Source organism: Myotis nattereri (genome assembly GCF_964212035.1).
Source record: "Myotis nattereri genome assembly, chromosome: 10".
Lineage (NCBI taxonomy): Eukaryota > Metazoa > Chordata > Mammalia > Chiroptera > Vespertilionidae > Myotis > Myotis nattereri.
The window spans coordinates 35,528,032-35,599,654 of record NC_138085.1 but is presented as its reverse complement, the minus strand read 5'-3'; the positions used below and the strand labels follow the sequence as shown (position 1 = coordinate 35,599,654).

The following is a 71,623-nucleotide window of genomic DNA, read 5'->3' as shown; positions in this document are numbered from 1 at the left end:
GGAGAGAGAGGTAGAAACATGAATGATGAGAAAGAATCATTCATCAGCTGCATCCTACATGCCCCCTACTAAGGATGGAGCCCAAAACCAGGGCATGTACTCTGGCAGGGACTCCATGTATGACCTCCTGGTTCATAGATCAAGGCTCAACCACTGAGCACGCGTCCAGGGCAAGATGATACTATTTGTGATGTGTGTATCCTGATTTGTTTTCTCATAGTTATGGGGTATTCATTCCACTGCATCTATAACCACTTTTTTCCCATTGATTAAGGCACTGTTTATTTTTCCCAGCTTTATTGAGAAATAATCAATATACACCACTGTATACGTTTAAGGCAGAGAGAACGATGGTTTGATTTACCTACATTGTGAAATGATTACCACAATGGGTTCAGCTAACATCTATTGAAGATGTGACAAACCAAAATTGAAATCTCTAATGTAATTTGAGTTATTTTTTTCTTCAAAGTCAAACCTACAATTGCAAAAAAGAGCTTGTACTTGGAACTAAAGTGCAGGGTGTGGTGGGTCTGTAGGCTGGGGCTCTACTGCCCTGACCTCTTGCTCATGACCCCTGTGCCTGTTCACATGCAGATCCTTTCTCCTTCTAGACTTCACATGAGACTGGTGATGGATGTGCTGCCCCTGCTGGACGGGGCTCCACAGTCTGTCTTCCCACCACGGAGTGTCAGAGGTGAGAGCCCCCTGTGTAAGGCTGTGGAGCATATGAAGTTCAGAATCAATTGTGTCTCAGCAGCTCTGGGGGTGACCTCAGCATCAGCATTCGCAGAGCCTATGCTGGCCTCCAGGGTGTGCTCTGTGCGGGTCCAGCTCACCCACAGCTCCTCTCTCCCTGGATTTTAGCCGCCTTACTGGTCCTACTGCTAGAAGCTCAGGTTCTCTCAGAACCTTACACTCCTCTCCACCCATGAGCTGTGTGGAAGCTCCATATAACAGGATGGTTTTCAGGGAAGACTGGCAAGAGAAAAAGAAGAAAAATAATCAGGAGTCGCCCCAATACTTTGGAGTCCAGGGCCCCATTTTCCCAGGTCCTCACCAGCAATGGGTTTTCCCTCAGCATTTAAGGGGCTTATGCTCAGGCCATGGTGTTAGAGCCCGGCCAGGAGAGAAGGGGGAAGGGTCCAGGGCAGCCCCCACTCTGGCTCCCACAGTCCCCTGGTCCAGTCCACTCTGAGTCATTCCCGTCTTGCTCACAGAGCAGTGCTAAGACTCACTGCCTTCAGGACCAATCAGCTCACCACCGTGCTGGTCACAGGTCAAGTTCTCACTTCTCTCCCCACTCAGCCCACTGCAGCTCTCTCTGGAGTCCGCAGATACTATTCTCTCTGAGACCATGGTTGTCATCATTGGGTGGACAGCTGGCCATTGGTCTGCTCCATCTCGGTGACTCCAGAATGATGTGTTTTCTTCCTTGGAGAAGAAGAAAAAAGAGCACGAATATGGGTCTGGACAGCAAGTAGCCTTTCTGTAGAAATGCATGGACAGTGAGATTTTTTACTCTTAGTACTTTGAAGTGCTAGGTGCATTGGCATGAGGTACTTTTATTTTATTATTCTTTCTGGATGTTCTCCCTGAAGGTGACTGAGTTGGCTGGCTGCACAGGTAAAGGAACAAGAGGGTGAGTGTGCTGTCCTATGTGCCAAGTAGCAAGGAGTTTGTGCTGTTCTGCATTTCTGAGCCTCTCTCACCATGTGAATCAGCTCTGGCCAGAGGCAAGGACAGCCATGAGTGGCTGCTCCAAGTCCATCCTGACACCACTCGTCTGTCCCACCTCCACACCATTGAGCTGTGCTCATTGCCAGCTAAATCCACAAGCCATGGGAGCCCTGGAGCCTCAGTCACTGTGGGAGAGGATGAGCTTTGGTGGCTCCCTGGCCACCAAAAAGAGCAAGATTTTATGTGGTACAGACACTGAAAAGGCCTTCATGACAGCCCTGCATTATTACCCTAATGATACAGGTTTGGATGGCCAATTACAAACTCCCTACTTGACCACAGAGTAAAATATCAAACCTTTAATGAGTAACACTCCGTCTCTCATCTACGTTTCACCCCTTAAAATAGGGATGTGTTGATTTCATCCACCAGCATTAATTCTTCTATCTCACATTCAAGTTGACAGGAATATTGGAGCCATCTATGGAAGGAGAGAGCATATGAAGACAGGGTATTATTTTTACCTTAATTTTGAGCACCACTCTGTCGAGTACAAAGAAAAAAATTATTTATCTTTCCTGACCTTTAACAGAGCATAGGTATCTTTTCTACAGTTGAGATCTGTAGATGATTAAAAGGCACGTGCTTCCAACGACAATGCTGCCTTCCTTCATCCTTGTCCTTGGGAAGTGTCACCCTGGGCCCTGTACCCAGGTCCCAACCAAGACACCGAGAAGTGAATCTGCTCTGTCAACAGGACCCTGGCCCAGCGTTCCTGGAATGGCACAAAAGGCCCAGACTTGTCACTTGGTGGGTGTGGTTTAATGAAGCAGAGGGTCACTGTGGGAGGATTGTGCTGCTGGTGTTGTGTTTTTTAGATGGTTAAAAGGTTTGAAGCTCCTTTAAGAAACCAGGTGGTACAGTGAAGGAGCTGTTCCCCCGAGTGATCGCATTAGAGGGGCTGAGACACAGCAGCTGTAGTAAAAGCTGTGGAAGCTTAATGATGGGATGAGAACTTAGCTGTGTAGGTGACTGGTCTGGATGGTGGCCCTCAATCCCACTGACCACCAGTTCCTGTGGGCAATTCCTTATACTCAGCCCTGACCCCAACTGGACCTGCTGGACCAGATTCTCCGGGGCAAGACAACCAAATCTGGTTGTTGCCTGTTTTATTTTTTAACCTTTTAAAAATATAATTGTAGATTCCATTATTTATAAGAGATAACGCAGAGGTAGCCCATGTAATCTGACCTGGTTTCCCTCAATAATATCTTATAAAACTTTCACAACCAGGATATTGACAGTGACCCAACCACCCATGTAGGGCCCATAGAAAACAGCTCTACCCGATTCTCCCACACCCAGGACAGTGCCTTCTATTTTTTTTTTTTTTGGTATATTATTATCACAGTAATATATACACAATGAAATTTACCATTTTAAGTATTTTTCATGGCACAGTCCAGTGGTGGTAAGTGGTCCTTAACACAACTTAACAATCATATTGTTGTGCTGCCCTCACCACCATCGGCTCCATCACTGCTCTCCTCTTCTCCAACTGAAGCTCTGTCCCCACTAAACAACAACTCTGTATCCACTCCCCCCATTACTGGTACCCTCCATCTTACCTCTATGACTCTGATGCCTCTAGGGACCTCATGTGAGTGGGATCACACACTATCTGTCCTTTTGTGACTGGCTTATTACATTGAGCATCATGTCTTCAGGGTCCATCCAGGTTGTAGCATGTGCCACAATGGCCTATTTTTCGAAATTGAATATATTGGGGTGAGATTGGTAATGAAATCATGTAGCTTTCAGGTATACAGTTCGGTAATACATCATCTGTATGTTGGATTATGTGTCTCACCGCCCTCCCCCCGACCCAAGTCAGGTCTCCTTCAATCACAATTTATCCTTTCTAAACCCTCTTCTACACACACCCCTCTCTCTCTGATAATCACCAAACTGTTGTGTCTATAGGTCTTTTCTTTGCTTAATCCCTTCACTTTTCCCCTAGTCCCCCATCCTCCTCCCCTCTGACAGTATTCAGTCAGTTTTCTGTATCTATGAGCCTTTTTCTATTTTGATTGTAGTTTATTTTGTTCATTAGATTCCACATATAAGTGAAACCATAAGGAACTTGTATTTCTCTGACTGGCTTACTTCACTTCACTTAGCATAATACTCACCGGCTCCATCCATGCTGTTGCAAAAGGTAAGATTTTCTTCTTTTTCTATTGTGTGTGTGTAGGTGAGTAGTATTCCATTGTGTTAATGTACCACAGCGTTTTCTCCATTTATCTGCTGCTGGACACTTGGGCTGCTATGAAATCTTCGCTATTGTCAATAATGCTGCCGTGAACATAGCATTGCATATATCCTTTCCGATCAGTGTTTCAGGTTTCTGCAGAGATATTCTCAGAAATGGAAATGTTAGGTTATAAAGCAGTTCTATTTTTAATTTTTGAGGGAACTTCATACTGCTTTCCACAGTGGTTGCACCAATCTGCATTCCCACCAAGAATACACGAGAGTTCTCTTTTCTCCACATATTCACCAGCACTTGATGTTTATTGATTTATTGATGATAGCCATTCTGACAGAGGTGAGGTGATACCTCGCTATGATTTTAATTTCCATTTCTGTAATGATTAGTGATGCTCAGCATCTTTTTATTTGTGTAATAATCATCTGCAGATCCTCGCTGGAGAAGTGTTTGTTTAGGTTCTTTGCTCATTTTTAAATTGGATTGTTTAATTTTTTTATGATGTTGAGTTTCTTAAGTTCTTCATAAATTTTGGATATTAAACCCTTATCAGATGTATCAGTGGCAAATATGTTCTCCCATTCAGTGGGTTGATGGTTTCCTTTGCTGTGCAACAACTTTTTAGATTGATGTAGTCCCATTTGTTGAGTTTTTCTTTTGCTTCTGTTGCCCAAATAGATATATCAGAATAAAAAATATTTCTATGAAAACTTATTGCCTTTATTTTCTTCTAGAATTTTTACGGTTTCAAATCTCACTTTCAAGTCTTAATCCATTCTGCATTTTTTCTTCAATATGGTGTAAGAAGGTAGTCTGCATTCATTTTTTTTTCTACTTATGTGTCCAATTTTCCCAATAGCATTTATTGAGTGGACTATCTTTACCACATTGTATAGTCTTGTGTCCTTTGTCAAATATTAATTGACCATAAGTGTATGGGTTTATTTCTGGACTTTTTATTCTGTTCCAATGATCTTTATGTGTGTTTTATGCCAGTACCATACTATATTTATTACTATGGCCTCGTAGTATAGTTTGTTATCAGGTAGCATGATTCCTCCCACTTTGTTCTTCTTTCTCAAGATTACTTTGGCTATTGGTTTGGTTTTATTTTGTGGGGTTTTTTTTGGTTTTTTTTTGTTTTTTGTTTGTTTTGTGTGTGTGTGTGTGTGTGTGTGTGTGCTGGGGTTTTTTTTGTTGTTGTTGTTGTTTGTTTTTTTTTTTGTACTTCCATATAAATTTTTGTGATATTTGTTGTAGCTCTCTGAAATACGTCACTGGACATTTGAATGTTGTTAATTCTTCCTAACTTTGAACACCATATATGCTTTTATTTATTTGTATCTCCTTCAACTTCTTCCTGTCTTCTTTCCTTTCTTTCACTTTCTTCTTTCTTTTTTTCTTTCTTTCTTCTTCATAATCTTTATTATGTTCAGGGGAATTCCCTCTATTCACATTTCGCTGAGAGTTGTTATAATGAATAGGTGTTGTGTTTTGATGCTCTTTCTGCATCTATTGTTATAACCATGTGATTTTTATTTATTTTGTTTACGATGTATCATGTTTTTTATGTGTAGATACTGTACAAAGTTTGCATCCCTGGAATAAATCCCACTTCATCATGGTGTGTAATCTTTTTAATGTATTACTGGATCCAGTTTGCCAATATTTTGTTGAGGATTTTAGCATCTATATTCATCAGGGATCTTGGCCTATAATTTTTTTCTTTGTAAAGTCTTATTCTGGTTTGGGATTAGGAGAATGCTGAACTCATAAAATGAGCTTGGGAGTCTTCCCTTGTCTTGAGTGTTTTGGATGAGTTTGAGGAGAACAGGTGCTAGTTGTTCTCTGACTGTTTGATGAAATGCACTGTGAAACCATCCAGTCCAGCACCTGCATTTGTTTTTTGCTGCTTTGTTTATTTCTGCTCTGATCTTTCTTATTTTCTTTATTCTTCTCACTTTATGGTGTCTTTGTTTTTCTTTTGCACTAGTTCCTCTAAGTGTCAAGTTAGATGATGTATTTCAGATTTTTCTTGTTTCTTGAGGTAGACCTGAAATGTTAGGAATTTCCCTCTTAGGACTGCTTATGCTGTGCTCCATAGAGTGAGGATTGTTGTGCTCTCATTTCCATGTGTTTCAAGGTATTATTTCATTATTTCCTTGATCTCATTGTTATCTATTCATTGTTTAGTAACATGTTAATTAGCCTCCAAGACTTTCTGTGTTTTACAGGTTTTTCTTTTTCTTTTTCTGTTTTCTTTTTAATCCTATAATGACTAATTTTTATTGTGGTAAAATAAATATAAGATTTAGAGTTTTAACCACATTTAAGTATACATCAAGTATATTGACATGCAATTCTCACCACCATGTATCCCCAAATTTTTATGTATTTATTTACTTATTTTTGGTTGTCATTGTTTTTATTTCTCTGTTAATAAATTTATTGGGGCAGGGTGGTTTTAGGTGTGTACAATTCAGTAATAGATCACTTGTACATCAGTTTTGTCTAATTGACTTCTAGTTTTATACAGTTATGACCAGAAAAGATTCTTGATATGATTTCAATCTTCTTAAATTTCCTGAGACTGTTTTTGTGCCCTAACATGTGGTCTATCCAGATAATGTTGCACGTCCACTTAAAAAGAATGTATAGTCTACTGCTTCAGGGTGAAATGCTCTGAAGATACCAATTAAATCCATTTGATCGATTGTGTTATTTCAGGCCACTCATTATTTTTTTTTTAATTTAAAGACTAGGTGTGAGGCCGCCCTGCACAAGGGTGAGAAGGTGCCCAAGTCTCCCCCCCACCTCTCCCTCCCCCCCCAGCCCCCACCCGTCTCCCTCCCCCCCCAGCCTCCGCCACTCTCCCTCCACCCCCTCCCGCAGGGGCCCCAATCCAGGAGGAGGTCAGGGCCCAAGTCTCCCCCCCACCTATCCCTCCCCCCCCAGCCCCCGCCCGTCTCCCTCCCCCCCCAGCCCCCGCCCATCTCCCTCCACCCTGACCCGCAGGGGCCCCAGCCCAGGGGAGCCAGGGGAGCCTAGGGGAGCCAGGAGAGCATGTCCCACGCTAGGGGGAAGGGAACGCTTCACTGATTTCAGAGTCACCCTTGCGCAGGGGCCAGCCTAATCTCATCTGTATCATTCCAGATTTAGTGTATGTGCTCCTGCTGCTGCTGCAGAGTCCAGCACCAGGCCACTCTTTGCTTCTTGATTTTCTGTGCGGAAGATCCAGCCATTGATTCCAATGGGATGTTAAAATCCCCTACTGCGTCTGTATTATTGTTGAACTCTCCATTTATGTACATCAGGATTTGATTTACACATTTACTTGCTCTTATGTTGAGGAAATACATGTTTGCAAGGGTTATATCCTCTTGTTGGATTGCTCTCTTTATCATTCTGTGGTGTCCATTCTTATTGCTCAATATAGCCTTTGTTTTAAAGTCTGTTTTGTCAGCTATATAGGTTTAACTTCCCGGCTTATTTTTCATTTGTATTTGCATGAAATACCTTTTGCCATCCCCTTGCTTTTTGTCTGTATATCTTTCATTCTGAGATAGGTCTCTTGTTGACTGCATATATATGGTAATTAATTTCTTATCAATTCAGCTACCATGTCTTTTAATTGCAGCAGTCAAGCCACTTACATTTAAAGTGATTATTCGTAGATATGTTTTATTCTTTTAACTCTGTTTCCCTTTTATTCCTTCTTGATAGTTCTTATACTAATGGTTTGGTGGTAACACACTTGTTTTGCTGTTTCTTGTCTAGGAAGCTCTTTATTTCTCCATCAATTTTAAATGACAGCCTTGCTGGGTAAAGTAGTCTTGGTTGAAGGTCCTAGCTTGTCATTATTTTGAATAGTTTGTGCCAATCCCTACTGGCCTGGTATGTTTCTGTAGAGTAATAAGCTGACAATCTTATGGGAGCTCCCTTGGAGGTAACTGACCGTCTTTCTTTGGTTGCTTTTAAGATGTCCTGTCTTTAATCTTTGTCATTTTCATGATGATGTGTCCTGGTGTCAAGCCTCTTTGGGTTCATCTTGTTTGGGACTCTGTGCTTCCTGGACTTGTGTGTCTCTTCCTTCACCAGGTTAGGGAACAGTTCGCTCATTATTTCTTTTAATATGGTGTAGTCCCTTAATCTTTCTTTTCTCCTTGTACTCCTATAATGTGGACGTTGTTAATGTTTCATGTTGTCCCAAAAGTCCCCTAAACAGTCCTCATTTTTAAAAGTTCTTTTTTCTTTTTGCTGTTTTGTCTTCTGTGACCTTGTCTTCCAAATCACTCATTTGATTCTCTCCTTAATCAAATTATTTATTTTCTCTAGTGTATTCTTCATTTCAAAGATTTTACTCTTTATTTCTGACTGGATCTTTTATATGGCTTAAATATACTTTTTCATGCCTACTATCAGTTTTCAAGTTCCTACTGATTTCATCCATTCTTCACCTAACTTCAATTAACATCCTTACAACCATTTTATGTATATATATATATGCAGTATCTGGAATATTGCTTGCCTCACTTTGTTTAGCATTTTTTCTGGATGTGTCCCCTGTTCTTAAATTTGGGGCATGTTTCTTTGCATTTTGGCTGCCTCTGTGTGTTTCTTTCTTTGCATTAAAATCCAGGCCTTGATAGTGTGGCTTTGTGTAGTAGGAGTCCTGTGGAACCCAGTGCCAATTTCTTCTTGATCATCTCAGTGGAGTGCTCCAGGGATGTCCCGTGTGTGTTATGTGAACCTTCCTGTGGCAGTTGATTCTTGATGGCTGTTGGCCCATGCATGTACTAAGTCGATGCTCAGGCTAGTTGGCTGCGACCACAGTGTACCCTGCCTATAGTATAGTGTATAAGCTGCTGACAGGTGTTGACCACGTGGAGTGCAATTCATTTCAGCGGGGTCTGGTGCCTGCCTAGATCTCTCTTTGGATCTGCCACTTCTGAGGCTAATTGTATCCTTCTCTGATGTGCTCTGAAGCTGGCCACTGGGCTTGTTGGTCCTGGGGCTTCCTGGGAGCGACTCTGGTGCTGAACAATGTCAGATGCTTGATGTGACTGGCCCAGGGCAATCTATTTGCATCTACAAAGCAATTCACAATTTCTGACAGGCACTCCTGAGGCCCAGTAAGCTCAGGAAGGCCCAGGCAGGGCACCAAAGCTGGCTTTTACCAGCACTGAGCCCGGGGACAGGTCAGCAAAAGTCCCAGAGCACACCATGTTCTGCCTCCCTGTCTGCCTCCATCTGCCAAGTGCCTGTTATTCTCCGCTAATGAAAGAGTCTCTGGAAGCACTCAAGTTGCATGAGGTAGGTTCTCAGCGAGTCCCCAGGTAGAGGTGAGTGGTGTTCACCAGATGGATGCAGGTTCAAGCTCAGTGTCAGTGTTGGGTCTGAGGCCACTCAGCAAATGTCCCAGGGGATATCAGGTCCAGCTGCCACCCGCTGGGTCCTCACACATCTTTGAGCAGTGTACAGAAGACAAAGACCTGGCATTGTTTGTAGGAGGAGAATGAAAAAGTCAAAAGAGGCTGCTTCCCAGGATTGAAGATTTCTGGAATCTGTAGTCTGAGATCAGCCGTGTGAGCTTAAGGGCTTTGCAGAGGGTCTGTGGATTCTCAAAGGCCAGAGAGCTGCTTTCTGTTGTAGATGATCCATGGATCCCCTGGGATGCCACAGGGGAGCGAGAGCATGGTGGGATCATGCAGGTGTAATCCAGTCATCATGTAGTGAAAAGTTGAGTCCCCTTATGGGTGGCTGATTTCAGCAGATTCATCCCTCCATTTCTGTCCTAAGAGAACTGGAGCTCTCTCCAGACTTCTGACCACATGCATGCTCACTGGCTTCCCGGGCAGCACTGTCCCTGCCTTCTTTCCTCCAGGCTGGGTGAGCCACGCTGGCTGGAGTGTAGGGAAGGGAGGATAGAGGTCCATTTGGTGGGTTGAAATGCTGTGAGAACCTTTAAGGCTTAAATTTATTTTTTCTGTGTTGGCTCCCACACTACAAGTAAGCCGCCAAAGTGATGCTTAGCTCACTCTCAAGGAAGCACAGTTCTGCCCTGCACCAGTGCCACACATCACCAGAGCCATGAAGGCAGCTACTGGAGGAAGAAAACAGGGCATTCCTCTCCCAGGAGTGTAACACCCTCACAGGCATGATGCTGTCTGGAGAGCTGACCACTGTTGGAGCGCTTAAGGCTTTTAGGCACAGAGTGTAATTATCTGATTTACATTTTTTAAAGATCACTCTGATTCGCATTTTCATTTTTATTCAAAATTGTTTTACTACTTTAATTTAGTTTCAATTAGGGATGACATTCAATATTAGTTTCAAGTGTACAAAATAGTGGTTAGACATTTATATAACATATAAAGTCATCTCCTGATAAGTCTAGCATGGGATATCTTTGAAAAGGGTATTAATCGTATTCATGAGGGCTCCACCCTCATAACCTAATCAACCTCAAAAGACCCACCTTTCATTTACTTTTAATCAACCGTATTTGGGTGACATTCATTAATGAAATTGCATAGGTCAGGTGTGCAATTCTATATTGCATCATCAGTAGATTGCATTGTGTGTTCACTGCCTTCAAGTCAAGTCTCCTTCCATCACCATTAATCCCCCCTATTCCCTCTTCTCCCTCCCCCACCTGTCACCCACCAACCCTACCCCCTACTCCGCCCAGGCCACCACCACCTGCCACCCGACAACCACACCCAGCCCCCACCGGACTCACCACACCCCCAACCCACAGCCCCCTCCTGCGACCCCATACCACCCACCTGCCAGCTCCCATCCCCCACCACTACCGCTCACCCCTACCTCAAACTCTTACCCACACCCATACCCACACCCCACAACCCACACCTCACACCCCACACCACCCCCCTGATCCTTGACCACCCATTCCCCAGTCCACACGCCCTAGCCCCACTCCCCTCCCCCCACCCCCACCTACCATCCCCCACCCCCCAACTCCCCACCCCCAACCACCCACTCCCATCCCCTACTTCCCACCCCTAACCTCCCACCCCCACCCCCCTTCCCCTGTTTGTGATTTGACATTTGAAATGATATTTGAGATGTGTCTTGAGAGCACAGGTAGGACTTAGACAGATGAAGAAGGTGAGAATGTACTTCAGGTACAGAGAGTGGACACTCAGCCTAAAGGCAGGAGAGATGAACACTGGAGAGGCCAGAGCATATGCCCCTCAGATGCCTGTGAGTGAGGGGTCAGGGCAGGGAAACAGAAGACCCTGGCATGGAAGGAGAAGGCAGAGGGATAAGGTGACCAACCACAGAGTGGTCAGAGCAGCGGAGACAGCAGCCACTCCATGGGAAGGCAGGGCAGTGGGGGCAGGGGACCTGGGGAGGGACCAATGGACAGGGAGGACAGGGAATGCTGTGAAGGGGCAGGGCTGGGGAACAAGGGCCCCACCATGGGGGAACAGGGGACTCTCCATGGAGGGGTGTGTTTCCCCTGTTACCTATCTCTACTCCCCTGTCCTCCCTTCCCTGGCCCCTCCATGGATGGTGCCCTAACCTCACTATCCTGCTCAGACTATTTGGGGTCCTTTGTCCTCCCTGCCCTGCTACCTCGCTGGAGGATGTCCTCTCTGCCCTGCCCTGCCATCTATTTAAGGACCTGTGCTGAAATCCTTGCTGTCTCAAATTAGGGTTCTCTATGCCCCCAGCCTCTGCCCTCCATGGAGAGTTCCCTGTTCCCTCTCCTGCATGACCTGTCCCTCTATGTAGGATTCTGTCTCCTCCCTGCCCTTCTCCCTCAAACTGGGGTTACCTTTCCCCACTGCTTGCCCCCTCAAAGTGAGGTTCTCTGTCACCCTGCCCTCCCGCTTCCATGAAGGAAACCTTATCCTCCCTGCCCATCCTCCTCAAAGTGAGGTTCTCTACACCCCTGCCATGCCCCATCCATGGAGGGTTCCCTGCCTCACCTGTCCTGAAGCCTCCATGGAGGTTTCCCTGTCCCCACTGCCCTGCCCTCTCCCTGGAGTGTCCCCTCTCCTCCCTGCCCAGTCAACTCCATGGAGGATCCCCACTTTCCCTGCCCTCCCCCCTCCATGGAGATTCCCCTCTACTCTCTGACTGGCCAATCATACAGGGTCCCGTGTTCCAAGTCCCCACTGCCCTTCCCTATCAATGGAGAGTTCCCTGTTCCCTATACCCCCTTCACTTCCCCCTCCACATAGAGTTCCCATTCCCACTATCCTTGCCTTCCATGGAAGGTCCTCTCCTCCCTGCCGTGTTACCTCCATGGTAAGTCTCCTCTCCTCTTTACCTGAAACATCCATGCATTGTCCCCTCTACTCTTTATTCTCTCCCTCCATGGAAGGTCCCTTCTCCTCCCTGTCGTCTCCCCTCCATGGAGGGTCCCTTGTCCTCCCTTCCCAGCCCCCTCCATGGAGGGTCACCTCTCCTCTCAGTCTTCTTCCCTCAATGGAGTGTTCCCTCTCCTCCCTGCCCTACCCCTCCATGGAGGGTCCCCTGCCCCACCTGTCCTGTAGCCTCAATGGAGGATTCCTTGCCCACTGCCCTGTCTCCTCCACGGAGGGTCCCCACTTCCTCTGCCCTCCTTCCTTCATGCAGTGTCCCCTCTCCTCCCTGCCCAGCCCATTGTTTGGGGTTCCCTGTTTCCCGTCCCCACTGCCCTGCCCCCTCCATGGAGGGTGTCCTCTCCTCCTCTCCCTTCCCACTCCATGGAGGTTCCCTTGTCCTTCCCGCAGAGCCACTTTAATTGAGGGTCCACTCTTCTCCCTTCCCTGTCCCCTACACTCCCCCCTCCATGGAGGATACCTTCTCCTTCTTGACCCATCGCCTCCATGGAGGTTCCCATCTCTTCCCTGCCCTTCCTCTCCCTGGAAATATCCTTCTCCTCCCTGATCTGTCCCCTTTATTGAGGGTCCCCTCTCCTCCCTGTCTAGCCCATCCCTGTAGGGTTCTCTGTCCCCATCCCTGCCCTCTCCTCCCTGGCCTGTACCCTCCACGGAGGGATCCTTCTCCTCCCTGAACTGTGGCCTCCCTGGAGGGTCCTGACTCCTCCTTACCTGTCCCCTCCATGGAGGGTTCCCATAACCCTACACTCCCCCCTCCATGGAGGGTACCTTCTCCTTCATGACCCGTCTCCTCCATGGATGTTCCCATCTCCTCCCTGTCTTGTCCCCTCCAGGAAGGGTCCCATCTCCTCCCTGCCCTTACCTCCTTGAAGGGTCCCCTCCATGAAGGGTTCCCACCTCCTCCCTGCCCTTCCCATGCATGGAGGGTCCCCTCTGCTCCCTACCCTGCCCCCTCATTAGAGGGTCCCATCTCCTCCCTGCCCTTTCCTCCCATGAAGGATCCCACCTCCTCCCTGCCCTTCCCCTCCATGGGGGGTCCCATCTGCTCCCTACCCTGCTCCCTCCATGGAGGGTCGCCTCTCCTCCCTGCCCTTCCCCTCCACTGAGGGTCCCCTCTGCTCCCTACCCTGCCCCCTCCATGGAGGGTACAATCTCCTCTCTGTCCTGCCCCTCCATGGAGGGTCCACTCTCCTCCCTGCCCTTCCCCTCCATGGAGGGTCCCCTCTGCTCCCTACCCTACCCCCTCCATGGAAGGTACAATCTCCTCCCTGTCCTGCCCCTCCATGGAGGGTCCCCTCTACTCCCTTTGCTTCCCCTCCATGGAGGGTCCCATCTGCTCCCTACCCTGCCCCCTCTATGGAGGGTCCCATCTCTTCCCTGCCCTTCCCCTCCATAAAGGGTCCCCCCTCCTCCCTGCCCTTCCGCTCCATGAAGGGTCCCATCTCCTCCATAACTGTCCCTTCCATGGAGGGTTCCCTGTAACCACTGCCCTGCACCCTCCATGGAGGGTCCCCTTTTGTCCCTGCCCTGTACCCTCCATGGAGAGTCCCTTCTCCTCCCGGCCCACCCCTCCATGGAGGGTCCCATTCCTCCCTGCCTGTCCCCTCCATTGAGGGTCCCCTCTCCTCCCTGCCTTCTCCCCTCCATGGTGTGTCTGCTCTCCTCCCTGCCTTCTCCCCTCCATGGAGGGTCCACTCTCCTCCCTGCCCTTCCCCTCCATGGAGGGTCCCCTCTGCTCCCTACCCTACCCCCTCCATGGAAGGTACAATCTCCTCCCTGTCCTGCCCCTCCATGGAGGGTCCCCTCTACTCCCTTTGCTTCCCCTCCATGGAGGGTCCCATCTGCTCCCTACCCTGCCCCCTCCATGGAGGGTCCCATCTCTTCCCTGCCGTTCCCCTCCATGGAGGGTCCCCTCTCCTCCCTGCCCTTCTCCTCCATGGAGGGTCCCATCTCCTCCATAACTGTCCCTTCCATGGAGGGTTCCCTGTCACCATTGCCCTGCACCCTCCATGGAGGGTCCCCTTTTTTCCCTGCCCTGTACCCTCCATGGAGAGTTCCTTCTCCTCCCGGCCCACCCCTCCATGGAGGGTCCCTTTCCTCCCTGCATGTTCCCTCAAAGGAGGGTGCCCTGTCCCCACTGCCCTGCACCCTTCATGGAGGGTCCCCTTTTTTCCCTGCCCTGTACCCTCCATGGAGAGTCCCTTCTCCTCCCGGCCCACCCCTCCATGGAGGGTCCCACTCCTCCCTGCCTGTCCCCTCCATTGAGGGTCCCCTCTCCTCCCTCCCTTCTCCCCTACATGGAGTGTCTGCTCTCCTCCCTGCCTTCTCCCCTCCATGGAGGGTCCTATCTCCTCACTGCCTGTCCCCTCCATTGAGGGTCCGCTCTCCTCCCTGGCTGTCCCCCCATGGAGAGTCCCCTCTCCTCCCTGCCTTCTCCCCTCCATAGAGTGTCTGCTCTCCTCCTTGCCTTCTTCCCTCCATGGAGGGTCCCCTCTCCTCCCTGCCTGTCCCCTCAATGGAGGGTCCCTTTCTTCCCTGCATGTTCCCTCAAAGGAGGGTGCCCTGTCCCCACTGCCCTGCACCCTTCATGGAGGGTGCGCTTTTGTCCCTGACCTGTACCCTCCATGGAGAGTTCCCTCTCCTCCCTGCCCACCCCTCCATGGAGGGCCCCCACTCCTTCCTACCTGTCCCCTCCATGGAGGGTCCCTCCTCCTCCCTGCCCGCTCCCCTCCATGGAGGGTCCCCTCTCCTCCCTCCCCTCTCCCCTCCATGGAGGGTCCCCTGTCCTCCCTGCCCTGCCCCCTCCATGGAGGGCTTACTGCCTCCCCTACCCTGTCCTCTCCATGGAAGGACCCCTTCCCCCTGCCCTGCCCCCTCCATGCAGGGTCTTCTGGTTCCCTGCCCTGTCCCATCACTCACAGGCTCTGAGAGGTATGTGCTCTGGTCCCCAGTGTTCATCTATCCTGCCTCCAGGCCGTGTCCACTGTCTGCACCTGAAGCACATCTCACCGTCTTCATCTGCCCAAATCCTCCCGGGCTCTCAGGACACATGTCAAATATCATTTCAAATGTCAAATCACCGAGTGATCTTTAAAAAATATAAATCAGATCCCCCTATTCTCGTGCCTAAAAGCCTTCAGCATTTTCAACCCACACTAGGGCCCTCTATGCCCCCCCCCCCCCCCCCCCCCGCCCTGCCCTCTGCTGTTCCCAGCCAGCCTGGATGTCTTTGCCCTGGGGCACTGCCTCTCCTTTTGGGGTGGCTTCCCCAGGTCTCCATGGGGCCAGCTCTGTCTCAACAGCCATGTCTCAGTTTAAATATGTTGGGGAGCCCTTTCCTAAGCCTGCTGGGGAGTCACTCTGCTCGGGAGCCCCCATCTAGCCCTATGGTATATCACCTGGCAGTAGGTCACAATACTAACAGAGGTCAGAATGGTAAGACAGGTCATAGAGGTAACCTAGCCACCATGCCAGGTCAGCCATGTGGGCCAACCTCTCAAGTTTTCTGGTGGTGGTGTTGTTAAAAATCAGTGAATAAACATTTATTGACACCAACACACCCCAGGTCCTCTACAGAAAGCACAGGAGGTGTGTCTCCCCCCGAGGTCCTGGCCCTCTGTAACCAGGTGTTCTTCAAAGTGAAAACTGGCTGGGAAGGAGGGGCAGAGACGCCAGGGAGGGACCCCATTTGAGTTGCTGGCTTTGAGGCTGGAGGAAGGGATCAAAGGCCAAGATTTTTGGGAGCCCCAGGAAGCTGGGAGTGGCTTTGGCAGGGAACAGAAGGGAACTGTGCCATAAGGAATGGAATCTGCCACCTCCCCATGAGCAGGCCCCCGAGGCCTCCTGGGAGGAGGGCAACCCAATGAACCACCTCAGGTTTCTGACCCACAGCACCTGGGACCCCACACTTTGTCCTGTGAACCTCTGCGTTTAAGTCATAGGTCAGGGCACCAATAGAAATCCTTTGTGTCCCTGTGGCTCCCTAGTCATATAAGCTAAGTCTGTTTTCTTCATGGCTCTTCCTGTCTTCTGAAATAAAGTGTGGCCTTGGTTCTTGTTCACCTGTCTGTCTCTCAGGCCCTCTCAGCACCTGAAAGGTGACCTGTGAAGGCCCCGCCCCGAGATCCAGGTAGACATCACACACTTGCTGAATGAATTCCTGAGCAAAGAGCTCTTTTTTGATTTCCTTTATTTCATATTTGTAATAAACCTGATTCATTAACATGTACATACATATGATATCTTAATCCTCTTTAGGACATCCCACATAGATTCATGAATTTTTAAAATATCTTAATTTTTTGGTCAAAACCCGTGTCTCAATTTTTTGTTCAGAAATGCAGTAGCTGCTTTATGACCTGCCTTGGGGAGGAGAGGGCTCTGACTGCAGACCAGGTTCACGCCAGGATGTGGCTCCTGTTCCGGGTCCTTCGCAGGCCAGCCCTTTGGCCTCTGGTGACCAGTTGACCCATGATGCACCTTTACACCTCATCTTCTGTTCACCAGCCTGGTGTTGCTTCCTGAGTTGGGCACAAGGTGCAATATACAGATCCTGTCACATAGAACCCACACCTAAAACCTGTATGTTCTTGTTGACCAATGTCACACTAGTGGATTTAATAGATAAAAATATTCTTTAAAAAATCACATATTAGTTATTTTGCAGATTGAAACTGGTTCAGGGAGATGAAGTGACTGCTCTGAGGTTCCCCAATATTCCCACTGCTCATGATTCTGAATGCCCAGCACTTTCTTCTCTTTCTCCCATTAGAGTTCAAAGGCCCTGCCTTTTAGAAATCTAAAGAAGCTGAAAAAACAGTAGGAAGCTGGTTCCCTGCCCTGTCCCATCACTCACAGGCTCTGAGTGATCAGAGACACTTCAAACCTCCTTTAGAAAGCAAACTTTAAGTCGGCAGAGTGGAACATCTTCTCTATCAGTGTTTCTTTGCTTCTTTCGTCATTCATTTGCCAAATGTATGTTTTACAGACATTTCTAGAACGGACCTTTTCAGTACTGGATCTCCCTCTCAGAAGGTGCCTAAGCCTGTGCTAGGACCAAAGAGCCCCCAGTGCTGAGTGGGAATTCAGCAATGACTTTTGAAGGTTTCTTTTTAAGAAATACATACAAATTCTGATTTTACTTTAATCACTAGATACAATTGGGCCTTGACTTACGAGTTTAATTCATTCTGAGACCAAGCTCGTTAAGGAGCTCGTTAAGGCGCCCCTTAACTCAAATTACTCTGTCAACTCAATGCAAAAAATCAGCGAAGAGACAGCTGGTATCTCAAAAAACTCCTTAGTGGGGACACTTGTAAGTCAAGGCCCCAGTGTACTAGGAAGGGTTCTCTCCTCACAAGAGCCTTTATGCTATTTTCACAAGACACTTGCTCAGTGTCTGGTGAAAGGAAGCTCAGCTTATTTCACAGAAAAACAACAGCTAAAACCACAGCACTATTTTCATAATAAGAAATTTCCTTTGCACATTGTAGCGAGGAAGAAACACCTTTCAGAAGAAATGTCAGATATAGTTACAGTTTTGCATGAATAAAGATAAGTACGGCTCAAAGTTGCAAATATATTCAGTATGTTAAATGTGCAGAAGAAATATAGCTTATTTACTTGTTTCTAAATGAATTTGCTCTTGAGTCCCCCACCAAAGGATAGAGAGGAGAGGAGCAAAAGAAAATATTTAGCCCAGTTTAATACCTGAGTGCAGCCTCATGAAGGGAATCCTGTCTTTAAATGAACCCAGTGCCTTTCCCATTGGTGTTATATGGGATGGGAGGCGGAGCTATTTTGTTCCTATGGCAACAGGGGCAGAGTCTTTGTATCTCCTATTGTCTCTCAGGGAGTAGCTAGCCTGGGTCCCTGCCTGGGGTCATACTCCAGGTTTCCCTCTGGAGTTCTACTCACCCAGAGAGTGAGGACATGCAGCATCCCTGCTGGGGGCTCCCAGTCTGCCCAGATAATCCCAGGGGAGCAGTCCTCAGCCCCCAATTCTAACCCCAGTGTCTGTGTGTCCCCCTCTCCCCTCTGAGAGTCCTGGCTGCAGAGGAGGGGGCAGGAGGCATCTGCAGTTCCCTGTCTTCAATCTCTTCATTTGTTCCCACAGTTACCAGAGCTCAGAAGGCTTTGCTTCTCCTTCCTATCCATACAGACCTTCCCTGATGGAAAATTTGAGAACATTGGAAATCAGGGCAGGTAAATGCTTCTCAAGAGCATGCAAGTGTATACAAAGTATTTGAGAAAATTAATTTCGAAATCCCACATTTCTTTTAGGTGCTGTTTTCACATTTGGTCTGCCTGACGAGTCATCTGTGATTATTTTTTTCTCCACCTCACCTTTCACAGTCTCTTCTCTCATTTTAGTAAAGAAAACCATGCCTTCCCCACCTCCTCCCAGAAATCTTACCTTTGCCCCTGGGTGTGACACTCTCAAGCCCTCTGAACTATGAGTGCATGCCAACTAATCACACTGCATGAAGCAAACCTTATCTGAGAAGGAATTCTTAGGGTGATCTGAAGGCCGCAGGAAAAACGAAAGCAGAGACTTCAGAGGTAGTTGGAGCCTCGGTCACCTCCAGCTACACAAATGTTAAACACAGCCTGACACCTGGCCAGACAGTGTAAAATCTCACAGTGCTCAAAATGGTTGATAAAAGGGAAAAATGGATTATTTTTTGTTAAATAAACATCAGCATAATAAGAACTAAAAAAACCTAGTTTTCTTCCATAATTCAGGCACTTTACATGTATTGTTCTAATCCCACAATGGTCCCCATGTGCCTCCCATTTTAGAAAGCAGAGAACTGAAGTCAGAGGACTGAAGACAGGAGGCCAGAATTGGTGGGGCTCCAAATCCAGCCAAGTCAGCTCCCCCAGAGCAAGCTGCCTCCTGTGTCCAGGTTTTCCTTGTCCTCCTGATGGAGAGTCTGAGCTTCCGTCCAAAACACACATACTGGTGTCTTCATGAATTTCAACCAATTTCCAAAAGCACCAGTGGGAAAAGAATTTTCAGAACAATTGGAGCATAGAAAATGTTTACAGATCTGCTTCCGAATAAATGAATGAATGTCACCCTGGGCTCAATGTTTAGACAGGTGCAGCTACAGAGAGAATCCAGAGACCACTCAGCTGCTCTGTAGACATGGGAGCATCCTCCGAATGACACTTGCCTTGACACCTGCCTTGGTGACAAGAATTATGCAGACGGCTTGAGTGGATATACAAAACATTTTATACATAGAAAAGATCTTTAGTTGTGTTTTTTTTTAAGTGAATTACTGAATCTTCTGAAACTTATTTTGCCTTTGCAAAAATTCATAAAATTCCACATTCTTTTTATAGTTTCTTCTTTTATCCATTTTTTCCCCTAATATTGGAAAAAGATAAAAAATAAAGCCATGTTCAAAGAACATAAAATCCGCCATAATTTCACATCCCACAGTTAACAGATAAAAGTATGATCTTTTTCCTTTGTTTCTTTTACATATATATATATATATATATATATATATATATATATCTTATAAAATTGCCAAATTTGGAATTATATATTCAAATGTGTATATACATATATTTATGAAAATATAAGTACACATACTTTTTGCTTCCTCTTGTTCTTAAAATTATGCCATAAACCTTCCTGCACATTCTAAGAAAAGACTATTTTAATGGCTTTGTAATATTCCAGCATATGTTTAAATCACAATTCAGAGAACCAAAATTCTATCGCTGGACATTTAAGTTTTTCCCACTTGTTCAGCATTATGAATAATAGGAAGAATCAGCACTTTCTAAAACTCTCTCCATTTTTTAAATGAAAGGAAATTAATTTTAAAATCACTAGAAAATCTGTGAGAATAGAAATGTTTTATTTTGCACTGCTCAGCAGTGTAGTCAGCAGCCACATATGGCTATTGAGCTCTTGATAGGTGGTTAGTGCAACTTAGGAGTGTGATTTCTCCTTTTACTTCATTTTAAATTAGCCTCATGTGGGTAATGACTACCTTATTGGTCAAAGCAGAACTTGAGAGTGCCGAATCCTGAGCACTAGACCACCAGAGACTGTGGTACATATAATGAACAACATAAACTGATGAACAAAAACAGATCCAGAGACAGAGAAACATCTATCAGACCACCAACCTCAGAGGGAATGTAGGGGAGGGTGGGGGTAAGAGGGAGAGATCAACCAAAGGACTTATTTGCATGCATATAGGCCTAACCAATGGACACAGACAACAGGGAGGTGAGGGCATGAGTGGGAAGGATGGGGAGGGTAATGTGGGGATAAGAACACATTTGTAATAACTTAATCAATAAATAAATCTTAGAAAAACAAACAAACAAACAGAAACCAACAAAGCAGAACTTGACACTTGGGAGCTCAATGCACTGCTTTGAGAATTTGCTTGTATGCAGGAATACCCCCATCTTGTGGTCTTTTAGAATATTGCTTCTGAAATATTGGGAACTTAGGTGTATTAGCAAGTATGAGCAAGTATTTTTTCTTATAACTTCAGAAGGTTCATAAACCATAAGAGTCATCTGGTAGATTATGTAAAGTATCTGGAAGTTTAAAGACTGGCGTGACTAAAAGACAGTGAGTACACAGGGCAAATGAATTGCAGAGGACAGTAAATATTTAGAAAAACACTAAGAATAGAGTCACTCTTTTGATTGGGACACAGGGAGGATTTTAAACAGAGGGACCTTGTTATCTTCCAAGTCCAACAATATTACTATTTGCAGATAAGGCTTCATATGGTTATTCCTAGAATTAGTATAATTGGGAAATGATCACATTTAGGCATCAAGGATATCTTTTTCCAAGAATGGCGAAATGTGAAGAGTTCCTGGAAGTTGGTTCATCCTTGAAATACCCTTGAAACAGATTTCATTGGAGATTTATCCCTAAAGCACACCCCTTTGGGGCATGTTACCAAATATCCAGGATGCTACTTTAATATCCAGGTTTCAGAGCAGACCGTGACTTCCTAGTTCATTAGTTGATGCTCAATCACTGAGCAAGACTAGCTAGGCATATTTTGTTGATTTTAAAGTGTGCAATATGCGACATTTAAAATCATTTGAAATCCAAATACAGTGCTAATAATAATGCACACGGCCTTCATCTACTCTGTGTAGGACAAGGGTCCGCAAACTTCCTGTGTCAAGGGTTTGGTAGTAAATGGTTTCGGCTCTGTAGACAATACCATCTTGGTCATAACTACTCAACTCTGCCATTGTAACATGCAAGTAGCCAATGACAGTGTGTAAATGATTGTGCATGACTGCTCCCAGTAAAACGGTAATTATGGACACCAAACAGTAATTATGGACACCAAAATGTTAATTTCATATTATGTTTATGTATCAAAAATATTCTTTTCATTGTTTTCTAACATTTAAAAAGTGAATAAAAATGATTCTTATCTCATGTGACATATATAAACAGGCAATAGTCCAGATTTCACCCGCTGACTATAACTTCCTGACACCTGGTACACAGACAATATAATGACATACCCTCCTTTATAACATGTACAAAAAATTATTTCCTTCTTTAATATAAAACATTTAATAAAATAAGTCAAAAATTAAAAGCTCAGATATTGTACATGATGATGAGCAAACCAGTGACCTAATGGAAAATTCTGGCTCTCGACACTGACTTGGTCAGAATGCAGAAGTGTCCTGTGTTGAAGTTATTCTGCAGGGACAGACTGTCAGTAGGCAATGCTGGGTGGAGGAACTAACCCAGACTCCTGAGCACAGCAGGATGGCAGCAAGGAGCCCAGGGTGGCCTCTTGGTACTGCCCAGAGGCGCCACCAGGTGGCGCTGCAGCAGCAAACGCGCCTGGCATGCCAGCCTGGCAGATGTGGCCACAGGTGCCCACATGGGTGAGGGGGACAAGCCTGGGGACCGCGAGTCACAGGACCCGCTGGGCTTCCTGGCTCCTGCTACTGCCTCGTCCAGGTCCTCCAGGGTCCCGCGGGAGGAGGAGCCGTTGGAGGCCGAGCCCAGCTGGTGTGGAGCCGCCCCCGCCTCCAGACCAAGTGCATCTGCCTGGAGTCCAGGCCACCATCCTGCAGGAGCTCCTCTCCCGCATGTGGGCTGGATCCACTTGCTCATCTGAGGGAGGAGCTGGAGCTGAAGCTGGTGAGGGGCTGCGCTGGGCCAGACCACCTTCCTCAATGTCACCAAGGTGAGTGCCCTCCTGCTCACCTGCCCAGCAACTCCCACCTAAAAGCCTAGTCTACCCCCCCTTCCCACCCCACCCCCCCCAACTGTGTGCAGGTTCCAGCCTATCTGGCACCTCCCAGGTGCTGGGACTTGGAGTGTCCCACGTGGTGGTGGCTGTTGTGGGCGGGAAGGGCTCATTCCAAGGGTGAACTTGGGTTTGTCAGGTATTTAAAACGCTTGGAGGATTGGGGCTTCCCTGGGCCTTGCTCTGTGGGGGCAGCCAAGGTGTCACTTTCCCGAAGGGTGGGACTTGGAGAGCCCCAGGGTCCTGGGAGAAAGCAGGAGAGTGGAGAGGCTCCATCAGGTCGCCACCTGGGACCAAGAGCCCCAGTGAGAGACCAAGAGCCCCCTGTGGGCTCCTTCCCTGAGCTGGGCTGGTCCCCTGTCCTTCTGGGGCAGGTTGCATGTGCTCCCTGGACCTGGAGGAGTGGTGGCTGCTGAGCTGAAAGGAGGCAACTGGGGACAGAGTTCCAGCCAGACCCCAGCAGGGCCCCCTGTCTATTAAGCCAGGCAGTGAGGGGTCCTGCTTCTCCAGGGCTTGTGTCTCAAGCCAGGGGACAAGACGGATCTGTAGTCCCCAGAAAGTTAACTACCTGGTCAAATAGGGTTTGTGTGTGTGTGTGTGTGTGTGTGTGTGTGTGTGTGTGTGTGTGTGTGGTGGGCGCGGGGGGGGGGGGGTGAGAAGCAGAGGAGCCAGCCTCTCCTTTGGGGGAGCCAGTGAGAAGCGCCTCCAGTCCAGTGGTTGGCACTGGGGACCCAGGCCGTGAAGGAGCTGGGGCAGATGGTGTGGCTGGCTGTTTCTCTGACTGCCTCCCCCCCCCACCGACACCGAGTCCTCAGAACCCCCGCCTTCAGGTGACTCCTGTTTGCTGGCCTGTGGCCTGTGGGTCCCAAGCAGCTGGGCTGAGGCCATGATGGCCGCTGTGTTCACGGACATGCACCAGAAGGCAGCTGTGTGTGGGGGGGGGGAGGGGGGGCGGTATTCGGTGGCCTGGCTCTGCCCAGAGACAGGCTCTGGGGAGGCAGGGCTGCCTCAGGGCGCACTGGGTGGGCCTCGGGCTCGGCATGTCTCCAGTTGGGCTTCACATACCGCCCTGCCTTCAGCAGCTTCCCCCACAGGGGCTGACAGAGCTGGAGGGCATACTCCCTTTGCTCCTGGCGGGTGTAGCTGGTGTGGAGGCTGAGGGAGGGAGGTTCACAAAGGTAGGTCAGCAGGGTGGATGCCAGAGGTGCCAGGGGGCTGAGAAGTTGTGGGAGGCAGGCAGACCAGTTGGCCAGGCCCTGCCAAGACCCAGGGACAGGGGTGTCGGGAGGACCTGGGATGAGAACAGTCAGCTAAGAGGGGTGGGCACATTCCAGATCCATTCCAGACCCAGGTTCAGGGGAGCGATCACCTGTGGGAAGTGGAGAGAGAGGAGGGGTCCAGCCCGCACCCCAGGTTTTGGCTTCTGTGATTGACAGCTGGTGGCCTTGGATAAGCAGGGAGCCCAGAGGAGTCAGGGACAGTGGAGAAGCCTGCAGCCCAGGCAGGGGGTCTAAGGCAGCGACCTCAGGCCTGAAGCTCAGGAGCGGTCAGTGCTGGGGAGCAGGTGGCTCAGCCCTGCAGAGGGGCAGGGAGGGGGCTGTCTCCACGGTGGAACCCGGGAGCGAGCACACAGGGAGCTCCAATGAGTGTTTGTGGGAAGGATGAGGGGGGACCCAGGGACCGGCCAGTGTATGCCCTGAAGAGCTGTCCCAGAGGGGAGAGAATCAGGGGATAGAGGCTGAGAGCTCCCAGGGGTGACCGGTCAGGTTCAGACCCTGCAACAGCCAATGGCGGAGGGGAGGCGGCCTGCAGGGGTCCACATGCTCAGTTTGGCTCCCATCTTTGGGGAGGGCAGCTCGCAGAGGGGGCGGCTCCCCCAGGGGCAGGGCCTTGGAAAGAAGGGGAAAGGAGGCCACAGGAAGCACCTTACAGAAGAGGCTGGTGAGGGAGGAGGGACACGAGGGCGGCAGCTGGACGGGCCGCCATGAGGTCAGGTCAGGGGGGATCTTCACCTGCCGTACTCCTCCCTCCTCAGCCTCTTCCTAGTTGAGTGGCCTTGGAAAACCCAAGGATCATTGTAAGCTGAGCTCCTGCTGTGATAGAAATCCCAAATCAAAATGGGATTCTACTCAGAGGGACTTAAAATACACCAAGGCCTGGGAAGAGCGGCTGCCTGGGAAACAGGAAAACTGGCTTCCCCTTCTCTGGCCTCCTGGCCGAGGGAGGTCTGCATTCCAGGGGCCCAGGACCCGGGACGGACGCAGGGACCCCGCAGCCCGGGCATCGCTGCCAGTGACGAGCGGTGAGGAAATCCAGGACTCAATTCTACTCCAACTCATTTTATTACAAACCCATCCTTGTGTTCCACAATCAATGGCTAATCAGTATAGGTCACAGCACTCGGAGACAAAACACTTTTGCACACCCAGTTCTTTGTCAGCACATTAAGGCCAAAGGAAAACCTCTTTATAGAGCCCGGGTCCCCAGGCCAAGCCCATCCCAGGAGAGCACCTTAGGAAACCGGAAACCATGTGTCAGGAAACCGGCCATATACACACTAGAGGTGTGACTCCCAAAGAGAAAGATTGATGCCAACTGATGTCAATATAGGCTGTCCCCCAAAAAGGTAAAGAGAGGTAGGGCTGCTGATGGAAAATGAGTCCCCATTGGAGGTAAATAGGGGCTGTCCCCCAAAAAGTTAGAGGTTGGGCTGCTGATGGACAATGAGTCCCCACTGGATGTAAATACGGGCTGTCCCCCCAAAAAGTAAAGTGGGTTGGGCTGCAGATGGAAAATGAGTCCCCATTGGTTGTAAATATGGGCTGTCCCCCAAAAAGGTAAAGAGAGGTTGGGCTGCTGATGGACAATGAGTCCCCATTGAATGTAAATACAGGCTGTCCCCCAAAACAGGTACAAAGAGGTCAGACAACTGATGGAAAATTCTCTCTATTGAATGTACATGTAGTATCCCCCCAAAATGTAGACACATTAACAGCTGATAACGCACTTAATTTTCACTTCTTTTCAGTTTGAACAGATTTGAAGAAATCAGTGAAGACGGTAGGATTTGAACGAAGACCATGTCTCCACAGGACTTTTTATGGGGACACAGAACAGATAAAGTTGAGGGGACCCAACACCCAGCAATCGAGGAATCGAGGGCCGCTATTGAGAGAGATGCGTACAGACACCGAACCGAAGGAACGATTCTTGATGTGTGCGGCTCCGTGGCTGCGTCAGTTCTGGTCCAGGCGCTGCTGTTGCTGAAGCAATGGAACCGCAAACACCGAGAATCGCTGCGTTCGGTGTTTCTGCGCATCCTCTGTCCACAGCGGCCCTGGATGCCTGGACCGGGGCCCGTTCGGGACCAGACACTTCATCCTGGATGTGTCCCCGTCACAAAGTCCAGAGGACACATCTTCTTGGTTCCAAGCTGAGTCTGGCTTCACCCATTACGGCAAATCCGCTCACCCTGAAAGGAGGGCAAACTGAGTTCTCAGCTGTTAAAGTGCGTGTACATTTGGGGGACAGCCAGCCTGTGGTACATCCATTTGGGGGACACCTCCAAACACATATATTTCATGAGTGCCTACACGGGTATGGAATGTAGTCAATTGGGTTTCTATCCCGGGGAGTGACTCAGAAACAAAGACTCAAAGTGTCATCCTCGATGATGGACACCGGGGGCTACATCCGCGTTACCGACCAGGCTGCACCCGCCTCTGGCACACGCTCCCCTCTGCACACTGTGGCCTCTGCTGGGAGGGGCAGGCAGGGCTTCTCTGCGCCAGGCGGGGCAGAGCCCATGATGGTAGAAAAGTGAACCCGGGGGCAGGTCCGGGGCCCAGGAGCCAGCTGGAGAGAGGCACAGGCTGAGGCCACCTGCCTGGACGGCCCCGGGCTCAGGAGAGTGGGGCCCAGGCCTGGCTCGGCAACGCTCTGGGGTAACAGTGAGCCCGACTCCAAGGTCCACCCAGGGCTGCGAGGTCTTGGTCGTCTGGCCGGTCTGGGCTTCCCCGTTCCAAAGTCGCTCCCGGCCCCTCAGGCCGATGGGAGAGGGGGCCCTGGTGGTCAGAAGGGGCGTCAGGAGTTTGAAGGCTCAGGGGCTGAGGGTCCAAAAGACGAGTCGCCCATGGCCACGCTCATGGTCTGAGCTCCACCTGCTGGTCCCACACAGCTGTGGCGACGCCCGCCTGCTCTCTAAGTTGTTCCCATGACTGACGTTCTCAGGGGCCCATTGGCGTGGGAGCCACATCGGGTGACTTGCGTGGGCTCTTGGCAGGGAGCCCCTCCCTGTGGTCCTGCCCTGGACCCGTCGGGCTCTGAGAAGCTGACACTGCCAGGACAGGGGCCATGGTGGCCACTTGCCCTGAACGTCCGGGGCTGAGGCCTCGTCCTGGCAGCCGGGGCTGCAGTCACTGTGTGGTGCTGGGTCAGCAGAGGCATCTGAGTGGTCAAGGCTGCCTCCGTGGAGGACCACTCCCTTCAGTATCGGGTCCCCAGGGCCTGGGGCAGAGAAGGACAGTGAGAAATGGGGCTGCAACACCCCATGCCAAGGGGGGGCGACCACACCGAGGCCTAGCAGCAGAGGCAGCGGGGCCCACGGAGCCCAGGCACAGAGGTGGGGCTGCGCCTCACGGGCTGTGGTCTGATTGGGAGGCCCTGGCCGCAGACCTGAGTGGAGGCCTCCACTCTACCCATCGCTCACAGGGCAGGCTCTGAGCAGCTGGGAGAACTTGGGGGACCAACTCACGAGGCTGCACCAAATGTTGGCACAAGGCCAACACATAACTCCTGGGCACACCTGCTGTGAGACACTGTGTCCTCAGATCCCTGATTTCAAAGCACCCTGACCCGAGTCTGCCTAGGACCACTCCACACCTGTGGTCCGGGCCCTCACGGTCCAGGAGGGCACCCTTACGATTTGAGAACCAAGTTGGTTACCACCCGAACAACCCTCTGTTTAAGAAGTCCTCCTCTCCGCATGGTGACTTTGACTGCACCATGAGTTTACCTGGTATTTTGTGCTTTCTGCAATCTCTGAATTTTCTACCATGAACGTATACTCTTGTCAAAGCTAAACAGAATCCCAATTAAAAAAAAAAACAAACATGAGGGCAAAACCCTGAAAAGACCTGCAACTACCTCATCGTGGGACAGGCGATGGGCTCTCCAATCCCAGTGGCACAGGCGTGCGGTGGAGCTCTGGGAGCACGAGGACAGGCTGTTTGCACAGCGTTGGGCTCCAGGCAGCCCCGGGGCTGTGGGTCCGGAGCCACACCCACTGTGGGGCTTGCCGCCCCCTCCTCACTCTCCCAGGACCTGCCCCCCTGCCCCTCAGCCACTCAATGTCACACCCACCATGAAGTCTGAAGCACCCAAATCTTACCGCTTGACATCAGGCCTCCACTGCGTGGCGTCACCTGGAGGAGCAGAGCGGCGGACACAGCCAAGCCAGAGAGACCTCGGGTTTCCAACTGCGCCCACGGGAGACAGGCCGAGGGAGGACCAGGCCGTGCTAGCCCAGGAGTTATAGCCGGTGCAAGAGGCCAAGTAGGGGACACATCAAGCCACTAAGTCAGGGCGATGGTGACTCCTGCTTTGGCTTGGCCTTGTTGTCATGGCGACTGAGGTTTCCATTAGGTTCAGGATTTTTCTGCTTCCAAGCGAACTGGTTTTCTTTGGGCTTTTGTTGTTGTTGTTGGAGTTTTTTTGTTCTTTTAAAAGAAACTTAAAAAATTTTCAGAAATAAAGGGTATATGATCAAGACGGGGATAAAGGGAAAGGATTATGAATCTTCGTGGTCGGAAAAAAGGGAGAGGCAAGTTAGGGAGGAGAGGGTGGGTGCATTAAATGCAGCATCTCATGACGTTAGACCAAGCAGAGCTGGCCACTGGAGGCTTGTCTTTGACCGCAACATGCTTCCTTCGGCTCCAGAAGGCACTCTTTCGTTGTTCCGTCGCTAAATTGTCATCTGTGATAACCAAGGGAGGAAGGATCAAAACACAGAAAACAGCAAGTAAATGAACTGAATAATGGACAAATGACGCTACATTCGCCAAATGTATTTGGGAAGTCAGAATCCAGTCCAGCCCAGAAGAGACGGCAACATTCCCCCCAGCACAACCAGCATCAGGGCCCGGTGGACCCTTTCTGCTCGGACTCCAGTCAAGTGTTGGAGTGGCAGCTGGAGCCAGGGCTCCACGTAGCACGAGAGGAGCATTCTGTACTGCTCAAGGAGTGGATGTCTTAGACTGCTTTTCCATTTCCATGGGTTACATTATTAAGCAAGGGTGTTTATTGATGTAGGGGGCAGCTTTCCTTACTCATCTGCTTTTTTGTCCAATGTGTTTTTATTGATTTTCAGAGAGGGGGAGGGAGAGGGAGATAGAAACATCAATGATGAGAAAGATGGATCGGCTGTCTTCTGCACGCCCATACTAGTGTGCCCTGACCGGGAATCAGAAGGTGATCTCCTGGTTCATGGGACAATGCTCCCCCAACTGAGCCACACCAGCTGCGCTTACTCATCCATTTTAATGACAGGCTCCCTGACATCCTGTCTCACACACAACTACCTCCTGCTCCCCTCCAAACACTTAGTGGCATGCTTCTGGCCTGCTGCATGCAGTGAAACAGTCCACCTGGACTCCTCAGTCATAATACTTCTTTTTAAAAAGTCCTCACGGGAGGATTTTTTTTCCATTGGTCTTTAGAGAGAGAGTGGATGGGAGGACGTAGGTGAAGGGAGGGAGAGAGCAAGAGAGGGAAACATCCATGGGAGAGAGATACATCCACTGGTTGCCTCTCTCACAAACCCCAACCGCGGCCAGGATCAACCCTGCAACCGAGGTATGTGCGCTTGACTGGAAATCTAAGTTGCGCCCCTTCGGTCCTTCGATGCTCTAACCACTGAGACAAACGGGCAGGCTCACTAAGAATTCTGGTACCTCTCACAGCCTCTGATGGCAGGATGACTTTGCACATAATGAAAATACCTACCTCTATCTGATACCAAAACACCCTCAAACTCAAGCATTCTTCCAGTGTAGATCGCGCCGCACACTCTCCTCTTGGTTTAGCCCTCACAGCCTTTAAGTCCTAGTCTTATGAGAGCAGACAATTGGTCTAGTGACTTCCTCAACACGTCAATCCATGAACAGAAGGGATTTCTCCAGTCCTGATGGAGGATTCAAGCGCACAGCTGCACCTCTGCTATTTCTTCCCCCGCAGCGCCACCTGCTGACACAGCTCACACCACAGAGAAGGGACCCACTCCTCAGTGCTGGGGCCCCAAGTTGGTTGAGCATCTTCAGGGACCACAGCAGCTTGAAGGGCAGGCAGTGCTCACAGCGGTTCAGAGTTCGGGCCCCAGAACCTGTCAGACGTGGGTTCGGGTCCCAGCTCCAACACTGACTCTCTGGGCCCGCGCTGACCCTGGTCAAGCATTCCTGAGCTCCCCTCCCAGCTCTGAACGGGGGACAGGAATGGAGCCGACCTCCCACGGCAGCTAGAACTCAAGGAGACGGACAAAGTGGGTCAACTACCGAAAGGCTGCTGAGCCCAGAAAGCCCCCTCGCACGGCTGCCGTTACTAACTGCAGCCCCTGACCTGCTCACTCAGGGATCCAAACCACAGCGGGGATCTGTCAAGCAGTTTTTTCTCAGAAGGTTTTGCTGACTCAATTGGGCTGATTATAGCTCATTCATCAACTTAGCCAATCACACAAGTGGACGTGATACATGTCCAAAAGTGTGAGGAGCCAGTATGAAAACCCGAGGCCACAGAACCCTCTGGAGAAAACCAATGCTAACAAGGCAGTAAGCTTCATGATCATTTTCCTGCACGTGAGCGTTTCCCCGACTTCACCTCCTGTGAGACCGGGAACGCAAGCTGCAGCCCCCAGACAGTGTGTCCGCGTGCGCACACTTCATTTCTGCATCTCGAGTGACACAGCAGGACTTGCAGTGGCGACTGCCCCCCGGAACGGCTGCTGCACCCGTCACAGCCACAGGGCGCCTTGTCACGGCCCCGGGTCCTGTCAGGTCCTGTCACCCCAGCCCCTGGGAGCCCACGAGTCTCGGGCCTGGCCCCGTCTTCAGAAAGTCCTAGTGTCCTTCATCAAATTGTTAACTTTCTCAGGGGGCATGTTTGGCAGGTTTATAGGCAAATAGTCAATAAAATGATATTTCAAAGTGAATGTGAAAACTAAACCACCTTTCAGTCAATGGCTTTGTTTAATCGGTTCTAAGAGGACCCCTCCCCCCCCCCCCCCCCCGCAACCTTCCATCTCTGAAATCAGGGTGCAGCTTGGAGCATCCCTCCCAGTCACTGTCGGCTGGTGGCGATTCTGACAAAACCCTCACTGCCACCACCCGATCACTTTCTTTCTATGAGCACAAAATCGGGCAGCTGACAGCTGACAGCCTCTTAGATCCCAGGAAACACAGGCAGCACATGCAGCTACAAATCCACTGTGGAGCCAATGGCTCACTCCCATCACAGCCCTCAATGAGCAGGTCCAGCGCCCCCTGGTGGGAGGACTCAGGGCCAGGTCAGGTGGGAGAAGAGAACCACCCCTGCTTTTCAGAGCAACAGCAAGAGCAGAGCCCGAGCCTGGCTGAAGGCCTGGCAGATGTCCACGACGGGTTACATGGGGGCTCCCCCGACAGAAATGGCTAATCCGAGGCCTGGCAGAGACAAGGAGCCCCAAACACATCCTCTCCTGAGCGTGTCTCCGCGGTAACTGTCTGGAGATCCGCTCTGGATATCCGAGGACCCACTACAGTGTACGTGATGGGGAGGCTCCTCATGCTGAAGGAACTAAATGGTTCTGGATGAAACTGCCGCCACAGTGACGTGGGCTTACATGTTCTACCTGGGTGTTCACACACCTGAGGGGGCAGACGGGGGCGTGCGGAGCCCCCTTCAGGCTCCAAGCACACGTGTGCGCACCCAGCTCGCATCTCGTCGGTTCTGCCCTGACCTTGAGGAAGGTCTGAGATCCTCCCCTTCACTGCCCTCCTGCAGCCAGGCCAGCCCCTCCTACCTTTTGGTGGGGGCCCACTGCGGGCGTCTCCCTTCTCCTCCCAGTATGAGCACGATGGGGTGGCCTCCAGGGGCCCAGGACGGCCATCTGCGGGTGACTTGGCTTGTCCTCGAGAGCGGTCTCTCTGGCGTTGGAACAATTTGAGGAAGGCTCTGGCTCCATTCCAGCGCTTTTTCCTATTAGGAGTAGAGGGTTAGGACACTGCCAACCCCCACTGCCCCTCCAGCCGGGGAAGCGGCCCTTCCCTTGGGGTTCAGCACCAGGTTCCCCACGAATCTACATCGCCAGCACCAGGATCATCGCATGTGGCCTCAGGGCGTGGGGCACCATTGGCAGTTCATTCGCACAGACCCAGGGACGGGAGAAGCGCTCCCTGTGGCAGAAACCCGCACTAGCCTCTCAGGAAACAGAACCTCACATGCAGCCTCCACTCTGCGTCACCGGGAGGCACCGGGAGAGGTGCTGTGCTCATCTAGGTGTGTTGGCAACTGTGCATCCCAGGGCCATGTCTGGGAGAGTCAGGGCCTCCTCATTTCCCGCTGGAGCTCCCAATAGGTGAGACAGGCGGGCAGACTTAGCCCCTTCCGGGCACTGAGGAATCTGGGTGAGGGGGGAACAGGGTGGGCCCAGTGGGCCATGTGGATGAAAAAGAGTGGACACTGGCTGGTGTTCCCCAGGGGTTAGAGCAGTGGCCAAGCACTGAAGGGTCAAGGGTTTGATTCTGGGTCAAGGGATTGTACCTGGGTTGCAGTTTTATCCCTGGGCCCACTAGGGGCGTGTGCTGGATGGCAACCAATCAATGTGTCTCTCATATTGATGTCTCTCTCATTGATGTCTCTCTCTCTTCCCCCCAACCCTTTGTTCCCCTCTACTCTCTCCAAAAATCACTGAAAAAAAATCCTCATGTGAGGATTAAGCAAAATTAAAATAGCCCTAGCCGGTTGGGCTCAGTGGGTAGAGCATCACTCTATGGACTGAAGGGTTCTGGGCTCCATTCTGGTCAAGACTCAATTCCCGGTGGGGGGTGTGCAGACTCAATTCCCGGTGGGGGGTGTGCTGGTAGCAGCCAATTAATGATTCTCTTTCATCACTGATGTTTCTCTCTCTCACCCTCAGCCTTCTTCTCTGAATTCAGTTAAAATATACTAATATATATACATATACATACATATATATATATATATATATATATATATATATATATATATAGTAAAATAAAAACGAATCAATGAAAACAGTGAACTGAAAGGGTCATACAGTGCAGCTAACCGGAAAGGGAGGCATTCTAATGTCACAAGAAGAACCGCAGCTGGTTCTAATCCTGGCTCTGCCACAGAGCGACACTGTGCTGACTCAACTTGAGTACTTTCCTCATCGAGGCCTCAATGTCCCCGCCAACACAAGGGACAGGAGGAGCGTGGTAAATTATGTGGTTTTGTGATGTCAACAGAGAGCCCTTGCAGGATTCATGGTGATTTGCCCTCAAGGCTGGTCTGGGGCAGGATAATCTGAAGGCCCAGCTCCTGGGGCTCAGGCCCGGACGCAGGAGACGGCCTGCTGATCAGAAGCCCTCAGCCTGGGGGACCGAGCCGCCCGCCACCGGGGCTGCTGCTCTGCAGAAGGGAACGTGTTTGAGAACCACCCTGGCGTCCAGAGAATCCAGAGGAATGTAGGGAAGACCAAGAGGTTCCTGTGACTGAAGTCCATGGGTGCTGGCCCAGGTGTCCGGCCCACGCTTCCTTCCCAAAACAGAAACATGGCTTTCTAGGTCCTGAAACCTGGAGACACAGCCTGATAGTCCTGCTTCAGTGGCTCTAATCCAGACTCTCTGCCCCTTCAACCGGACATGGCAGCTGGCATTCGCCACCCTCAGAGGATAACCCCGAGGAAGGCCGGAAAGAAACTCTCAATTCTTTCAGAGCTGGGAGGGAGGTGCGCTCAGGGGACCTGCCCTGGAGGGGAAGGTGCGGGCCCCACACACTGGGCACTGCTCCACATGGCTTTCCCCACTCGTGAAAGAGCAGCTTCCTGTTCTGAGCTGAAGTTCCTGCTGCTGAAATCAACTCACTTCCTAGGAGCAGGACACTGAGCCTCCTTTGGAGCCCCAATTCTGTCCTCTTCCGCCTCTCCTGTAGGCATAGTCTGCCGGGTGTCGCTGGAAACAGAGGAGAAAGAAAGAACAGTCTGGTTTTATATAAAACGTGTCAAGGGACTCATCGGCCCTGGCTGGGACCTGGCCCAGAAGGGCCGGCATTTTCCGGGGACTCGGACATCACGGTGCTCATGACCGTCAAGCTCGCCGAGGGGGGAAGATGGGGAGGGGAGCTTGTGGCGTGGGTCCGGGAACCCTAACACGTGAGGAGACCTGCTGTAGCACCAAGGAGCAGGCTGGACCACATCTCAGGAGAGCAAGCCCCGAACCATGTGCAACTCAGGATGGCAAACCCGTGGGCCTTGACGGCAGAGACCCTGGCTTCCTTGCTTGAACATGAGTCCCCTGGATCGAGGCAGCAGCTCAGGCTCCTTTGGCCATGAGGCTGTCGAGGTCCCACCTAAGACGCGGGCTTTTCTGAGACTTCACCGTGCAGTGAGCAGCTGTGAAAAGCGATGACTCGCAAACCGCTGGGCCCAGGACCACCGACCCTGACCTGCTCCCAGCGGCCTTGGCTCGGCATCTGTTCTTCTAGTCTGTGTTCCCCTCTTCCCTCAGCCGTGCTGCTGGGCCTTATGCTAGAGCGCTTTCCTGTCTGGCTCTGCCCGACCCCCACCACTAGGCACACAAATTCACACAAGACAGGCCCCCAACCCGCCCCGGGCTGGGAAGACTCCACTCGGGGCAGCTCAGGAAGCCTGCCCACTCCCTGCCTCCTGCACACACTGTCTAATGCAAAACCTTCATCAGATCATCCCCCTGGGTACCAGGCCCCGATGCTTCTAGTTGGCACCTACCCAACCTCTGCTGGTCATTGGGACCCGCTGTGCTGTAGAGAGCCAACTCAGGCCACGGTCATTACTACCCCAAACTACAGTGTGGCTTTGCCTGTAAACCATCCTGGGTAGGTGGCGAGCCAGCTGTAAACGAGCAGAAGAACCCGGGAGAAAAGTGAAGCAGCACCGTGACCCCGCGGGACTGGGACAGTGCCCCTGTGGCCACTGTGACCGTGTCCCTCTGTCCCTCCTGGCCAGCCACTCCCCATCACAAGGAAGGACAGTCCCACAGCTCAGCACCGAAGGGTGAAGACCACCCTGGGCCCACCAGATGCATCTCGGGTCACTTGACTGCCAACCCCAAGGTTTCCAGCACCAAGCCTCTTCCTCCTGCCTCCTCTCTGGCAGCTCCCTCGGCCCTTAGACCAGCCTCCCGTAAACACTCACTCCCAGGGAATCTGACTCCTTAGCAAGGCATGGAGGCCTTCCCCATCTGAGTGCCCCCTGCTCCAGCCTTCCCTCCTGCCACTGCCTGCACCTTCCCTGCACCCCGACCACCCGTGCTCCACCTTCACGTCCCCCCAAATCCCGCCCCCCCCCCCCCCGGCTAGCCATGTCCCCATCCGGGTCAGCTGCAGAACCCCAACTCCGACACCACGCTTCCTTCTCCGCCTCCTTGAAGCTCCTCAACATCTGTCTGCTGGGCACACAGCTCTGCTCACACGCCATCACTCCTGCCTGTGCGTGGCCACCAGGTCACTGGTTGTGTGCACCTCGCAGGGCCTCCGCCACAGCCAGGTCCGTGTCATGTCAGCAGAGGGAGGACAACTGGGGCGCACCCACAACCCTCTCTCCAGCCCCTCAAGCGGAAATCAGACAGAGAACGGGCTCAACCCGCGACCTGGATGGCTTCCCTAGGTACCTCTCTTTACCTCTGTCATCATTTTTAAACTGAGCTTAATTCCAAAAGCAGATTAAGAAGCGGCTGGCAGTGGGCCATGTCGTTGAAGCCAGCAAAATCCAACCACCGCTCCTTGCAGAATTCTAGAGCCATTCCGGGGAGAGGAGAGCAGGGTCCACTGGGAAGATGGTCTGTTCCCTTGCCCTGGGGACACCAGTTCGCCGGCGGGCTCTCTGCCCAGAACGTGGAGGCCTGGGCGTGGAGCTGGAAGCCCGCAGCCCTGTGCGGACAGGTGTCGGTCACCCCTCCCCCTTACACGTTCTCAGTGCAGTGCTGGTCCCATGCGTCCAGGAGGCTCTGGTTCAGCTCTTCCAAGGTGTCTATCTCCCTCCTCAGGCGATGTTTCTCCTCTTGCCAGTCCTTTGTCTCACGGGTGAGCGACTGAAACACAGATCAACAATGTCCTCAACACCACGGGCCCCTGTGACTCCACTGCTGGGAAACTGCTCCCAAAAGGAGAAAAGGGCCACGTGCATGAACATGGCCATTTCGGCATGAGCTTCACCAGTCACAGGAATCAACACAGCCAATGACATGGGGATGGCCGAGTGCACCGGCCAGTCGCGCAGCCCTGCCCACGTGTGGCCACTGAGCACTGAAAACACAGCCAGTCTGAGCAGAGAGGCGCCATCAGTGCAAAATGTACGAGAGGCTCTGAGAACTTGACAGCCATTTTTAAAAAGAATGTAAAGTATCTCATTAGGAAGCAGCCCAAAGGGTGTGGCTCAGGTGGTGGAGCGGCCCCCCATGCACCAGGAGTTCACAAAAGAGATGCCTGGTCAAGGAACATGCCCAGGATGAGGGGTCGATCCCCAGTAGGGGGCGTTTAGGAGGCAGCCCATCAGAGGTTCTCTCTCTTCACTGAAGTTCCCATCCCTCTCTCCCTCTCCCTTCCTCTCTCTGACATCAGAAAAATAAATGCCGGGCTGGATAGGAATTCGGGGCTGAGGTTGCTCAACTCTCCACCCAGAACATCATCAGGCTGGAGTGGCGGGAAAGCCCAAGCTTTGGCTTCAAACAAACTGAGTTCAGACCCAACCTCAGAGGATGCGGATGGGCGCCAGCTCACAAAAGCATTGTGAGAATTCAGTGAGATGACACGGGGAGCACAGAGCAAAGAGCTCAGCCGCGAGGACAGAATGAAAACAGCACTTAGCTGCTTCCATGCACCCCCCCCACCCCCCCACCCCCCGGCCCCCGGGCCTGCGAAAAGGAAAGGTCAGGCCCTAACCAGTTTAGCACAGTGGAGAGAGCATTGGACTGCGAACTAAAGGTCCCAGGTTCGAATCCGGTCAAGGACACATGCCCAAGTTGTGGGCTGGCACCCCGCGGGGGTGGCGCAGGAGGCAGCGGAACCACGATTCTTTGTCCTCATAGATGTTTCCATCTCTCTCTCCGTCTCCCTTGTTCTCTCAAATCAAGAAAAATAGATTTAAAAAATACAAAAGCAAAGGTTGGTGAGAGGTCTTTTCTAACACATCCCCTCCAGCCAAGGTGCTTGTCCCCGTTAAATGCCTCTTTCTTCCTCTCGGCCTCTGGGTGACATTCCCACACAGTCTTTGGGCACAGATGCCAATGAGGACCCACTCCGACCTGGCTGAGCCCCAGGCTGTCAGCCCTGGGCTCAGGCCCGGTGTCCTGAGGCCCACCAGCCCCCGGCCTCACCTCACACTGCTTGCTCAGCTTGGTGAGCAAGATTTCCTTGGGCAGTTGCTCCGCCTTCAGGTCTTGGAACTCGGCCTCCCAGATCCGCATCTTCAGCTCCACCTCCTCTATGGAGTCCTGCAGCTCCTGCCTGTGGGAGTGTAGCTCCTCCTGCTCAGCCTGAAGCAGCTCAATCCAGGAAGTGAGCCTGCGGGTGGAGAGCCACATGGTCCAGGGCTCAGGAGCACTCCCAGCCGCTGTCCCACGTACACCTCAATCACACCCCCATCCTCTCTGGGCCTCAAGTTTTCCCCTGTGGAAATGAGGGCTGAGCACATTCAGAGGTTCTTAAACTGTGTCCGTTGGGGTTCTATGCGGCCACCCTGGCTGCCACACTCTGGGCTGGGACACAGGACAGGCAGGCTCAGACACAATTCAACAGAGCAGCCTGTGAAAAATCCTTCCCATGGAAGGCTTTGCATGTCTGCCTCCTTGGAAAAAGGGTTCTTCGACTGAAACACTTTTGATAAACTTGGAATCAGATCATCTTTGCTCTGAAACTCTGCCTTTGCCCAGCTCTTCTCCCCAATTCCAAGTCCCTTTCTGATTCCAACTCCTGATACAAATAAGAGATTCTGGAGCATTATGTAAAGCCACTGACATCATCATCATCATTATCATCAGCATAATTACCCGACTGGCTTTCCAGGAGTAAGGGTTCTACCTGAAATCTCAATGACCAGAGGCTCATGGACTCCATGTGAACACAGGTGGGCCCTGTGAGGCCCACACAGTCTCCGTGATTTAATTTAAAGTAATTAGTTATTCAATATTTCTAAAAATGTTCCGTTTCACATCAACATTCAGCTACCGAGATTCTGGGAGGGTGGGGAGAAAGCATCAAGCAAAGGCCCTGGCAGGGGCAGCTCAGCAGTGATAGCATCAGCCTGTGTCCGGAATGGTCACGGGTTGGATTCCCAGTGGCATGTCCCTGGGCTGTGGGATTGCTCCCCGGCATAGAGGGGAGTGTGCTGTAGGCATCCAATAGATGTGTCTCTCCCATCGCTGTTTCTCTCTCCCCCTCCCTCCCTCCCTCCCTCCCTCCTTCCCTCCCTCCCTCCCTCTCTCTCAGAAGGGCAATGGAAAAAGGATCCTGGGGTGAGGGTTAAATAATAAGAAGAATAAAAAAGTAGAAACAAAAGGATGGCCTGGCAGCCCGGGTCCGCCCCGCAGCTGACCGCCTTCAGAGGGTGTGTATTCTCCACGAGGGCCTGCCCTGCCGCTGACACTCCCTGCCCACCTGCTGGACCTGCCTGGCCCCGCAGGCACCTGACTGTGTAGCCCCAAACATATTAAAACAAGGCTGTGCGAAGGAAGGCTTCACGTGGTCAGGCCACTGGGCTGAGACAAGACCTGGATTTGAGTCCTGACTGGGCCACTGCACTCAGGACTGGCCCAAACAAGTTATTGAATCTCTCTGAGCCTCTTTCCTCATCTGTTTGAAGAGAAGGATAAAAACGCAGTCAGTTCTCAGGATTCGCGGTATAATGTCCTATGGAGCCCCCGCGAGCACGGAGCAGTGTAGACTGCAACTGTCCCCACCAGTTCCTGTGAGTCTCTGGCCACATTTCTGCCAACCAATCAAGACATAAGGACGCTTTGTGCCATATGCTCACTGGGACAGCCTACAGCACCAGACCTCGGGCCGGAACGACCCTCATGTGCCACTCGGATATTTTCCCTGAGGCTCAGCGCAGCGTGCACTTGGGACACTAGACAGCACTGCAGCACTCCATCTGGGGGCCATTTCAAACAGCGACATCGCCACCAAAAAGCAAGAGAAGAGGACTCCATGGCACTCCATGGACCACAGAAGGGACGCTCGTGTGCAGTGTGAGAGCTGAAACAGGCAGGAGTCAGAGACTTGTTCAACCGCAGCTGCAAATGTGCACATCAGGCGATTCCAAGATCTCGCCCTATGGACAGGCCCCTGACAGGCCATGGGGACCGATGGGGGGTGACAAGTGCATCTCAGCGAGGAGGTGAGTTCGCCAACAGGGAACGCGGGAATGACGGGGAGCAAGCATATGTCCTTCTGGAATGGCTGGTGAGAGAGGATGAAGATGGCCGTGCCCGACACAGTCATCCCCATCATCCATGTGGGAGGGGCGGTCACACACTCCTGGACGATGCTCCATCCCAGCCACCAGCTGGAGGCCCTTCCCTCCTGACCATCAGCTGTGACCGTGACAGGGCAGGTGAAAGGGCACCATGACCAGGGGACTCCCCTGAGCTGAGCGCAGCGGGAGCTGAGGGAGCTGGTGTGACTGAAGGCGGCAGGTGCTGCTGCAGGGGCGGGCGGGTACCTGTCGTTCTCCTGCCGCAGCCTCTCCTCCTCTCCGCTGTTCTCTATGGCGGCGGCCAGGGCCTTGGCCTCCTGCTCCTGCTTCAGGGCCTCCTGGCCTTTGGGCACCGGCTTCTCCTGCTGCCCCGGCTCCTCCAGCTCCCTCTCCTCGGCCCCCTGTTGGTTCTGGGGGCACAGACAGGAAGGATCCTCCTGCCCAGAGGGAAAAGGTGAGGAAGCCTCACTGGGTGCAGGCCCCGGGGAGCAACAGACCCCATATCCCTGAACCCCCACACACACTGAGGGGCCAAGAGCAGGGCAAGTGCAGACCCCAGAAGAGCAGGGACCCTCGGGGCAGGCAGCACCCGCCGTGCTGAGCGCGGTTTCCCCAGCACTGAAGGAACTGCGCTGGCCGGGCCCACATGGTGCTACGGGAGCCCTGTGCCCTCTCCACACTCGGGACCTTTAGGGGCACAGGATGCCCGCTCTCTGGATCAGCTCCTTGGCTGCCCTCTGTGACCACATGTAAAAGCCTATTTTTTTAAAAGGACATAGAGATCAACCAAAGGACTTCTATGCCAGCATATAGGCCTAACCAATGGACACGGACAACACGGGGCTGAGAGCATGAGTTCCCTCCCCCCACCAATAGGGGGCAATGTGGGGATATGGACACATATGTAATAACTTAATGGACTGTGGTGGCTGGTGAGCAAGGAGGCATGGAGGAGTGCGCTTGCCTCTGCGGCTGGGACTCTCCGCGGGGATGTGGGTGTCCTCAGGAGCGCCAGGGCCCGGCTGAGATGGCAAAGGCCGAGGGCAAGCGGTGTCCTCAGAAGAGCCAGGGCCCGGCTGAGAAGGCAGCGGCCGAGGGCAAGCGGGCCCCAGCAGAAAAGCACCTGGAGGCGGACGCCGCAGCGGGGTGCTGGGTGGGCAGTGGAAGAATCGCGAGCCCCAGGCCGCCCCCGCACTGCTCGCTGCAGGACCTGCGGGTGGAGATGCTGGTGGGTATCTGTGCCTCGCTCCCCGTCACCGCCCTGGCCAGCCTGGCCCAGGTCTGCACCAAATTCCGCCGCACCCTGCACACCGACAACATCTGGAGACAGCGCTGCCGGGAGGAGTTTGGCGTTTGTGAAACCTTGCAGAATCTGGAGGCAGTAGGCACGTCTTACCGAGAAGTCTATGCGAAGCTGTTCCACCCAGACAGACACATTTTGGGTTTGTGGGGGCGAGATACTGAGGTCTATAAAACACTGCTCCATGTAGCGGTGGACGGCTTAGGCATTACTGGTTGGACGTACAGGCCTGGTCCGAACACCCATGTGGACGGCCCACTGCAATTCAAGCCCGCGTTCCGAATCCGCCTGACGGAGCGGAAATCAGCCACGGTGGAGTGCATGGAAGGCCGCCACCGCAGGCCCCACAGCCGCCACCTGCAGATTCGGAAGGACAGGCTCGCCAGCCAGTGCCAGAAGAGAGACCACCGAAGGGATTCACCCACGCGGCTTAGGGAGGAATTCGGGACGGCGGGCGCTGATATGGAATGTCACAGTCAGTGCGGCATCACTGCCGGACCTACCGCCGCCTCTACCTCCCGCCCAGCCACCCGGACCACCTCATCAGGCCAGGCCTCTTCCAAGTCAAATGCGATCGGATCCCTTGGGCCTCATGATTTTCATGCTCAGCTTCCATGGGAAGTGTGCAAGGCTCACGCACAGCACGGGAATCGCATTCCACATATTAAGATCCACCTCACGTGCCGCATCCAGCTGCGAGATGGCGAGATCTTCCACGACTTCCACGGGCTCTCCTGCGTGGTCCGGGAGATGGAGGAGCAGGTGCTCCGGGAGCAGCACCAGCAGCAAGAAGACGGGACCGAGGAAAGCGAGGGCCATGGCTGGCAGAGCCCTGCCCAGCCCAGCGTCGGGGAGTCCGGAGCTGCAGCTGCAGAGGAGCAGCCTGTCCCGTTTGCTCTGCCTGTGGGTGTGAGCCCAAGGGACCAGAACTACCCCCGGAACTGCAGGATGTGTTTCTATGGTGTGGAAACTGTTCCCGTATGTCCCTCACACTGGCGCTACCCTGGAGTCGTCATCCTGTTCGATGAGAACCACTTGGGGTTCATCGATCTGGAGGAGAAATCCTTCATCCTGTTTGGCAGAGTCCAGAACACCTTCCAGAATGTGGAGGCAGCATCCCCGCAGGCCTTCCTGGAGATGCTCAAGAACATTCACCCCCGACCACGTTTACCACCCGAGAGGATATTTGTTGTTTACAGAGAGTGGGGGAGAGAGGGAAAGAAAGAAAGAATTGATGTGAGAGAAACACATCAGTTGGTTGCCTGATGCCCAAGCCCGGAACAGGGCCAGGCTAGGTAGAAGCCAGCAATTGAGGTAGAAATAAACCTTAAACCAGTGGTTCTCAACCTTCCTAATGCTGCGACCGGTTAATACAGTGACTCATGTTGTGGTGACCCCCAATTTCATTGTTACAAATTGAACATAATAAAAGCATAGTGATTAATCACACACAAAAAATAATAACTTAATCAATAAAAATATTTTAAAAAGAAAAGAAAAAGAAAAAGTACATAGAACAGCAGTCAGGATACAGAATATCTGAACAACACTAGCAGCCAACTGACCTGATATTTACGGAACAACCATCGAATGGGCACAGCCAGCAGCACCGCCCTCCTCCTCCCCTCAGTCCTGTCAGCCACCACCAAGATGGCCAGTGTCCCTGGGAGGCAACACCTGCCCCCGCGGCCGGCAGCGGCTGAGAATTGCTGGTCTGAGCTGCAGCTGAGCGAGGGAACTGGTCACCCAGGAATCACTGATCAATGACCAGGACACGGCTGTGATCCCGGAGGCTCCCTCGGGCAGGCGGGGGCGCCAGGGGGACATGCGCTCTGGAGGGCCTACCTGCGTGGCCCTGGAGGGCCTCACGGTGTTGGCGATGTTAGACTGGAGTTCTCCCTCCAGCTCTTCCTTTTGGCTGTTGGCCTTGTCCTGGGTGAGTTGGGTCCCCAACTCTTCCAGCTGCAGAGCCAAAGACCCAGCCCGTGCCACAGTCAGCTCACAGAGTGACCTTGGCTGGAGAGCAAACCCCAAACCTGTCACCCCACGGGACACCTGGCCACCGGCTTGCCCGTCTATTCCGGACACCGCCCACCGTTACCTCTTTCCGGAGCTGCTGGTTCTCCTCCTGCAGCGTCTTTACTGTGCCCCGGAGGGCATGGGTATTCTCCTCCAAATCAGTGATCCGCGTGCAGGCTGAAGAGCAAAGTGGAGTCAGAGCCCAGCTTCCAGGGCCTCCACTTCCCCTCTCTGACTCTGGCCCCGAGAGGACCATCCCCCCAGACGGCCACCCGCCACCCCGAGGCCAAGGTGTGAGGGCCGGGGATGGTCAGCTGGGTGTCGTACACAAGGTGCTGCCGCTGTTGGTTGTGGCCCCTGTGCTGGCTCAGCTGGGGGCCGGTAGGGGAGCCATCCAGAGCTTAAGAAGAAGGCAGGTGACCGTGGAGAGGCCAAAGCAGAAGTTCCAGACGGTGGAACTGCTGGAACCACTTTTTACCGAGTTCTAACCTGACTGTCTAGTCAAGGATTTCAGAGACTCACAGAGACGGCAAAGACATGGCATGGTCCGGGCCAGCCGTCAGAGTGGGGGGGTCTGGGTGGCTCAGCTGGGGAGTGGGAGGCACGGTCATTGCCCAGTATGCCTGCGGGGGGTAGCGGATCTGGGGCGCGTGTGTCGAGGACTTGCCACCCGTGGGTGAGGTCCTTCGGGAGGAGAGGTCACTGAGCAGCCCCTGCCCAGGGAGACAGAGAGCAGACTGCACCCATCTGCCCGAGGAGGACATGAACGGAGGAAATCAGCCCAGGCCTCTGTTATAATGCAGGTGAGTGAGCACTGGGGAAGCTCCTGCCATCCAGAGCTTTCAATCCCCCACGGACAGATCTAAGACAGCCTCTGGGGTCAGCGTGCTGTCATCTGGAAGCTCCCGGGACTGTCCACACAGGCGCTGAGAAATCTGAATCTGCTTACTTGTAGTTCATGTCCTGACTTTGAGGCTGCTTGGCCCCTCATGTTCCCCTTGGGGAGAATGGCAATGAAACGGTCCCAAATGGCCCCTGAATCACACCCTACTGACTTGGGCTGAGGGTGGGCTGACCCAGGAGATTCAGAGCCAAGGGCTCAGCTCCCTGGGTGAGAGAGAAGCCACAGCCAGGCTGGCTCCCCGGCGCCAGGGGCTGCTGCCTACCTTCTTTCAGCAGCTCCAGCTCCCAGCTCAGGTGGGCGGGCTGGTTCCTCCTCTGGACCTGTTCAGCCTCGAGGGCCATGATGTCCCCCAGCAGCTCCTCAAGGAACTGCTGGGGGATGTGTCCACGATCCTAGTGCAGGAAGAGGGGTGGGGTGAGGATGCGCACCATGGAACCCGCTGGCCTGCCCCGCCCCAGTGCAGCTACCCTCATTCCCCAGGATGAAGGGCCTCCATGCACCTGCTCACTTCCTAGAGCACAGCTGCACAGAAGGGACTCCAACACAGGGTCCTGCTGGGAGACCTACAGCCACTAAAGGACATGCTGACCCGTGGTAGGCAATGAAGACCCATGAGGCCTCTGTGGTGTCTGAGCAAAGTGACGCACAGCACAGGGCTGTAAAGCAGGTGACAGGAGGACGGGCGGCTCTCAGGCCCCTTAGCTGGTTTACCATGTCTTGGAAAGGCCGTAGGGACTCCCAAATCACAGCTCGGCCCACATCCTAGTTGCCAGCAGAGACCCTTATTGCCAGTCACCCACCTACATCCATCCTTACAGAAAGCAACACAGCAGTCAGGCCATATCCGTTTGTTTGTTGTTGTTTTTTTAACATCCTATAGAATAAAAGCCTAATATACTAAGTGTCCGGTCATCCATTCAACCAATGAAAGCATAATACACGAATGATATGCTAAGGCTCTAAACAGCTTGCTATGACGTGCACTGACCACTGGAGGGCAGACGCTGCAACGGGCAGGTTGGCTTGCTGCTGGGGTCTGGCTGATTGGGGCTGAACTAGACAGGCCAGACATGCCCTGGGGCCCTCCCAGGGTCCCTCCCCACTAGCCAACCTCCTGTGTCCCTCCCCGCCCTCATCATACACCAGTGGAGTCCCACTGCCTCGCCTATGCCCTCTCGCAATCTGGGACTCCTCAGGGGCCATCAGAGAGCCAGTTTCAGCCGAATTCCCGTAGGCCAGGCCAAGGGACCCCAATTGTGCATGAATTCGTGCACTGGGCCGCTAGTATATATATATTTCTTTTAAATATACTTTTATTGATCTCAGAGAGGAAAGGAGAGGGAGAGATAGACACATCAATGATGAGAGCGAATCATTGATCGCCTGCTTCCCACAAGCCACCCCTGGGCATGGAGCCCACGACCTGTGCATTGGCCCGGCCAGGCAGGCCCTGTCTCTTTTGAGGGCCTTCACTGCTGCCCACTTAAGCCACTGAGCTTAGCATATGACTCTTCGCTGGTAGCAGGTCACTGTGTCGGCAGCAGCCCCCGCCCAGTAGCAGAAAATCAGAGAAGGGCACCACATAAACCTAAAGCTGCCCCCATCTGTTGTACACAGGATGTGAGAGTGTCTGACATGCACAGCCTCGTCTGGTTGGACGAGCGCACCTGCTGACAAGTGCGGGACTTCCCTGAGCCCGTTTCCCTAACTAGGAAGGGGTGGGGCTAAGATCTATCCCAGGTGTGAGGGCTGAGCCTCGGCCTCTCAATTCCACGGTCACTCCGCTGATCTGGGAGCTGGAAATAAATGGCTGTTCCGGTGAGTTTTTGTTCAACACCCAGTTCCTAGGTGAACAGGTCACACACAACCTCTTGGAAAACCAACAGCCCTGGGCAGTTTCCCGGAAATGAGGGCTAAGGCACAGCAAACGGTACTATGGGCCCTTGGGTGTCAGGCACATGCTGGGTGTGGGACGCCATGGCTGGTCCCTCCCAGGCCCCCTCAGGGGAGGAGTCCGCGGGGCCTATTCCGGTCCCAGGGCCCAGCACACACGGGGAGCCGGTCAGCTCTTTCCCCTCATCTCTGCTCCCGCCCAGGAGCCCTCCCAGAACCACTGGGCTGAGTCTCCCCCGAGCGCCTTCACAGTTTGGGAACACGCATGCACCCAACGTGTCCCTTGCTCTCGGTGGCAGTTTCCCCAGGCTGGCCCCACACACGCTTCTAACAACTGGGAGTGGGCGGTAGCTCCTGCTTTTCCATCTCGTGTTCCCTTTCCCGCACCGGCCAGAACCCAAGGTTCTTGGTAGAAGGGAAGCCGTGGACCTGCTGCCAGTGGACACGGTTCTGGTCAAAGCCTGGCAGCGGGAAGGGTTTGCTCAAAGACTCGGGAGTCACCTGGACACCATCTCTCTGCCCATCCCCGGCCCTGCGCCAGGTGCCCTCTGTCCTTGCACAGTCACTCCTCACAAGAGCCCTGAGGGGGAGGCAGGGACAGTCCCTTCTCACACAGGAAGAGGCTCTGCACTCACCGACTCTACGACCACCGACTCTTCTCACTCCAACTCTTCACAACGACTCTTCACACACTGACAATTCACACGGACTCCTCACCACCAACTCCACACCACCAACTCCACACCCACTGACTCCGCGCCCACCGACTCCACGCCCACCGACTCCGCACCTAACATTCCACTGTCTCCATGGCTCCCCAACCAAACTGCTCTAGGCCCAGCATTCTAAATGGCTCTGCCAGAGGCTCATGCCCCATGCCAACTGCTTTAGGAATACGCAAAAATTAGGACACTCTCCCCATGAAGATTAAGATCTATCTGGAACATAAAATATAAAGAAACATAAAGGTTATGTTTATAGATCCTATACCATTATCAATGGAAATTAACCACTTCATTCTGATATGTCTGTCTATGTTTCAAAAAATTATTTTTTCCCATTAGCCACATTACAGAAATTTGATTCGTTCCTTTCAGGGAACTACACAATCATTTTATTTTGTGAAGTCTTACCTACAGAGCCCAGCTCAGAAATTCTCACAATCGACTGTCAATAGTTCATACATAAGACCCCTCAAGTCCACCAGTCAATTGCCTAAAATACAATTTGACAGACCACTCACTAATGTGTAGTTTATAAGAAAAATGAACAAAGTAAAGCTATATATTTGAGAAATATTTTATATACATATATATTTTTAAAAATATATATTTTATTGATTTTTTACAGAGAGGAAGGGACAGGGATAGAGAGTTAGAATCATTGATGAGAGAGAAGCATCCATCAGCTGCCTCCTGCACACTCCCCACTGGGGATGTGCCCACAACCAAGGTACATGCTCTTGACCAGAATCAAACCTGGGTCCCTTCAATCCCCAGGTCAGCCCTCTATCCAGTGAGCCAAACTGGCTAGAGCTATACTTTATATACTTTTAAAAAATATATCTTTATTGAGTTCCGAGGGGAAAGGAGAGATAGCAAGAGAGAAACATCAATGATGAAAGAGAAGCATTGATCAATTGCCTCCTGCACGCCCCATAATGGGGATCAAGCCCCCAACCAGGGCATATGCCCTGACTGGGTATCTAATGGTGACCTCCTGGTCGTAGTGATACACTCAATCACTGAGCCATGCCAGCCAGACTGGAAAATATTTTAACAAAAGGACTTTGTACATAGCTTTCTGTGCAAGGAGTACTAAATTAGCACATGCAAGAAAGACATTTAGAGAACAAATATACAGGCACCCTCAGAACAGAATTTAAACATTTAGGCTGCCAATCAATTATTTCTAAACTAGTAATGGTTTACTTGGGTTAATTAAAAAACTCATTCTTAATTTAAGACAAATTTAAATTGTTTAAAGTAGATGAAATTTTGGACTTAGATTGGGGGTGGGGAGAGAGTACTGATTAGCATTTCGATTCATTATCCAGCTCCAATGACTGTTATAAAATTACTGAAAGTGAATCTGGACAAGCAATGGGTCCGGGCTGCTGGTCACTCCTTGAGCCAATGAAGCAGAGACAGGGTTGAGATCATTTATTCCATGAATGCAGCAGAAGGAGAGAGCAGCAGGTCACCCACAAACGTCTGCTCTACCCCCTGTCCCCCACCCCCAGTAAGCCAGCTGCTTATCTTGGGTAGAAGGACAAAGATCCCACGGGAAAGCAGACATTTCAGGCCTGGGAAAGTAGGAAGGTATAGTGGTTACAGGTTACAGGCAACTCGGGCTGGGTGTTGGCAGAGGCCGGGTGGCTCCGGGACCAGACTACAGGCAACGAGGTTGCTGATCTAGGCCTTTCTCAGAAAGGAGGGTGGCCTGCATTCCCTTGTTAGCTCCCATGTCCCAGGGCGGACAACTCTCCACCAGATCAGAACGTGCTTTCTCTCATTAGAACAGAACAATCATGGTTAACAGAGCACCATTAATATTCCTTGTAATCATAGCGAGTCCCCAGCAGTCTATTCCTGCCCCGAACAAAAGAACAAAACTGAAAAAAATCCGACCTAAAGTGGTTACTTTTTCATAACTATCTCAATCAATTCCTCATACAGAAGCTATTCCATAAATCTAACCGCCTTCATTTGTGGGCAGCATGATGAGATTTCAATTAATGTCCAACGAAATGTGATCTAACCCGGAAACGAATTTATGGATGCAGTTACTTGAAGTGGGAACACAGCGAATAACATATACTTTCAGGAATCTTCAGATACTGAAAATTATTTATCATTATGCAAATCAAGATTTCAAGAACAGTTGAATTGATGATCTTATGCCAATGAGATACAAACTGGATGATAACATTTGAAACTCTCTGCTCCCAATTTTTAGGGCCAACATTTTAGAGAAACGATGCAAAATTTATGAACCTAGCGCTATTTTAAGGAAAATACATGAGAATGACAGAGAAAACAGGTTGAGGCCGACTGCAACCACAAAGAGCGAGCACAAGCCTGGCACAGTGATGAGCACATTGCACACATTGCATCTCATTCAATCAACTCAAAGTCATCAAGGTGTTCCATGAACTCCCATGGACTGAGATGTATTTTGGACCAGGATATGCACAAAGGGTAGGAGTAACATAAAGTTTTCTTTCCTAAAAATTGGTTCCACGACATGGCCAGTGTGGATCAGTTTGCTGGAGCATCATTCTCTACACGGAAAGGCTGTGGGTTCAATTCCCTGTCAGGGCACATACCTAGGTTGGGCGTTCAGTCTCCAGTGGGAGTGTGTATGAGAGGCAACCAATTGATGCTTTTATCTCACATCAATGATTCTCTCTCTCAAATCAGTAAGCACGTCCTTGGCATAGGGTTGAAAGAAAAAATGGGTTCCATTAGGCAGTAGAAAGTCATTCTCAAATTTTCACATATAAATTCTTAGCATCTTCCCCAATAGTTTCAAAGAATACATTGAAGCTAACTAAACCAACAATACCATTCCTTTCTTTATACAAGCAGGTTTACCGGCACCCGAGCCTGGTCGGCCTGGTTCAGTGGTTGAGTGTCAACCTATGAACCAGAACCAGGCAGTTATGGTTGGCTTCCAGGTTGGGGCACATGTCCCGGTTGTGGCCTCCATCCCCAATGCGGGGTGTCCAGGAGACAGCCAATCAATGATTCTCCTCATTGGTGTTTCTCTCTCATGCTCTGTCTCCAGTTTTCTGTGAAATCAATAAAAGTATATATAAAATAAGAATTCTCCTCAAAAAAAAAAATGAATAAAAAACTAAGGGTAGAGGACGCCCTGACTGGAGATGGCAGTGGGTCTCTGCTGTGGCCCACGTAAAACTACCTGGGGAGGTTACATAGACAAGCCCCGCTCCTGTTGGGCTAACGCCTCCGGTCCTGGTGGGCCCTCTTCCACAGTGATCAGAAGGTCTCTGGTGATTCTGCTGCACAGCCGAGTCCAGCACCACCGGCTAAGTGGGGGGGATGCTGAACTCACAGGGACTCACTGCACACGGGCCCCTCACAGGGTCTCACCGCAGAAACACAGCTGCCATTCGATCCCTCGCAACTCTTGCTGACCAGGCCGGGCACCCGACTCGCGGCTCCAACTACCTCCCACCCATCCTCGGTGGGTCCATGTCCACAGGGAACTCGCTTTCGCTCTTAGCAATTTCCTCAGTTTCTCCACAGGCTCAGGCTCACAGCCCGGAAGCCTCTGCACGCCACTGTTCTTCAGAACCAACACCGTTTCCAGCACACAGCGAACCTTAAAAACATAAACAAAAGAAAGAGAGAGCCATCCATTTCAAATGGTCATCACTTCAACTTGGGAAGAAATAAACCAACTCTGCACGTGGCCACCACTGCTGATAAACCCGATGGTCGCAGGCAGACCATCCCCACACCAGCCTCTGCAGCCTTTTAACATGACCCGGCACCGGACCCCCACCAGACCTCCTCCGGGGCCTGGACCACTACCCACAGAGCTCCCGTTCCCTCTCCTGCTCATGGATTCTCCCCCCCTTTCCTGCACTCCTCCCTCCTGGCTCTGTGCACTGAGCCACCCCTCCTCTCCAGGACATTGGCCATTCCTTCCCCACTCCTGGCCTGTACACTCTTTAACTTTTCAACTGGAAAGAATGTCACACTGAGAGAAATGTTGCAAGAACAATTCAGAGACCTCCCAGATACCCCTGTCTAAGATTTCTCCAAGTACTCACTTTTCAGTGATAGAATTCACACAGCATCACACCCACCCATTCCCAGTGTCCACTGCGTATATTAAGGGCTGTGCGTCCTCAGAGGGCTCAGACCACAGCACCTCCCAATGAGCATTTCAGGTTTCAGGATGATCCCGTCCTCCCTTTTGAGCCCGTGTCTCCTGCATGTACTGCTGCCCACTAAAGGCCCAGCTGAGAACATGGGCTGACCCCGCCTTCCCTCCCACCCATTCTCCGCCTGGTCAGTTCCAACTCCCACACCCTCTCCCACACCCACATCCACTACCACAGAGCTAATCCTCCCACCACCATCTCTGACCCCTGAAGGGGGTCTTCCTGCCTGTCCACCTCCGTCTTCAACGTTGTAGCCACGGTGACCGTTAGCACGAACCCTTCCCAGGCCATGTTCCCACTCAGAACCCTCCAGGTGCCTCCAGGATCAAAGCCCAAGTCCTTGCAACGGCCTCTGCCCTGGTCCCCTGGGGGTCCCACACGCACCCTCTTCCTGCTCCTCACACATCCCGAGGGGCTCCCCGCCCTCCCCTATCTCTGATCTGCACAAAAGGAAACTAGGCAGGAGCTCTGCTCAGCCCTGTGTTCTACAAGGGGAAACTGAGGCTTGGAAGACTCAGGTCACATTGCCGTCCAGGGCTGAGCCAGAAGTCCAGGTCGCTGACACCTGAGCCCCAAGCCACATGGCCTTCCTCAGTGAACATTTGTTGAACAGATGAGTGTGAATTAAATCGATTCTTAAACTCACAAAACACCCGCGTTTTAGTAAAGGAATAAGGTTTGTTCACACACTCACGATAAAAACATCTTCATCCCTGGAGCAGACGATAACAGATGGCTGGGGCATGACACCCAGCATTTACCCACTTATTTCACCTGCTGCTCAGCATCTGAGCACTTAGGAGGCAGGTCGAGGGACCCATCGTCCCTGATCTGGTCCTGGAAGGTGCTGCCTGCCCCGCAGGCTTTGGCCCTGGTCTCTCTGATCATTGCCAGGGACACAGCATCGTGTTTTCTCAATGAAAATCCCCATTTCTCACCCTGAACAGGATCAGTTCCTTATCTTTTCTCTGTGAAAGTTCTAGTCAGTTTTTCCAAAATGTGGAAGATGCAGAGAGACTGTAGCAGGTGGAAGTCATACAAAAGGGCAAGGATGGCAAGCCGGTTGCCACCCTCTGTGCCCTGCTTCCCTTTCTATAGAATTCATCGAACTTCCTCAGCACAGCCTCCAGAGAGGGAGCTCCGACCTGCAGGAGTGAAACAGACCCAGCGTCATCGCACACACCTGACCATTGTGGCAGCGCGTTCCTCTCAGGGACCCTTCTTGTCAGCCAGCTGAGGCGTTTATGCTGAAAGAGTCAGTCCTTTTAAAACCAGCGCATCAACACACACCTGGTAGGACACTCACGCCCACGGGGCATGCCCTTTAAGACCCGGTCTGAGTGTGCCAGATTGGCACAGGGCCACACGGACTGCTGGCTGCAGCCCAGAGCACCTGCCAGAGCACTGGGCCCTGCCTGTGAGCCACCCTCTGGCCTTCTCAGTCCAGGGGGGCTGCCTCGGCCAGCTGCCGTCTACCTCCTTGGAAACAGAGCACTGCACATCTGTCTGCAGCGCTGCACATCCCACAGCCCTCATTCTGAAGCACAGCTGAGCCAGGGGAGGGGGCGGGAGCAGGACCAGGTGGGGGCGTGGAGCCCTGTGTAAGGGGCAGCCTGGAAGGGAGACTTGCCAGACGCAGTCCCGCGGGACCTGGGAAGGAAGACCCGGAGACCCAGCAGCTGTGACCAGCCATGCAGCCACTAGATGGAAAAGATGAAACTCTGAGGACCAGGAGCTGGAAGAGGAAACCTGGGGTAGGGAAGAGCAGATTTGGGGGGCAGCTTCAATTGTGGGTGCAGGTGAGCTCGGCCCGCCAGGTCAGGGTGTCATGAACACGTGTCACTGCTGAAGGCAAACACTAAATGCTAGAAGCCTCCAGGAGAGGCGCAGATGAGCAGGAGGGAACCATGACTTCACAGAGGCCAGCGCCCATAGACAGGGGCTACTCCAAACTTAATAAATAATAAATTTAACCTGTAAACTCCCTATTGGAGCCTTTTCACTAATCAACCTGGAGAGCAAACCATGACCACGACATTATGTTCAAATAGAACTTAAAAAAGAGAAATTAGTTAAGCTGGCATGACTCAGGGGTGGAGCGTCGACCTAGGAAGCAGGATGTCCCAGTTCAATTCCTGGTCAGGGCACATGCCCAGTTCAATCGCCAATGTGGGGCGTGCAGGAGGCAGCTGATCAATGATTCTCTCTCATCATTTATGTTTCTATGTCACCCTTTCCCTTCTTCTCTAAAATCAGCAGAAATAGATTTTCTAAAAGAGAAATTAGAATTCTACAGATATAAAAATTATGTATAAAACTGAATGTTTGAATGATTGAATGTTTTCAACACACTAATGGAATTACTTAACTACATCAAATTTTCTCAAAGTTTGAATTTATTTGAAGTCTTTAAAATAAAGTACAGCAATACCTTGACCCATACAGCTCCTAGGGCAATGGAAGCTAAGGAGAAAAGAAACAAATGGGACTACATCAAAAGAAAAAGCATCAACCAAAAGAACAAGAAAGCCCACTGCATGGGAGAACACATTCGCCAATGTTATGTCCAATAAGGGCTTATTCTCCAAAAATTACAGAGAACTCCTACAGCTTAACAAAACCAAGGTAAATAATCCAATCAAAAAACGGACAAAGGACCTAAATAGATATTTTTTGAAAGAGGACACACAGAAGGCCAAGAGACATATGAAAACCTAGTCAAAGTCACTAATCATCCAACACATGGCTTCACAGGGGAGTTTTACTGAACATTCAAAGAAGAACTAGCACCTACTAGTATACTCCTCGGACTGTTTCAGAAAATCCACCAATAATGAACTCACACAGAGAGAAACTAATAAAATAATCCCATTTACCCCTGCACCAAAAAAATTAAGAGACCTAGGAATAAACTTAACTCACGAGGTAAAAGCACCTGTACTCGGAAAACTACAGGATGTTGAAAAAAGAGAGAGAGGAAGACATAAACAAATGGAAGGATATACTGTGTTCATGGATTGGTAGAATCAACATCATTAAAATGTCCATACCACTGATAGCAATCTATAGGTTCAATGAAAATCCCATTCATTACAAACGGAATATTTCACAGACCTACAACAAACTCTTCAAAAATTAATATGGAATTTAAAAAGACCCCGAATAGCCACAGGAATCCTGAGACAGAACAACAAGGTGGGAGGACTCACAATACCAGATATTATGCCATATTACAAAGCCTCAGTTCTCAAAACTGCCTGGTACTGGAACAAGAACAGACGTGTAGACTAATGAAATCAAACAGAGAATCCAGAAATCAACCCAGGCCATTAAACTCAATTCATATTTGACAAAGGAGACAAGAGTATACAATGGAGCCAAGATAGTCTCTTAAAAAATGGTGTTGGGAAAATTGGATGGATACAAGCAAAAAAAAAAAAAAAAAAAAAAGAAAAGAAAGAAACTAGACCACTAAGTTACACCAAACACAAAAATAAACTCAAAATGGATAAAGGATTTAAACATAAGGCGGGAAACCATAAAAATCTTAGAAGAATCCATAGGCAGACAAATATCAGACATATATCCATACGCAGAAGAATCCATAGGCAGCAAAATATCAGACAATAATCATCAGAGCGATGCAAATCAAAACAACAAGGACATACAATCTCACACCCGACAGAATGGTTATCATCAACAAATCAACAAACACAGGTGCTGGCGAGGAAGGGGAGAAAACGGTACCCTTTTGCACTGCTGGTGGGAATGCAGACTGGTGCCACCACTGTGGAAGACAGTGTTGAGTTTCCTCAGAAAATTAAAAAATGGAACTCCCATTTGATCCAGTAATCCCACTTGTAGGACTATATCCCAAGAAATCAGAAACACCGATCAGAAAGGACATATGCACCCCTCTGTTCATAGCAGCACAATGTACAAGAGCTAAGATTTGGAAACAGCCTACGGGCCCCACTTAGCAGATGAGTGGATTAGAAAACCGTGGTACCTCTATACAATGGAATACGACGCTGCCCTAAAAGAGAAGGAACTTTTACCATTTGCAACAGCATGGATGGACCTGGAGAGCATTATGCTAAGCAAATAAGCTAGTTGGAGAAAGACAAATATCATGTGAGCTCACTCAATTGTGGAATATAATGAAAAACGTAAACTGATGAACAAAAAATAGAGCCAGAGCAAAAACTATTTTAGAATATAATAGAGGTAATCCTGTTATTTGCAGATTTTTAATATTTCCTACAACTTTTGTGATATACTATGTTAGTATAGTTTTGCTAATATTATTATATTTTGAATCTTTTTTCCTACAAATATTAATGTTTATTACATGTAATATTATATTTGAAAGTTTTTCTTGAAATATTCATGTTTATTGCACATAACATCTTTACTAATAAGAGGTTAATATGTTAATTAGACCAGGAGACCTTGTAGATCAGAGGTCCTCAAACTTTTTAAACAGGGAGCCAGTTCACTGTCCCTCAGACATTCCACACATGCGCACTGCGGGCCCGGGACAAGTTGGCTGCTAAGCAGGACAGGCAGCGGCGGCAAAAACACCCGGCGGGCCGGATAAATGTTCTCGGCGGGCCGCATGTGGCCCGCGGACCATAGTTTGAGGACCCTTGTTCTAGATGTCCTTTGGGACAAGGCCATGGTAGTGAGGCCGAGGCAGAGGCGGTTAGGGGTGATTAGGCCAGGAGGAGAGGGCAGCAGCGGGCAAGCAGGCCGGCAGTAGGGGGCAGTTGGGAGCAAGCAGGCCATCAGGGGGGTCAGTTGGGGGGCAAGGAGGCAAGCAGGAGAGGCAGATGGGGGAAGCAGGCCGGTAATTGTGGGCAATTGGGGGGGAGCAGGCAAGCATTGGGGGCCAGTGGTGGGTGAGCAGACTGGCAGTGGGGGGCAGTTGAGGGCGAGCAGGCTGGCAAGGGGGGCAGTTGAGGGTAAGTAGATGCCTGTGGGGCAGCTGCGGGTACATAGGCTGGCAGGCAAAGTGGTTAGGGGCAATCAGGCAGGTGGGCAGTAAGGAGCCAGCGGTCCTGGATGCTGAGAGGGATGTCTGACTGCTAGTTTAGGCCCGATCCCTGAAATCATGCCTAAACCAGCATTCAGACCACCCCAAGGGGTCCTAGATTGGAGAGGGTGCAGGCAGGGCTGAGAGACACCGCACCGCCCCAAGCATGAATTTCGGGCACTGGGCCACAAGCCTATATACACTGAGTGGCCAGATTATTATGACACCATCAGTATTTCGTTGGGCCACGTTTTGCCTTCAATACTGCAGCGATTCCTCTTGGCATTGGCTCCCCGAGATGTTAAAAGGTGATGTGAGGAATCTGACACCATGCCTGATGAATAGCACTGTCCAGTTCTGTGAGATTTGATGGTTGTGGAACCAGCTGCCTGATGGCTCTTTTAACTTCGTCCCACAAATGCTCAATTGGATTGAGATCTGGTGATTGTGGGGGCCACCTAAGCAAGGTAAAGTCTCCCTCATGTTCTTGAAACCACTCCTGCACAATACGAGCACCGTCATGGCACATTGTCTTGTTGGAAGAAGCCCTCTCCATTGGGATACGCCATCAACATGATAGCATGAACTTAGGTATGTTGTGCTATTCAGATGTTGTTCCACACCAATTAAAGGGCCCAAATCATGCCAGGAAAACATGCCCCAGACCATAACACTGCCCCCAACAGCTTGAAGGACTGTACTCATGCATGTGGGGTGCATGCTTTCATGCTGTTTCCACCAAATTCGCACTCTGCCATCTGCATGATGCAACTGGAAACATCATTCTTCGGACCACATGACTTTTTTCAAATGCTCAACTATCCAATCCTTGTGTTCCTGTGCAAATTGGAGATGTTTTATCTTGGCAACTGCAGACAGCAAAGGTGTTCGACCAGGCCTTCAGCTTCCATATCCCAAACAATGCAGTGTTTGGCTTATTTCCCTACACACATCAGGTGGTCATAATAATCTAGCCACTCAGTGTATATAAAGTCCTAAGCTACCCTTGGACCAGTGCTATGATGCGCACTGACCACCAGGGGTCAGACACTCAGAGCTCAGGCATGGAAACATGGAACAGACAGATGAATCTCAGAGGGAAGGAGGAAGGGGGAAGGCGGGAAGAGATGCACCAAAGATCTTATATGCATACTAGAGGCCCCATGGGGTCCCTTACCTGGCCTGTGGGGCTCGGACATGTACTGAGGCGTCCCGGATGGTGAGAGGGCGCAGGCCAGGCCATGGGAACCCACTGGTGCACAAATCTGGGCACCAGGCCTCTAGTTATATTTAAATTCTTTTTCTTGAAATATTGTTTATTGCATGTAACATTATTATATTTACAAACTTTTTTCTTGAAAAAGAGAAAGAAAATGCCAAAGAAATAAAAAATGAAAATAAATAAAATAAAGCTTAGTAGAGCCTTTAAAACGAGCAATAGCATTCATGTGGCTGGAGTTACTCGAGCACCTACAGTGATTCCGACGGGATGTGCACACATTCTGCAGACCTGCTTTCTGATGGATCCAGGAGCCCAGAGCAGCTCGGGGACGGCCCACGGGCTGGGGACACACTCTGGGCCCCACGAGGACGACCCTGTCGCCACAGGCCTGGAGCTGAAGGCCGTCCCTGAGCGTGTCATGGCCGGTGTCCGTCCTGCTGCGGGGAAGGCTTCAGCGCCAAGTTCACAGGGACCTCCTGGGCCACGTCCCGTAGACGCCAGACCTGCAGCGGGAGGTCGGGGTCCATGGCTCTCACTCACCATCGGGACCTTCTGTCTGAGTCGAACCCTGTGGCTGAGGAGGATGCGGGTCCGACACCACAGGCCTTGGGCCCTGGAAGCCCTGGAGCAGAGCCCTGAGCTGGGCCACACAGGGCAGGGCTGGCGCAGGGTCCAGTGCCCACCACAGGGAGGCGGGCGGCCTGGCCTGTGAGGGGGCGTCTTCCTCAGACACAAAACCCTGACTAGGAAGGCGCCTCCAGGAGCCGCCAGTGCTGGCAGAGCGGGGGTCCGCCGCCCCGAGGACCCGGGGCCTGAGCGGGGCGGTCCTCAGCCAGCGCCACAGGGCCCCGCGGCCCCCACTCGACATCTACCCCGCAGAAGCCTCGAGGCTGCCCCGGCCCCAGGCTGCCAGCAGCCACTCAGGTCAGACAGTCCCCGCACCTCCATGCTGTTGGCTCCCCAGGCACCTGGCTGACTTCCGGAAGGGGCGGGACTTCCGCGCGGTGGGCGGTACCGGCGAGGGTCCCTGGCTGCCCCTGGTGGCGGGAGGCAGCAGCACAGGGAAGGGGCTGCTGCCAGGTGCCTCCTGTGGGGACACTGTGCCCTGAGCAGGGGAGGCAGGGGGCGCTCTCGCTGCCACAGGAAGCCCTGCAGGTCTGCCCACCCTGCCAAGGAGGGGCCCTGATTGTGGCAGGCTTCCTGTCCGCACAGGTGGGCGCATGGACCCGGGAGAACATGCCATAGGGAATGTGCCCGTGGCCTGGGCGCGTATTGGCCAGAATTTACGGGCAATTTCTACTCTGCTTGCTGTGCTGAGCCTGGTGTTGCCACTCAACCCCGGGCCTCCTGCCTCCCTGTGTGGCGTGGTGCCTCTTTTAGGGTGTGTTCTGTGCCCCCAGGTCCATGCGGATGGGACAGAGTGACCGTGGCCCAACATGGCCGGTGTAATCCAGGAGCCGAGAGCAGCTGGGGGGGGGGGGGTGGCGGGGGCGGGGGGGGGCCCACCGGCTGGGGACACACTCTGGGCCCCATGAGGACGCCCAGGTCGCCACAGGCCTGGAGCTGAAGGCTGTCCCTGAGCGCGTCATGGCCTGTGTCCGACTTGCTGCGGGGGAAGGCTGCAGCGCCAAGTGCACAGTGACCTCCTGGCCACATCGGGCAGCGGGAGGTCGGGGTCCATGGCTCTCACTCCCGAAGGGACTTTCTGTCTGAGCCGAACCCTGTGGCTGAGGAGGATGCAGGTCTCACACCACAGGCCTTGGGCCGTGGAAGCCCTGGAGCGGAGCCCAGAGTGGAGCCCAGAGCGGTGTAGTCCTTGGCCGGTGTCATCCAGGTCAGAGGGGTCTCAGGGTCTGGGGTGGGTGGGCCTCACTGAGTGACAGGTTTCCTGGTGGAGGGAAATGAGACTCGCTGGCAGAGAGAAGGTCATGTAACCTGTGCGCAGAGATGGGTGGGCGGATGGGGCTCCCAGCCCAGGAACCGAGGACAGCTGGCTCCACCCAAAGCTGGGAGAGGTTTTCCCTGCAGCCCCAGGAGGACCAGCCTTGCCCTCTCCCTGATTCCAGTGGTGAGAGTCTCTCAGGCAGCATGGAGAGCTCCGGTCCCTGCCCACCCGCCCGGTCACTGTCTCCTGGGCTCCTGGAAAGAAGCCGCAGGAGAGGAAGGGACTCCCAGCTGCAGCCTCCAGGCTGGGGGTGAGGAGCAGGAGGAGGGATGCCAGGGGCGCTTGCTCATCCCTGATGCCCTGGGCACCTCCCATCCTGTGCCCTGACCTGTGGCCCTGGGTTTATATCTGCCCAGAGGGCCTGAGGACCAGGGCGCAGGGCTGTGCTAGGGAGACTCAAGAGCTGGCGTGACAAAGCTCACCCTCAATTGGTTCCCACCGCCTGCAGGGCTGCGTACACTCAGCACCCTCACTACCCCCACCCAAGTCTCTACAGCCTCTCCCTCTGTCTTACACCCTGGAGCCCATGCCTCTTTCTCATGCAATGGTTTCTCTGGTGCTAATTGGGAAGAGGGAGTCAGACACCCCCTTTCACAGGAACCAAATGCAGTGAATCCATTTATTCCCAGGGAGTGCTGACAAGGGCTCTGGCACAGAGTAGCTGCTCAGTGAATGAATACCAGCGCCCTACACAGGGACCAGGGCAGGTGGTGGACAGGAAGTTCTGTTTCTCTGCTCCTGGTGAAAGGCCTGGTCACAAACATAGGACAGTTCAAGCATGACAGAGGCTGACAGGTGTGCTACAGGGCAAGTGCTAGGGACAGGGTGCTGGTGTGCACACATGTGTGCATGAGAGAGAGAGAGGGAGGGAGAGAGAGAGAGTCTGTGTGTGTGTTTGCAGGACATGCCAGTGTTTCTTAGGCTGTCATCCTAGAAATAGCTTAGGGAAAATGTATGAATCTATTTTAATGAAAAGGTAAGTGCAAATTTCCAAGCTGCTCCTGTGTCAGCTCAGACCCGAATGGAGAGTGAGCGCCTGTTCGCCACACCGCCTCCTTCATTGACTCCTTCCTGGGTTTTCATCTTTGCCCATCTGGTAGGTGGAAGGTCAGCATAGAGAGGCCCTGTGAGAAAAGAAAGGATATGGGGGGACCCTAGGCTGCAAGGTCACCCAACCCACTTCTTCAGCTCCCTTGGCCAGCCACCCAGCCACAACCCTGGCCTTTATCCCTCTGAGCCTGGGGGAGAACATTCTGCAGACCCTGGGAACCGCCCAGTCTCTTCTCCCATCCTTGTGACCATGGTCCTGCAGCTCCTCCTGTGGGTCCTCTTTGGTGCAGGCGCTGGCAGAGGGCTCACTCTCACCCTCGCAGGCCCCTGCCATTCAGCCCACCCTACCAGGCAGTGGCCCTTGCCTAGCTGAAGCAGCCTGTGCTGCTTGTGAGAGCCCATGGGTGTGTCCAGGGGCTTCAGAGGCCACGTGATAAACACAGACACAGCTAACAATTAACTTATGTGAACTTGGGATTAACTAAATTATATTAAAAGCAAAGGTGGTAACCCTGGCCAGTGTCGCTCAGGTGGTTGGGCATTGATTGTCCTGTGCTCCCAAAGGTCACCGGTTCCATTCCCAGTCAGCTTTCAGGCCCAGGTTGCATGTTCAGTCCATGGTAGGGGTGTGGACGGAGGCAGCTGGTCAATGTCTCTCTTTCTCTCCCTATTCCTCTTTCTAAAATCAATAAAAGCATAATAAGAACAAAAGATTATAAGTACTCAAAACTTGCCCTTTGGCCTAGCTGGCAAAGCTCAGTGGTTGAGCGGCAACCAATATAACAGGAGGTCACGGTTCAATTCCCTGTCAAGGGCACATGCCTGGATTGCAGGCTTGATCCGCATTGGGGGTGTACAGGAGGCAGACAATATAGGATTTTCTCATCATTGATGTTTCTCTCCTCTCTCTCTCTCTCTCTCTCTCTCTCTCTCTCTCTCTCTCTTTCTCTCTCTTACTTCCTTTCTGAAATCAATAAAAATAGATTTTTAAAAAACAAACAAACCCCCAAACTGGCTACTTGGAATTGTTTCCTTGTTACCCATACTCCTGGGGTTATTCAGACCTATCGTACCTGCGTGGAGGCGATCTCATAGAGCAGGGTGGACCATACATCTATCCCCATGTCTGTGGTCGGGATACCATGCCAGCAGCCTGAAATCACCTCTGCTAAAATATTTACACGGTAGGAATTGGCCAGTGTTACCAAATCGGGACTTGACTTGTTTTCTTATGTGCGTCTTGTCTAGACTTGAGAAAGTGATGAAGAAAATGTGAATAGTGAAGATTAAACCTAAAAGTGTGTCCTGGGTGAATATTATGACATGTAAATTGTCTCTCTGGTTTTTAAAAAGACGTCTGTAGGCATTGCAGTGCCAATACATTATAAGAATTGTGGGGCTGGGCTGGGCTGGGCTGGCATTCAGAAAAGCACTACCTGACTGAGTAGTCACTCACATCATGAACAAAAGAGTGAGGATCTCATAGGCACCTCCAGTTTGTCTGACTTACTAACATAACAGCAAGCATCACCCAACATTCTCATTGGAATGACACTCATCCGTCATTGAGGGCAAGCATAAGGTGGCTATAAATTCACCTGTTTTGCAAAAAATCAAGAAGAGTTTTCCAAGGGAGTCAGTGGGCTGTGTATCTACATGTTTATATACCTGTGTGTATGTTTGTATGTGTGTGTCTGTGTGTGCGCGTTTGTGTGTGTGTGTACATATAAATATACTCCCTCCTCTTCCTCTGGTTGGTTGATAAAGATTTGGCTGGATGCTTCCTTCCCAAGGTGTGTCTGACCTTTTCCCATTTTCTCACTTTCCTGGTCTCCCCAGGGGGAGCCCCTCTGGTGCCACAGGTGACCCCACCCTGCAGGCAGACCTCAGCCCTCAGCTGTCACATGGATGTTGGCCACCCCCCAGGAAGCACAGCTCCCAGTCAGGGCAGAGAGATGGGGCCCTGGAGCTCAGGAGGGCCTCGTTTAGGGGCTCCCTCAGTAACAGGACCTGTGGCACCACCCCGGGGGGACCACCCCCTGCGTTGGGTGGTATGGGAGCAAGACTGTAGAGTTGGGTGCGGCTGTGGGAGTGAGGTATAGGACACGGGGAAGGGAGGGCGATGCCCAGCATGGTCTGGGGGAAGGGGACAGTGGGGATGAGAGGAGGAGCATAGAGGCTTTGGTGGGGGAGGAGGATGAATGATGTGTTGAGCATTGTGGGGTGGAGGTGTCTTCAGGACCTCCAAGCTGGGAACAGATCTGGGGTTTCCCAAGAGAGGCCTGGGCTGGCGGTGCTGGGAGCCTTTGGGGAAGATGGCAGTGAAAGCTGTGGGTATGACCAACTTGTCTGGGGCTGGAGGGGGGTGATAGAGGGTGGGGTGCAACCTGAGGTGAGTCACATGGAACACATAGTCCGCAAAAGGATGGGTGTAGCTCTGTGGAGGCTGAGGGAGGAAGTTACACAAAGGTAGGTGAGCGGGGTGGATGCCAGAGGTGCCAGGGGGCTGAGAAGCTGTGGGAGGCAGGCAGACCAGTTGGCCAGGCCCTGCCAAGACCCAGGCACAGGGCTGTCTGGGGGAAGTGGGATGAGAACAGTCAGCTAAGAGGGCCTGGCACATTCCAGATCCATTCCAGACGCAGGTTCATGGGAGCGACAACCTGTGGAAGTAGAGAGTGGAGGGTCCAGCCTGCACCCCAGGTTTTGGCTTCTGTGATGTCAGCTGGTGGCCTTGGATAAGCAGGCAGCCCAGAGGAGCCAGGGAGAGTGGGGAGCCCGCAGCCCGGGTTGGGGATCTAAGGCAGTGACCTCAGGCCTGAACCTCAGGAGTGGCCAGTGCTGGGGAGCAGGTGGCTCAGCTCTGCAGAGGGGCAGGGAGGGGGCTGCCACCACGGTGGAACCCGGGAGTGAGCCCACAGGGAGCTCCAATGAGTGTTTGTGGAAAGGATGAGGGGGGACCCAGGTATTGGCGAGTTGCGCCCTGAAGAGTTGTCCCAGACGGGAGAGAATCAGGGGACAGAGGCTGAGAGCTCCCAGGGGTGACCAGTCAGGGTGAGACCCTGCAACAGCCAATGGCGCAGGGGAGGCGGCCTGCAGGGGTCCACTCGCTCAGTCTGGCTCCCATCTTTGGGGAGGGCAGCTCTCAGAGGGGGCGGCTCCCCCAGGGGTAGGGCCTTGGAAAGAAGGGGAAAGGAGGCCACAGGAAGCACCTTACAGAAGAGGCTGGTGAGGGAGGAGGGACACGCAGGCGGCAGCTGGACGGGCCAGCATGAGGTCAGGTCAGGGGGCATCTTCACCTGCCGTCCTCCTCCCTCCTTGGCCTCTTCCTAGTTGAGTGGCCTTGGAAAACCCAAGGATCATTGTAAGCTGAGCTCCTGCTGAGATATCAATCCCAAATCAAAATGGGATTCAACTTAGAGGGACTTAAAATACACCAAGGCCTGGGAAGAGCGGCTGCCTGGGAAACAGGAAACCTGGCTTCCCATTCTCTGGCCTCCTGGCCGAGGGAGGTCTGCATTCCAGGGGCCCAGGACCCGGGGACGGACGCAGGCACCCCGGAGCCCGGGCATCACTGCCAGTGACGAGCGGTGAGGAAATCCAGGACTCAATTCTACTCCAACTCATTTTATCACAAACCCATCCTGTGTTCCAGAATCAATAGCTATTTAATATATATGTCAAAATACTCGAGACAGAACACATTAGCACACCCAGTTCTTTCTCAGCACATTAACTCCAAAGGAAAACCTCTTTTAGAACCCCAGTCTCCAGGCTTAGCCCATCCCAGGAGAGCACCTTACTAAACACGAAACCATGTGTCAGGAAACCGGCCAAATACACACTCTAGGTGAGACCCCAGGAGAAAGATTGATGCCAATTGATGTCAATATAGGCGGTTTCCCAAAAAGATATAAAGAGAGCAGGTTGTTGATGGACAATGAGTCCCCATTGAATGTAAATATATGCTGTCCCCCAAAACAGATACAAAGAGATCAGACTCGTGATAGAAAATGACACCAACAGAACGTAAATATAAGGTGTCCCCCTTAAACAGGTACAAAGAGGTCAGACACATGATGGAAAATGATACCCATGGAATGTAAATATAAGGTGATCCCCCAAAACAGGTACAAAGTGGTCATACACATGATGGACAATGACACCAATGGAATGTAAATATAAGGTGTCCCCCCAAAACAGGTACAAAGAGGTCAGGCACAAGATGGAAAATGACACCAACAGGATGTAAATATAAGGTGTCCCCCCAAAATGGATAGAGAGTTCAGGCTGCTGATGGACAATGAGTCCCCATTGAATGTAAATACAGGCTGTCCCCCTAAACAGGTACAAAGAGGTCAGACACATGATGGAAAATGACACCAACGGAATGTAAATATATGGTGTCCCCCAAAAATGGTAGTGAGGCAGAGGCGGTTAGGGGTGATTAGACCAGGAGGAGAGGGCAGCTGGAGGCAAGCAGGCCGGCAGTAGGGGGCTGTTGGGAGCAAGCAGGCCATCAGGATGCCAGCTGGGGGGCAAGCAGGCCAGCAGGAAAGGCAGAGGGGGAGAAGCAGGCCGGTAATTGTGGACAACTGGGGGCAAGCAGGCCAGCATTGGGCGCCATTTGTGGGTGAGCAGACGAGCAGTGGGGGGCACTTTCTTGTCTTTCTCCCATTAGACTTCAAAGGCCCTGCCTTTTAAAAATCCAAAGCTGAAAAAACAGTAGGAAGCTTCAAACCTCCTTTGGAAAGCAAACTTTCAGTCAGCAGAGTGGAAGATCTTTTTATCAGTGTTTCTTTGCTTCTTTCTTCATTCATTTGCCAAATGTATGTTTTACAGACATTTCTAGAACCGACCTTTTCAGTACTGGATCTCCCTCTCAGAAAGTGCCTAGGCCTGTGCTAGGACCAAAGAGCCCCCAGTGCTGAGTGGGAATTCAGCAATGACTTTTGAAGGTTTCTGTTTTAGAAATATATACAAATTCTGAATTTACTTTGATCACTAGATCCTAGCAAGGGTTCTCTCCTCACAAGAGCCTTTATGCTATTTTCACAAGTCCCCTGTTCAGTGTCTGGTGAAAGAAGCTCAGCTGATTTCACAGAAACACAACAGCTGAAACCACAGCACTGTTTTTATAATAAGAAATTTCCTTTGCACATTGTAGCGAGGAAGAAGAACCTTTAAGAAGAAATGTCAGATATAGTTACAGTTTTGAATGAAAAAAGATAAGTACGGATCAAAGTTGCAAATATATTCAGTATGTTTAATGTGCAGAAAAATATAGCTTATTTATTTATTTCTAAATGGATTTTCTATTGAGTCCCCCACCAGGGGATAGAGGGGACAAGAGCAATAGAAAATATTTAGCTCAATTTAATATCTGAGTTCAGCCTCATGAAGGGAATCCTGTCTTTAAATGAACCCAGTGCCTTTCCCATTGGTGTTATATGGGATGGGAGGCGGAGCTATTTTGTTCTTATGGCAACAGGGGCAAAGTCTTTGTATCTCCTGTTGTCTCTCAGGGAATAGCTAGCCTGGGTCCCTGCCTGGGGTCCTACTCCAGGTTTCCCTCTGGAGTTCTACTCACCCAGAGAGTGAGGACATGCAGCATCCCTCCTGGGGGCTCCCAGTCTGCCCCGATAATCCCAGGGGAGCAGTCCTCAGCCCTCCAATTCTAACCCCAGTGTCTGTGTGTCCCCCTCTCCCCTCTGAGAGTCCTGGCTGCAGAGGAGGGGACAGGAGGCATCTGCAGTTCCCTGTCCTCAATCTCTTCATTTGTTCCCACAGTTACCAGAGCTCAGAAGGCTTTGCTTCTCCTTCCTATCCATACAGACCTTCCCTGATGGAAAATTTGAGAACATTGGAAATCAGGGCAGGTAAATGCTTTTCAAGAGTACGTAAGTGTATACAAAGTATTTGAAAAAATTAATTTTGAAATTCCACATTTCTTCTAGGTGCTCTTTTCAAATTTGGTCTGCCTGAGGAGTCATCTGTGATTATTTTTTTTTTCCATCTCACCTTTCACAATATCTCCTCTCATTTTAGTTAAGAAAACCATGCCTTCCCCACCTCCTCCCAGAAATCTTACCATTGCCCCTGGGGGTGACACTCTCCAGCCCTCTGAACTATGAGTGCATGCCAGCTAATCGCACTGCATGAAGCAAACCCTATCTGAGAAGGAATTCTTAGGGTGATCTGAAGGCCTCAGGAAAAACAAAAGCAGAGACTTCAGAGGTAGTTGGAGCCTCAGTCACCTCCAGCTACACAAATGTTAAACACAGCCTGACACCTGGCCAGACAGTGTAAAATCTCACAGTGCTCAAAATGGTTGATAAAAGGGGAAAATGGATTATTTTTTTGTTAAATAAACATCTGCATAATAAGAACTAAAAAAAACCTAGTTTTCTTCCATAATTCAGGCACTTTACATGTATTGTTCTAATCCCACAATGGTCCCCATGTGCCTCCCATTTTAGAAAGCAGAGAACTGAAGTCAGAGGACTGAAGACAGGAGGCCAGAATTGGTGGGGCTCCAAATCCAGCCAAGGCAGCTCCCCCAGAGCAAGCTGCCTCCTGTGTCCAGGTTTTCCTTGTCCTCCCTGATGGAAAGTATGAGTTTTTGTTCCTAAGACACATCCTGGTGTCTTCATGAATTTCAACCAATTTCCAAAAGCACCAGTGGGAAAAGAATTTTTACGGTTAAGGGCAGCAATAGGGACACAGAAGAGACTCTCATTCAGAACAATTGGAGCATAGAAAATGTTTACAGATCTGCTTCCGAATAAATGAATGAATGTCACTCTGGGCTCAACGTTTAGACAGGTGCAGCTACAGAGAATCCAGAGACCACTCAGCTGCTCTGTAGACATGGGAGCATCCTACGAATGACACTTGCCTTGACACCTGCCTTGGTGGCAAGAATTATGCAGACGGCTTCAGTGAATATACAAAACTTTATATAAATAAAAAAAATCTTTAGGCGGTACCAGTTTGGCTCAGTGGATAGAGCATCAGCCTGCAGACTCAAGGGTCCCAGGTTCAATTCCGGTCAAGGGCAAGTACCTTGGTTTTGGGCACCTCCCCAGTGAGGGGTGTGCAGGAGGCAGCTGATCGATGTTTCTCTCTCATGGATGTTTCTAACTCTCTATCCCTCTCCCTTCCTCCATGTAGAAATAAAAAAAAAAAACTTAATAAAAAAAATTCTTTAAAAAAAACTTTAGTTGTTTTTTTTTTAAGTAAATTGCTGAATCTTCTGAAAATCATTTTGCCTTTGCAAAAGTTTAAAAAATTCCACATTCTTTTTATAGTTTCTTCCTTCGTTGATTTTTTTTCTCCCTGTTACTGGAAAAAGATAAAAAATAAAGGCATGTTGAAAGAAGAACATAAAATTCTCCATAATTTCACATCCCACAGTTAGATAATAGTATGATCTTTTCCCTTTGTTTCTTTGTGTTTTTTTTTCTTTTTATATAGGTATGTATATGTATGCACAGTATAAAGTTGCCAAATTTGGAATTATATATTCAAATGTGTATGCACATATATTTAGAAAAATATATGTACACATACTTATTGCTTCCTCTTGTTCTTAAAATTATACCATAAACCTTCCCACACATTCTAAGAGAGTACTATTTTAATGGCTTTGTAATATTCCAGCATAGGTTTAAATCACAATTCAGATAACCAAAATTCTATCACTGGACATTTAAGTTTTTCCCACTTGCTCAGTGTTATGAATAATAAAAAGAATCAGCACTTTCTAAAACTTTTCCTGCTTTTTAAATTAAAGAAAACTAATGTTAAAATCACTAGAAAATCTTTTGAGAATAGAAATGTTTTTTTTTTTCACTTTTCAGTAGAGTAGCCAGTAGCCACATATGGCTATTGAGCTCTAGATAGGTGGTTAGTGCCACTTAGAAGCGCGATTTCTCCTTTTACTTCATTGTAAATTAGCCTCATGTGGGTAATGACTACCTAATTGGTCAAAGCAGAACTTGAGAGAGCCGAATCCTAACACTAGACCTCCGGGGACTGTGGTACATATAATGAACAACATAAACTGATGAACAAAAACAGATCCAGAGACAGAGAAACATCTATCAGACCATCAAACCCCAATGGGAAGGTAGGGGAGGGTGGGGGTAAGAGGGAGAGATCAACCAAAGGACTTATTTGCATGCATATAGGCCAGACAACAGGGGGGTAAGGGCATGAGTGGGGAGGGTGGGGAGGGTAATGTGGGGATAAGGACACATAGGCAATAGCTTAATGAATAAAGAAATTTGAGAAAAACAAACAAACAAACAAACAAACCAACAAAGCAGAACTTGACACTTGGGAGCTCAGTGCACTGCTTTGAGAACTTGCTTGTTTGCAGGAATACCCCCATCTTTTGGTCTTTTAGAATATTGCTTCTGAAATATTGGGAACTAAGGTGTATTAGCGAGTGTGAGCAAGTATTTTTTCTTATAACTTCAGAATGTTCATAAAGCATAAGTGTCATCTGGTAGATTATATAAATTATCTGGAAGTTTAAAAACTGGCGTGGCTAAAAGACAGCACACAGGGCAAATGAATTGCAGGGGACAGTAAATATTTAGAAAAACACTAAGAATAGAGTCACTCTTTTGATTGGGACACAGGGAGGACTTTAAACAGAGGGACCTTGTTATCTTCCAAGTCCAACAATATTACTATTTGCAGATAAGGCTTCGTATGGTTATTCCTGGAATTAGTACAGTTGGGAAATGATCAATTTCAGGCATCAAGGATATCTTTTTCCAAGAATGGCGAAATATGAAGAGATCCTAGAATTTGGTTCATCCTTAAAATAGCCTTGAAACATATTTTATTGGAGATTTATCCCTAAAGCACACCCCTTTGGGGAATGTTAACCAAATATCCAGGATGTTACTTTCGTCTTTAGGGCTCATCCTGAGCTTAGCAGAAGAAACGGGAAAAGGGCAATGAAATGAGGTCCAATGTACTTTGTGAAACAAGGCAGAATGGCCAAACCTCAAACTCCCTGAAACAAATAAGGTAAATTATCAAGCACTGGAAAGCTAATCCCATAGCTAGTTACTGGAATTTATTTAGCCAGATGTAAGTAATGAGCAGCAACTATCTTGTCATCTGTAATTATTGGGAACAATAAAGTTTTTATAAGGAAGCTCTGTTTTTGTTTGGTTTCAATGTCTCACATTGGCCTTGGAACAGTTCCCTGTTGCATTAGAAGAACTAATGCATCTATTGTGTTTCAATAAAAGCTATTGGCTGTTATTTATTTTTCTTTTAGGATAAGTTAGTCATAAATGACTATGGTGGGCTCTCTGGGGCTGTGGTCTCTTCTCCACATCCCGCATGGAGGAGGAGACTTGAACCGGTTTGAGCAAGTTAGGAGGCTCTTTCGGGTTTAAAGAATAATGAAAGACAGACATAAAATAAATTAAAAGCTTGGGCTGGGTGTGGTGTCTGCCCTCTGCCTTCAGGGACAGACAGAGAGAGTCTGCCCTCGGGAGGGACAGGCACAGAGAGAGCCAGCTCTGAAAGCTGATTATTATATACTCAAATTACAGGAGGTTACATCACATCTGGGTGGGCCTGAGACATCATGAGATCCATCCCCTTAACACTGGGCGGAGAGTCAGACTGAGTGACATCCAATCTTTTGACTGGTCCCGCCCTCAGGGCATGGCTCTGACCTTGCCCTGGGTCCCAGCTGATGTCAATTAAGCCAAGTGTATTCGAAGGGCCCTTAACAAATTAGTGATTCTCTGATAAGTCATCAGAACCCAATGGTTAACATCAATTTTATTTATTTTTTGTTGGTATGTGCAGATTTGATCTGCATTTACACCATTCACATTGCTCTTGTCAACAAATAAAAATAAATACTTTCATAGCAATGTTGCCTTCCTTTTTTATGATAAGTTATATTTATGGTACAGAAAACATTGAATAGATGTAGAATAAACAGTGTACAATAAACAGTGATTATATCTTGCCCCCTTTCTTTATATTTTCATTTTTTAAGAAATAAGGAAACACTAGGGCTGGGTAGCTCAGTTGGTTGGAGCATCGTCCCATACACCAAAAAGTTTCAGGTTCGATTCCCAGTCAGGGCACATACCTAGGTTGCTGGTTCAATCCCCAGTCATGGTACATACAGAAGGCAGCATTCAATGATTCTCTCTCACATAGATGTTTCTCTCTCTCCCTCTGACCCTCTTTCTCTTTCTCTCACTCTCAAATCAATAAAATTATCATCACGTGAGGATTAAAAGAAAAATAAAAAACATAATACAATAATAAAGAAATAATACAATACAGTAATAGTCTATATCATTTTCAGTCCAATTTCTCTCATAATATTTACATTATAAATTTTCTAACCATTTTTCTAATTAGGTCTTTAATCATTTGTTACATATACTAGAGGCCCGATACATGAAATTCATGCACGAGTAGTCCTTCCTTCCCCCAGCTGCCAGCACCAGCTTCCCTCTGGGACCCAGGAACAGGATTCCCCCCTACCCCCCACCCCCACCCACCCCCTACCACCATCAGGAGCCCTGGACCCGGGCATCCCTTGCAGCCCTGGCTTTGTCTGGAAGGTCTTCCGGAAGGATGTTTGCTCTAATTAGCTCTTATTATTATAAATATATATCAATCAACCATATGTAGTATTAGTTCATCTTTCTGGATTAATATACAGGTATATTTTATGTAACATTCTGGAACTTTTGTTTAAATTATCATAAATTTTAAAATCTATCTACTTTGAGACAAATAGTTCTGTATTGATTTTTAACTGCCCTGTAATATTTATTCATATGAGTATTTCAGAACTATGTATGTATTCCTTTTCTAGTGAATATTTACCATATTTTGTTGATTTTATTTATTATTATTTTTAAAATATATATATTTTTTTACTTCATAGAGGAAGGCAGATAGACAGAGAGAAACATCAACAATGAGAGAGAATCATTAATTGACTGCCTCCTGCACACCTCACACTGGGGATTGAGCCAGCAACCCAGGCATATGACTACGTTTCAGAGCAGACAGTGACTTCCTAGTTCATTGGTTGATGCTCAAACCCTGAGCAACACTAGCTAGGCATGTGTTGTTGATTTTAAAATGTGCAATAGGCCACATTTAAAATCATTTTAAATCCAAATACAGTGCAAATAATAATGCACATGGCCTTCATCTACTCTGTGTAGGACAAGGGTCTGCAAACTTCCTGTGTAAAGGGTTTGGAAGTAAATGATTTGGGCTCTGTAGACAATACCATCTTGGTGATAGCTACTCAACTCTGCCATTGTAACATGCAAGTAGCCAAAGACAATGTGTAAATGAATGTACATGTCTGCCTTCCAGTGAAACAGTAATTATGGACACCAAACAGTAATTATGGACACCAAAATGTTAATTTCATATTATTTTTATGTATCAAAAATATTCTTTTCATTGTTTTCGAACTTTTAAAAAGTGAATAAAAATGATTCTTATCTCATGGGACATATATAAACAGGCAATAGTCCAGATTTCACCCCCTGAGTATAACATCCTGACACCTGGTATGCAGATAATATAATGACATACCCTCCTTTATAACATCTATAAAAATTATTTCCTTCTTTAATATAAAACATTTAATAAAATAAGTCAAAAATTAAAAGCTCAGATATTGTACATGATGATGAGCAAACCAGTGACCTAATGAAAAATTCTGGCTCTCGACACTGACTTGGTCAGAATGCAGAAGTGTCCTGTGTTGAAGTTGTTCTGCAGGGACAGACTGTCAGTAGGCAATGCTGGGTGGATGAACTAACCCACACTCCTGAGCACAGCAGGATGGCAGCAAGGAGCCCAGAGTGGCCTCCTGGTACTGCCCAGAGGCGCCACCAGGTGGCGGAGCTGCAGCAAATGCGCCTGGCAGGCCAGCCTGGCAGATGTGGCCACAGGCGCCCACATGGGTGAGGGGGACAAGCCTGGGGACCGCGAGTCACAGGACCCGCTGGGCTTCCTGGCTCGCGCTGCTGCC

General features: G+C 50.5%; 1 protein-coding gene and 1 pseudogene across 2 annotated transcripts; one reads left to right on the top strand and one right to left on the bottom strand.

The window, feature by feature from the left end:
• Nucleotides 1–28,272: 28,272 nt before the first annotated feature.
• On the bottom strand, nucleotides 28,273–38,987 carry LOC308526426 (protein Daple-like; the record flags this gene model as incomplete). The annotated part of the gene is made up of 6 exons (XM_081101537.1): nucleotides 28,273–28,545; nucleotides 31,633–31,808; nucleotides 33,701–33,787; nucleotides 35,778–35,902; nucleotides 37,187–37,373; nucleotides 38,980–38,987. The coding sequence occupies 6 exons, from the start codon at nucleotides 38,985–38,987 to the stop codon at nucleotides 28,433–28,435; spliced, it is 696 nt and encodes a 231-aa protein (XP_080957663.1). The 3' UTR covers nucleotides 28,273–28,432.
• A 1,244-nt stretch (nucleotides 38,988–40,231) lies between these two features.
• On the top strand, nucleotides 40,232–45,182 carry LOC308526424 (F-box only protein 31-like; annotated as a pseudogene). Its single transcript has 3 exons — nucleotides 40,232–40,288; nucleotides 40,355–41,773; nucleotides 45,126–45,182. The product of its transcript is annotated as an F-box only protein 31-like (transcript).
• Nucleotides 45,183–71,623: the final 26,441 nt, after the last annotated feature.